Here is a 72,089-nt window from a genome sequence, read left to right as displayed (position 1 = left end):
AACCAATTCTCCTGTCCTGTATACTGGGTGTAATTCTCTGTGTATGTATTAATCTGTATATACAGTATATACACTGGATAGAATCAATTCTCCTCTCCTGTATACTGGGTGTAATTCTCTGTGTATGTATTATTCTGTATATACAGTATATACACTGGATAGAACCAATTCTCCTGTCCTCCATACTGGATGTAATTCTCTGTGTATGTATTATTCTGTATATACAGTATATACACCGGATAGAACCAATTCTCCTGTCCTGTATACTGGGTGTAATTCTCTGTGTATGTATTATTCTGTATATACAGTATATGCACTGGATAGAACCAATTCTCCTGTCCTCCATACTGGATGTAATTCTCTGTGTATGTATTATTCTGTATATACAGTATATACACTGGATAGAACCAATTCTCCTGTCCTGTATACTGAGTGTAATTCTCTGTGTATGTATTATTCTGTATATACAGTATATACACTGGATAGAACCAATTCTCCTGTCCTCCATACTGGATGTAATTCTCTGTGTATGTATTATTCTGTATATACAGTATATACACTGGATAGAACCAATTCTCCTGTCCTGTATACTGGGTGTAATTCTCTGTGTATGTATTAATCTGTATATACAGTATATACACTGGATAGAACCAATTCTCCTGTCCTCCATACTGGGTGTAATTCTCTGTGTATGTATTATTCTGTATATACAGTATATACACTGGATAGAACCAATTCTCCTGTCCTGTATACTGGGTGTAATTCCCTGTGTATGTATTATTCTGTATATACAGTATATACACTGGATAGAACCAATTCTCCTGTCCTGTATACTGGGTGTAATTCTCTGTGTATGTATTAATCTGTATATACAGTATATACACTGGATAGAACCAATTCTCCTGTCCTGTATACTGGGTCTAATTTCCTGTGTATGTATTATTCTGTATATACAGTATATACACTGGATAGAACCAATTCTCCTGTCCTGTATACTGGGTGTAATTCTCTGTGTATGTATTAATCTGTATATACAGTATATACACTGGATAGAACCAATTCTCCTGTCCTGTATACTGGGTCTAATTCCCTGTGTATGTATTATTCTGTATATACAGTATATACACTGGATAGAACCAATTCTCCTGTCCTGTATACTGGATGTAATTCTCTGTGTATGTATTATTCTGTATATACAGTATATACACTGGATAGAATCAATTCTCCTGTCCTGTATACTGGGTGTAATTCTCTGTGTATGTATTATTCTGTATATACAGTATATACACTGGATAGAACCAATTCTCCTGTCCTCCATACTGGATGTAATTCTCTGTGTATGTATTATTCTGTATATACAGTATATACACCGGATAGAACCAATTCTCCTGTCCTGTATACTGGGTGTAATTCTCTGTGTATGTATTATTCTGTATATACAGTATATGCACTGGATAGAACCAATTCTCCTGTCCTCCATACTGGATGTAATTCTCTGTGTATGTATTATTCTGTATATACAGTATATACACTGGATAGAACCAATTCTCCTGTCCTGTATACTGAGTGTAATTCTCTGTGTATGTATTATTCTGTATATACAGTATATACACTGGATAGAACCAATTCTCCTGTACTCCATACTGGATGTAATTCTCTGTGTATGTATTATTCTGTATATACAGTATATACACTGGATAGAACCAATTCTCCTGTCCTGTATACTGGGTGTAATTCTCTGTGTATGTATTAATCTGTATATACAGTATATACACTGGATAGAACCAATTCTCCTGTCCTGTATACTGGGTGTAATTCTCTGTGTATGTATTATTCTGTATATACAGTATATACACTGGATAGAACCAATTCTCCTGTCCTCCATACTGGGTGCAATTCTCTGTGTATGTATTATTCTGTATATACAGTATATACACCGGATAGAACCAATTCTCCTGTCCTGTATACTGGGTGTAATTCTCTGTGTATGTATTATTCTGTATATACAGTATATACACTGGATAGAACCAATTCTCCTGTCCTGTATACTGGGTGTAATTCTCTGTGTATATATTATTCTGTATATACAGTATATACACTGGATATAACCAATTCTCCTGTCCTCCATACTGGATGTAATTCTCTGTGTATGTATTATTCTGTATATACAGTATATACACTGGATAGAACCAATTCTCCTGTCCTGTATACTGGGTGTAATTCTCTGTGTATGTATTATTCTGTATATACAGTATATACACTGCATAGAACCAATTCTCCTGTCCTGTATACTGGGTGTAATTCTCTGTGTATGTATTATTCTGTATATACAGTATATACACTGAATAGAACCAATTCTCCTGTCCTGTATACTGGGTGTAATTCTCTGTGTATGTATTATTCTGTATATACAGTATATACACTGGATAGAACCAATTCTCCTGTCCTCCATACTGGATGTAATTCTCTGTGTATGTATTATTCTGTATATACAGTATATACACTGGATAGAACCAATTCTCCTGTCCAGTATACTGGGTGTAATTCTCTGTGTATGTATTATTCAGTATATACAGTATATACATTGGATAGAACCAATTCTCCTGTCCTGTATACTGGGTGTAATTCTCTGTGTATGTATTATTCTGTATATACAGTATATACACTGGATAGAACCAATTCTCCTGTCCTGTATACTTGGTGTAATTCCCTGTGTATGTATTATTCTGTATATACAGTATATACACTGGATAGAACCAATTCTCCTGTCCTGTATACTGGGTGTAATTCTCTGTGTATGTATTAATCTGTATATACAGTATATACACTAGATAGAATCAATTCTCCTGTCCTGTATACTGGGTGTAATTCTCTGTGTATGTATTATTCTGTATATACAGTATATACACTGGATAGAACCAATTCTCCTGTCCTCCATACTGGATGTAATTCTCTGTGTATGTATTATTCTGTATATACAGTATATACACCGGATAGAACCAATTCTCCTGTCCTGTATACTGGGTGTAATTTTCTGTGTATGTATTATTCTGTATATACAGTATATGCACTGGATAGAACCAATTCTCCTGTCCTCCATACTGGATGTAATTCTCTGTGTATGTATTATTCTGTATATACAGTATATACACTGGATAGAACCAATTCTCCTGTCCTGTATACTGAGTGTAATTCTCTGTGTATGTATTATTCTGTATATACAGTATATACACTGGATAGAACCAATTCTCCTGTCCTCCATACTGGATGTAATTCTCTGTGTATGTATTATTCTGTATATACAGTATATACACTGGATAGAACCAATTCTCCTGTCCTGTATACTGGGTGTAATTCTCTGTGTATGTATTAATCTGTATATACAGTATATACACTGGATAGAACCAATTCTCCTGTCCTGTATACTGGGTGTAATTCTCTTTGTATGTATTATTCTGTATATACAGTATATACACTGGATAGAACCAATTCTCCTGTCCTGTATACTGGGTGTAATTCTCTGTGTATGTATTATTCTCTATATACAGTATATACACTGGATAGAACCAATTCTCCTGTCCTGTATACTGGGTGTAATTCTCTGCGTATGTATTATTCTGTATATACAGTATATACACCGGATAGAACCAATTCTCCTGTCCTGTATACTGGGTGTAATTCTCTGTGTATGTATTATTCTGTATATACAGTATATACACTGGATAGAACCAATTCTCCTGTCCTCCATACTGGGTGCAATTCTCTGTGTATGTATTATTCTGTATATACAGTATATACACCGGATAGAACCAATTCTCCTGTCCTGTATACTGGGTGTAATTCTCTGTGTATGTATTATTCTGTATATACAGTATATACACTGGATAGAACCAATTCTCCTGTCCTGTATACTGGGTGTAATTCTCTGTGTATATATTATTCTGTATATACAGTATATACACTGGATATAACCAATTCTCCTGTCCTCCATACTGGATGTAATTCTCTGTGTATGTATTATTCTGTATATACAGTATATACACTGGATAGAACCAATTCTCCTGTCCTGTATACTGGGTGTAATTCTCTGTGTATGTATTATTCTGTATATACAGTATATACACTGCATAGAACCAATTCTCCTGTCCTGTATACTGGGTGTAATTCTCTGTGTATGTATTATTCTGTATATACAGTATATACACTGGATAGAACCAATTCTCCTGTCCTGTATACTGGGTGTAATTCTCTGTGTATGTATTATTCTGTATATACAGTATATACACTGCATAGAACCAATTCTCCTGTCCTGTATACTGGGTGTAATTCTCTGTGTATGTATTATTCTGTATATACAGTATATACACTGCATAGAACCAATTCTCCTGTCCTGTATACTGGGTGTAATTCTCTGTGTATGTATTATTCTGTATATACAGTATATACACTGGATAGAACCAATTCTCCTGTCCTCCATACTGGATGTAATTCTCTGTGTATGTATTATTCTGTATATACAGTATATACACTGGATAGAACCAATTCTCCTGTCCAGTATTCTGGGTGTAATTCTCTGTGTATGTATTATTCAATATATACAGTATATACATTGGATAGAACCAATTCTCCTGTCCTGTATACTGGGTGTAATTCTCTGTGTATGTATTATTCTGTTTATACAGTATATACACTGGATATAACCAATTCTCCTGTCCTGTATACTGGGTGTAATTCTCTGTGTATGTATTATTCTGTATATACATTATATACCCTTGATAGAACCAATTCTCCTGTCCTGTATACTGGGTGTAATTCTCTGTGTATGTATTATTCTGTATATACAGTATATACACTGGATAGAACCAATTCTCCTGTCCTCTATACTGGGTGTAATTCCCTGTGTATGTATTATTCTGTATAAACAGTATATACACTGGATAGAACCCATTCTCCTGTCCTGTATACTGGGTGTAATTCTCTGTGTATGTGTTATTCTGTATATACAGTATATACACTGGATAGAACCAATTCTCCTGTCCTGTATACTGGGTGTAATTCTCTGTGTATGTATTAATCTGTATATACACTGGATAGAACCAATTCTCCTGTCCTGTATACTGGGTGTAATTCTCTGTGTATGTATTATTCTGTATATACAGTATATACACTGGATAGAACCAATTCTCCTGTCCTCCATACTGGGTGCAATTCTCTGTGTATGTATTATTCTGTATAAACAGTATATACACTGGATAGAACCCATTCTCCTGTCCTGTATACTGGGTGTAATTCTCTGTGTATGTGTTATTCTGTATATACAGTATATACACTGGATAGAACCAATTCTCCTGTCCTGTATACTGGGTGTAATTCTCTGTGTATGTATTATTCTGTATATACAGTATATACACCGGATAGAACCAATTCTCCTGTCCTGTATACTGGGTGTAATTCTCTGTGTATGTATTATTCTGTATATACAGTATATACACTGGATAGAACCAATTCTCCTGTCCTGTATACTGGGTGTAATTCTCTGTGTATATATTATTCTGTATATACAGTATATACACTGGATATAACCAATTCTCCTGTGCTCCATACTGGATGTAATTCTCTGTGTATGTATTATTCTGTATATACAGTATATACACTGGATAGAACCAATTCTCCTGTCCTGTATACTGGGTGTAATTCTCTGTGTATGTATTATTCTGTATATACACTATATACACTGGATAGAACCAATTCTCCTGTCCTGTATACTGGGTGTAATTCCCTGTGTATGTATTATTCTGTATATACAGTATATACACTGGATAGAACCAATTCTCCTGTCCTGTATACTGGGTGTAATTCTCTGTGTATATATTATTCTGTATATACAGTATATACACTGGATATAACCAATTCTCCTGTGCTCCATACTGGATGTAATTCTCTGTGTATGTATTATTCTGTATATACAGTATATACACTGGATAGAACCAATTCTCCTGTCCTGTATACTGGGTGTAATTCTCTGTGTATGTATTATTCTGTATATACACTATATACACTGGATAGAACCAATTCTCCTGTCCTGTATACTGGGTGTAATTCTCTGTGTATGTATTATTCTGTATATACACTATATACACCGGATAGAACCAATTCTCCTGTCCTGTATACTGTGTGTAATTCTCTGTGTATGTATTATTCTGTATATACAGTATATACACTGGATAGAACCAATTCTCCTGTCCTGTATACTGTGTGTAATTCTCTGTGTATGTATTATTCTGTATATACAGTATATACACTGGATAGAACCAATTCTCCTATCCTGTATACTGGATGTAATTCTCTGTGTATGTATTATTATGTATATACAGTATATACACTGGATAGAACCAATTCTCCTGTCCTGTATACTGGGTGTAATTCTCTGTGTATGTATTATTATGTATATACAGTATATACACTGGATAGAACCAATTCTCCTGTCCTGTATACTGGGTGTAATTCTCTGTGTATGTATTATTCTGTATATACACTGGATAGAACCAATTCTCCTGTCCTCCATACTGGGTGTAATTCTCTGTGTATGTATTATTCTGTATATACAGTATATACACTGGATAGAACCAATTCTCCTGTCCTGTATACTGGGTGTAATTCTCTGTGTATGTATTATTCTGTATATACAGTATATACACCGGATAGAACCAATTCTCCTGTCCTGTATACTGGGTGTAATTCTCCGTGTATGTATTATTCTGTATATACAGTATATACACTGGATAGAACCAATTCTCCTGTCCTGTATACTGGGTGTAATTTTCTGTGTATGTATTATTCTGTATATACAGTATATACACTGGATAGAACCAATTCTCCTGTCCTGTATACTGGGTGTAATTCTCTGTGTATGTATTATTCTGTATATACAGTATATACACTGGATAGAACCAATTCTCCTGTCCTGTATACTGGGTGTAATTCTCCGTGTATGTATTATTCTGTATATACAGTATATACACTGGATAGAACCAATTCTCCTGTCCTGTATACTGGGTGTAATTTTCTGTGTATGTATTATTCTGTATATACAGTATATACACTGGATAGAACCAATTCTCCTGTCCTTTATACTGGGTGTAATTCTCTGTGTATGTATTATTCTGTATATACAGTATATACACTGGATAGAACCAATTCTCCTGTCCTCCATACTGGGTGTAATTCTCTGTGTATGTATTATTCTGTATATAGAGTATATACACTGGATGGAACCAATTCTCCTGTCCTGTATACTGGGTGTAATTCTCTGTGTATGTATTATTCTGTATATACAGTATATACACTGGATAGAACCAATTCTCCTGTCCTCCATACTGGGTGTAATTCTCTGTGTATGTATTATTCTGTATATAGAGTATATACACTGGATAGAACCAATTCTCCTGTCCTGTATACTGGGTGTAATTCTCTGTGTATGTATTATTCTGTATATACAGTATATACACTGGATAGAACCAATTCTCCTGTCCTGTATACTGGGTGTAATTCTCTGTGTATGTATTATTCTGTATATACAGTATATACACTGGATAGAACCAATTCTCCTGTCCTGTATACTGGGTGTAATTCTCTGTGTATGTATTATTCTGTATATACAGTATATACACTGGATAGAACCAATTCTCCTGTCCTGTATACTGGGTGTAATTCTCAGTATCTGTATATACACACTGCACGGCTAAAATAAGATGTATAATAATAATAATTTGAGTGGTTTACCCTCTGCTATGTACCACTCCCAGCATGCACTGTCAGATTTAATCCTTCAGGGCCTGCTGGGAGTTGTAGTTGTTACAGCAGGGATGATGTGGGGACAGCATCAAGTCATTCACACTTTAAAGGGAACCTGTCGCGTCCTAGCTGCCCTCTACACTATAGTGTTGGTAGTGACTCAATGTGCATCACTAACAAGCTGTTTTCATGAAAATCGGTGCAGCTATAATGAATTTATAACGTTTAATATACTTATATCCTACCTGCCTTTTCAGTCATAGGGGCGTGCTTGTCATATTCAGTCAAGGGCAGGAGCAGCATTCACTCACTGCTGGCACCGTCCATGTATTTGAATCCTGTTCCCGGCCAGCGCGGATATTGTGGGACGCAGGCGCACTTGTAGATGTCCGGCTGCTTGCGCAGTGAGGCTGTGTGATTAGCAGATTCACTGCGTATGTGCTGGGAACATAGCACGTCATAGTGCATGCGCAGTGAGGCTGTGTGATTAGCAGATTCACTGCGTATGCGCTGGGAACATAGCGCGTCATAGTGCATGCGCAGTGAGGCTGTGTGATTAGCAGATTCACTGCGCATGCGCTGGGAACATAGCGCGTCATAGTGCATGCGCAGTGAGGCTGTGTGATTAGCAGATTCACTGCGCATGTGCTGGGAACATAGCACGTCATAGTGCATGGGCAGTGAGGCTGTGTGATTAGCAGATTCACTGCGCATGCGCTGGGAACATAGCACGTCATAGTGCATGCGCAGTGAGGCTGTGTGATTAGCAGATTCACTGTGCATGCGCTGGGAACATAGCACGTTAAAGCGCATGGGCAGTGAGGCTGTGTGATTAGCAGATTCACTGCGCATGCGCTGGGAACATAGCGCATCATAGTGCATGCGCAGTGAGGCGGTGTTATTAGCAGATTCACTGCGCATGTGCTGGGAACATAGCACGTCATAGTGCATGCGCAGTGAGGCTGTGTGATTAGCAGATTCACTGCGCATGTGCTGGGAACATAGCACGTCATAGTGCATGGGCAGTGAGGCTGTGTGATTAGCAGATTCACTGCGCATGCGCTGGGAACATAGCACGTCATAGTGCATGCGCAGTGAGGCTGTGTGATTAGCAGATTCACTGCGCATGCGCGGGGAACATAGCGCGTTAAAGCGCATGCGCAGTGAGGCTGTGTGATTATGACTTTTTCTTCACTTTGAAAATTGTTTAAGTTGGCTGAGGGACTGGGTGGTTTACCTAGGACAAGGAATGGCCATGCGTAAGAAAAACCGCTACTGATTGTAAATGACAGATTCTGTTAACTACAATAAATAAGTTGGTTAACAAGAAACACTTTGATATAGTGCACTACACAATACAGTTCTCTTTTACACACTGTATAGTTTGCTAAAAGGCACATGTTTTAGTGGGAGAGGCCGAAAAATGAACGAGTAATACAACCGTTTACAGATGCTGTAGTGTGGGCCCTTAGAGTCAATTCTCCTGGTGGGCCCTAGGCACCCCAGTCCGACCCTGATTTGGACCCACAGCTTATTTTCTGGGCTCCTCACTCAATCCACTATTCTTTGCAAGTGTATGGCTTGTTGATAGTACAATGGGGATGGAAAGTCAATGCCTCCATTTTGATGGGATAAAATAAGCACCTGCTGTGAGATTCTAGGTTTTTTCTTGTTCCAGATAAATTGTGACAGAATTCTTCTAGATTCCCTAAAAAAAAGCCTGATAGATGTATGGGGAGAGACTGTAATAAGTACGTAATTTTTGGCCATATTATGCATTTCATAAGGTTTTTTCTACCCAACCAAGACATGTAGGGAGCATTCCAAGAGGACAATTGTTCAGAAATTTTAGATAGTAAGGGTGGAAAATTGTTTTTGTATAAATCCTTAAGGTTGGGAGAGATTACAATACCTAGAAATCGGATTGAAGAAGACCAAATGAGAGGGGAATTTTGAGTTATTTTTGTTTTCCTATTTTTTTTTTTTGAGGTTAATATATAAGGCTTGGGACTTGTCCACATTAATTTTGAAGTTGGATATATCTCTGAACCTATCCAGTATATCAAATATGATTGGCATGGCTTTTTGGGGATTGGTTATAAACAGAAGCAGGTCGTCTGCATAAGCCGCAATTTTATTTTCCTTTCCCCCACATTTTACACCTTCAAAACTTACCTCCACTCTTAATTTATGTAGCAGAATTTCCATTGTGAGAATAAAGAGAAGGGGCGAAAGGGGGCATCCTTGACGGGTGCCGTTGGTGATGTTTAGTGGAGGGGATAGGGAACCATTGACTAGGATCCTTGCAGATGGGCCTGCATACATTGAAAAGACAGCAGCGATAAACTGCTCAGGAAAATGAAAAGCTTTCATAGCTTCTTGAATAAATATCCAATCAACTCTATCAAAAGCCTTTTCGGCGTTGGTACTAAGTTGCATAAGTGGTGTTGAGGTGGACTGCGCATAGTGTATAAGCTGGATAGTTTTATAGATATTGTCTTTGCCTTCCCTGTTGGGTACAAAACCTACCTGGTCAGGGTGAATAATACACTGTGTGCATAATTATTAGGCAAATGAGTATTTTGATCACATGATACTTTTTATACATGTTGTCCTACTCCAAGCTGCATAGGCTTGAGAGCCAACTACCAATTAAGTAAATCTGGTGATGTGCATCTCTGCAATGGGGAGGGGTGATGACTAATCACATCAACACCCTATATAAGGTGTGCTTAATTATTAGGCAACTTCCTTTCCTTTGGCAAAATTGGTCAGAAGAGAGATTTGACGGGCTCTGAAAGGCCCAAAATTGTGAGATGTCTTGCAGAGGGATGTAGCAGTCTTGACATTTCCAAACTTTTGAAGCGTGATCACCGAACAATCAAGATTTCATGGCAAATAGCCAACAGGGTCGCAAGAAGCTTGTTGGCCAAAAAAGGCGCAAAATAACTACCCATGAATTGAGGAAAATCAAGCGTGAAGCTGCCAAGATGCCATTCGCCATCAATTTTGCCATATTTCAGAGCTGCAACGTTACTGGAGTATCAAAAAGCCCAGGGTGTGCAATACTCAGGGACATGGACAAGGTAAGGAAGGCTGAAAAACAACCACCATTGAACAAGAAACATAAGATAAAACGTCAAGAAAGGGCCAAGAAATATCTTAAGACTGATTTTTCAAAGGTTTTATGGACTGATGAAATGAGAGTGACTCTTGATGGGCCAGATGGATGGGCCAGAGGCTGGATCAATAAAGGGCAGAGAGCTCCACTCCGACTCAGATGCCAGCAAGGTGGAGGTGGAGTACTGGTATGGGCTGGTATCATCAAAGATGAACTTGTGGGACCTTTTTGGGTTGAGGATGGAGTGAAGCTCAACTCTCAGACCTACTGCCAGTTTCCGGAAGACAACTTCTTCAAGCAGTGGTACAGGAAGAAGTCGGTATCGTTTAAGAAAAACATGATTTTCATGCAGGACAATGCTCCATCACATGCATCCAACTACTCCACAGCGTGGCTGGCCAATAAAGGTCTAAAAGAAGAAAAAATAATGACATGGCCCCCTTGTTCACCTGATCTGAACCCCATAGAGAACCTGTGGTCCATTATAAAATGTGAGATCTACAGGGAGGGAAAACAGTACACCTCTCGGAACAGTGTCTGGGAGGCTGTGGTGGCTGCTGCAAGCAATGTTGATCGAAAACAGATCAAGCAACTGACAAAATCTATGGATGGAAGGCTGTTGAGTGTCATCATAAAGAAAGGTGGCTATACTGATCACTAATTTTTTTTGTTTTTTGTTTTTGCATGTTAGAAATGTTTATTTCTAAATTTTGTGCACTGATATTGGTTTACCTGGTGAAAGTAAACAAGTGAGATGGGATTATATTTGGTTTTTATTAAGTTGCCTAATAATTCTGAACAGTAATAGTTACCTGCACGAACAGATATCCTCCTAAGATAGCCAAATCTAAAAAAAACCCACTCCAACTTCCAAAAATATTAAGCTTGGATATTTATGAGTCTTTTGGGTTGATTGAGAACATAGTTGTTGATCAATAATAAAAATAATCCTCTAAAATACAACTTGCCTAATAATTCTGCACACAGTGTATAAGGTAGAATTTTCCTTAACCTTGAAGCCAATATTTTTGCGTATAGTTTGAGATCTGTATTGAGGAGAGAAATGGGTCTATAATTACTACATAAAGAAGGATCCTTATTTTCTTTTGGGATTATTGTAATGGTGGCTGCCAGGGTTTGAGTGTGTAGCGGGGTGCCTACCAATGCTTCATTATATAATTTTGTCAGGTAAGGTAGTAATTTTTCCTTACACGTTTCATAATAAAAGGGGGTGAGGCCATCGGGTCCCGGACATTTATTTTTTGGGGATGACGATATGGCTTCTAAAATCTCTTGTTCCGAGATGGGTGTGTTTAAGGTTTTAGTTTGATTCTCTGAGAGAGTGGGGAGAGAGATGTTTTTCAAAAAGGAGGCTATGTTCTGTTTTTTTAACTGTTGTTAGAATCTGGAGGCTTGGGGCAAAGATTATATAATCCTTCATAGAACTTTTTAAACTCAAGGGCTATATCCTTTGTTTTATATAAGGTGACATTTGTACTGTTTTTAATTCGGTTGATAAAGAATCTTATCTTATTGCGTTTTAGTTGGGCTGTCATAAACTTAGTAGGTCTATCTCCATGAGCGTAATATTTGAATTTTGTATTAAGATACTTTTTTGCAGATTGCATGTTCAGGAAATTGCATACTTTTGTTCATAATGCTGTTAACTGGGAAAGGTGATCAGGGTCTAAATTCTTTTTATGTAATGTTTCTAATTTATTTATTTCTTCTAATAAAGATGACGCTTCTTTTTCTTTTTCCTTTCTTTGGTAAGCAGATATTGCTATGATCTCTCCACGTATATATGGTTTGTGAGCTTCCCAAAGGGTCTGGGGTGAGACTTCTCCGTTGTTATTATGCCGAAAATATTCAGACAGTTTGACTTTTACCCTGGTTAGATTTTTGTCGGACTTTAATATAATGTCATTCAATCTCCAATTATTTTCTGATTTTGGGATAGAGGGGACAGTGAACGTAATCTCAATCGGAGAATGGTCCGAGAATATATGGGTTTTAATTTTTGGGTTTATACAGTACTTTGTATATGGTGTTTGGAGCATTAGATAATCTATCCTTTGGTATGTTTTATGTGGGGCCGAGAAATGTGTGTAATCTCTCTCTGTGGGGTGCGCTAATCTCCAGACGTCAAGCAGTTGGGCAGCTTGTAGCCTCTTTTTAAGTTTGACGAGTGCTTTACGTGATAAAACAGATTTACCTGTAGAAGTGTCTATTTCAGGCTCTAGTGCAACATTGAAATCTCCTCCAAGAATTACAATTCCCTCTGCAAATTCTATGAGAAGTTCCAAAGTGGCGATCAGCCAGGTGATTTGATTTGTATTTGGTACATATATATTACCTAACGTGACACGTGTGCTTCCTAAGAGCCCCTTGACAAAAATGATCCTGCCCTCTTCATCTGCGTACCTATCTGTCAATGTGAAGGGTGTTTGTGAATTTATGCCAATACTTACTCCCTTTGAGTTCCGAGATGGGGATGGACTATGAAACCAGGGGGAGAAGAAAGTTCTGGATAGATTAGGAATATGTAATTTCCTGAAACGTGTTTCCTGGAGGAGACAAATGTCAATTCTCTCCTTTTTGAAATATTTACGAATCTGTCCTCTTTTAGAGGGGGAGTTTAATCCTCTAACATTGTATGATATGAGTTTGACATGGGCCATGTTGGGAGGGGTTGTAAGAATAGCATTTATTAGTACACTCACTAATACTGAAGAGTTGGTAGAGTTTAATCTGAGGACTCTGATAACCCATATTGGTAGACAGTAGGGGTAAGGGTGAAAATTGGGACAAGAAAACCTTTGGATGGGGGGGGTAAGCAAAGAATTGGCTAAGAAATTACCTAGGTATATGAGAGCAAGGTATACATATGGACACAACAGGCTACCCATCATGTAATCAAGTATCATTTAAAGGTTGGTGAACATAAGGTAACATTATTTGGTAGAACTCTGCTTTATACAAAGATGAAGCCTACAGGGGAAAAGGTTTTTTTTCTAAGAATACCTCCTCCTCTGTTTTTCGGTCTTGCACCTTGTCAAGACCATTATGAAAAAAAAAGAGAGAAAAGAACATGTAAAAATATAAGAAAGGCAAGAACAGACTTAACAACTTCTTCAGTGTAGAGACTGCACACCGTATGATTAAAGTGAGAACTAATTAAAGTTATTATACGAATATTAAACAGGAAACTGTCAGAATTTGAAGTGCAAAATCTTATGGTGTGAGTCCAAATGTCTCTAATAATGAGAAGGCAGAAATACAGACCAAGCACATATGATGTAAGGGTATATGAGTTCAGGTTTGGTCCGGAATTATCCGTTTAGGTGTGCGTTTGCCGGCTTTTTTCTTTTGTCTTCCCGTTTTGTTTGAAGGGACCATTTCCCATGGTGTTGGTGGAGTAATCGGCAAGGTGGTAGTTAAGTCCTGAATAATAGACCAATCCTCTATTTGCAGATCTGGGAGGTCAAGTATGGTCAAGACAGATTGGAGATCATGTTTGGTACGAATTTGGTGCCTTTGGCCTTCAAATGTGAAGGCGATCCCAAAAGGAAAGAGCCATGAGTATATGATCTTTTTTTCCCTTAGCATCTCAGTGAACAGTTTCAAGATCCTCCTTTTTTGTAATGTATGAGGAGAAATGTCCTGGAAGATATTAATTCTAGAATCTTCAAAGAATAACCTTTCGTTGTTTCTGGCTTTTTTAAGAATGTCCTCCTTGGTTCTAAATTTCAGTAATCGGCAGATAATGTCTCTGGGTGGTTCTGAGGATTTCGGTTTTCATCTAAGCGCCCTGTGTGCTATTTCAATGGTAATTTCGCCTTGGTAGTTGACTCCTAAAATTGAGATAAACAGGTTTTTGACTGTGGTGAGAAGGGATTCCGCCGGGACCGATTCCTGGCATGCCTCGGATTCTGAGGTTATTACGGCAGCTTCTCTTTTCCTTGTCTTCCAGGGCGTCAAAGGTTAGGTTAAGGTGTTGTTGGCACCTTTGAAAGTTCTCAATTACTGCAGAAGAGAAACTACAGAGAGATTCCTGAGTATCTTCAAGAGATTCAACTCTTGCGCCTATCTGACCCAGTTCTTGTTTAATGTCTCGAACATCCTTCACAAGTGGTTCTAAGGCATTTTTAAGCGATCTTTGAATAAAGGAGTGGGAAACTGGGGGCTGGTCCCCAGACAAGTCCTCTTGATCGCTTTCGTCTGTATCTTTCATGAGCACATTTGGACTTTCTGCAGCTCCTCTATTTGGGGCATTTTTGCTAGAAGGAAGTTGTTGTACAGATTTTCTTATATATTTATCAATTTCTCCGTTATTTGAGGATTTCTGGGTGTTAGAAGTATCTTTCGATGGACCTCCACCTATGTTGACCATTTTAGTGTATAGAAGAGATATTTATATTTAGATCTAATGTGCGCAGTTTTTCCTCTTCTTCCCTACTGTGTTTTATTTTTCAGAGTGTCTACCTATTTGGTAATTTTACATTTTATTTGTCATCTTGTTCTTCAGTTAATGTTGTTGAAGATATGTAGCTGGTGTGGGGCTAAAAACGGTGTGATAATTAGGCACTGTGTTTCAAATCATACTTATCCATTTTTGTAGTGCATGAAGTACAATACAAAGTTATATTGTGGTACCGTGTTACCCAGAAAAATCTATGTAAATACTCGTATGCCAAAAATGACAAAAGTATTCTTGGGGTGATACCTTTATTGGCTAACCAGAAAATATATATATATATATGCTCTGAAACCTTGCATATATATTTATATTTTCTGGGTAGCCAATAAAGGTATCACCCCAATAATACTTTTGTCATTTTTGGCATACAAGTATTTACATCGATGTAGTGCATGAAAACAGCCACTAGATGTCGCCCTGCACCTGTGCAGCGTATCTTAGTAAACAAATTGTGGACAAAGTCTGTTCTTTCTCTTATTATTTTTGTAGTAATCAGGAAATTAGGGGTTAATCCCCGGAATAGTCAATACAGTTGTTCACAGTGGCTGCTTTTGTAAAAGATAAATTGCTATGCAGGCGTTTTCCGCTCTTTTGAGGCAAAAATAAGAGAAAAAAAAGGAAAGGAAAGGAGGGAGAAAAAGTTTTTTAACCCCTTAACTTCAAGAGAGCAGTAGGGGTCGTCAGTCCTCTCTCCCTCTTCTCTGTCCCCTTACTGGGGTCCAAAAAATGTAATAGAAGGGAAAAAAAGGGTCACCAAAGAGGCAGAGGGGCAGGATCTCTCTCAGGGCCGCCTTCTAGTGAGAGGGAGTGAAAATGGCCACCGGGGCGCTTAATAGTATAGATCCCTCTGCCACCCGGGAGTCTATATTTCTTCCACTCAAGGATTTCTATTGCAGGTCTCCGGTATCGGTGTCTCCCACAGCCAGCCAGCAGTCAGCAGGGGACCCCAGACCAATTCTCACTGGAGGCATGTCCAGTGCCAGCCAAAGAAGAGGGGAAGAAGGACGCTGCAGGTGGGAGAAGATGGCTGCCGTCGTCACAAGTCACGGGAGTCTCGGAGGTGAGTGATCCTCCCCACTCCGTCCCCTCGGGTCTCCGGCGGTGTCCGGCAATCGTGCGGGCTATCATCCGCATCTCAGCCCCTGTATCTACAGCCTCGCAGACGCTGGGTTAGGTGAGAGGGGAAGGGGGGAAGAGGAGCGGTGGGGGAAAATGGCCGCTGGGGCACATTTCTGCTTTCCCCGCTCTTCTCACTCACCCGGTCCCCGTACTTCTTTTAATGAAGCCCTCGTCTCCGGGAAACAGGATGGAGCAGTCCTGCACTGCCGATAATCCGGGGAGGCAGCAGAAGAAGGGGCCTCTGTGGAGCGTAGAAAGGGCCGCAGCTCCGTGTGTCTTGCAGCTCCAGCGGTACAGCTTGGTACACAAGGTCTGGGGAGAGGAGAGAAAAAAAATTCCTCACAGCAGAGTTTGGCAGGGTCTCATAGTGCCAGAGGGGAATAAAGAGAGCTTTTTGGAGTAGTTAGGGCTCTAAAAATCAGCAAAAAAGATTGCTTTTTGAGGAGCTGAGGTGACACACGTCCTCTCAGTCTCAAGCTCAGGCCACGCCCCAGACCCTCTCCTTTCTAATGGTAACATGTCGTACTTGTTACTGTGGCCCTGCTCTATGTGTCTTTAAATTCTTAGTGGGGTTTTTCCTAAATTTGGTCAGCCGTTGGACTCATTGCATACCCTATAACTGTATAGCAGACCCTCTCCTTTCTAATGGTAACATGTCGTACTTGTTACTGTGGCCCTGCTCTATGTGTCTTTAAATTCTTAGTGGGGTTTTTCCTGAAATTGGTCAGCCGTTGGACTCACTGCATACCCTATAACTGTATAGCAGACTCTCTCCTTTCTAATGGGAATTTGTCGTTACTGTGGCCCTGCTCTATGTGTCTTTAACCGGTTCAGGACCGCCCACTGTACATAAACATCGGCGCTGCCCGGGCTCTGTGCAGCGCCGACGTTTAAAAACGGTGGGTGGTCCCGCAGCGCTCAGGACCCCCAGGGTCCTGCTAGCGCTGCGGTACCGGTTCAGAGCGATAGCTCTGACATGTGGCATCATGGGGACCTGAATGGATCAGGTCCCCATGATGTTAACCTGTTCCTATCTTCTAGATGCCGCGATCCATAGCGATCGCGGCATTTAAAAGATAGTAACAGCTGGTGGTCGGCGATCGGGACCCCCCACATACCTCAGGAGCGGCGGGGATCCCGATGCTGTGACCTCTGACATCATTGAGACCTGATTGGCTCAGGTCTCGATGATGTCAGCGTCACACCAGCCAATCAGAGAGATCACCAGGGAAGTTTGTTTTAGCAACAAACTTTCCCGGGCGATCTGCCTGATAAATGCAGTTTCTCCTCCGATCTCAGTGAGAGAGCAGAGGAGAAACAGTGTGACAAGAGCTGTCAGCCTTGCACTGTGAAAGTAAAAAAAAAATAAAATAAAAAAGAAAGTAAGAGTTAGGGTTCGTGAGTCTGTCAGTCAGTCAGTCCTGTCAGATCTATCAGTCAGTTAGTCCTGTCAGATCTATCAGTCAGTCAGTCCTGTCAGATCAGTCAGTCAGTCCTGTCAGATCAGTCAGTCAGTCCTGTCAGATCAGTCAGTCCTGTCAGATCAGTCAGTCAGTCAGTCCTGTCAGATCAGTCAGTCAGTCAGTCCTGTCAGATCTGTCAGTCAGTCAGTCAGTCCTGTCAGATCAGTCAGTCAGTCCTGTCAGATCTGTCAGTCAGTCAGTCCTGTCAGATCTGTCAGTCAGTCCTGTCAGATCTGTCAGTCAGTCAGTCCTGTCAGATCTGTCAGTCAGTCAGTCCAGTCAGTCAGTCCTGTCAGTCAGTCAGTCCTGTCAGATCAGTCCAGTCAGTCAGTCCTGTCAGTCAGTCAGTCCTGTCAGATCTGTCAGTCAGTCAGTCCTGTCAGATCAGTCAGTCAGTCCTGTCAGGTCAGTCAGTCAGTCCTGTCAGGTCAGTCAGTCCTGTCAGATCAGTCCCGTCCGTTCAGTCCGGTCCGTTCAGTCCAGTCAAAAAATCTAAAAATAAAATGGCCCGTCAGACTTATACCGCAGAGGAGGTGGATGCCCTGCTGTGTTCTGACACTGATGACAGCGCAATCTCAGATGGAGATATGGATTTTGAGGGCTTTAGTAGCAGCGACACTGAGAGCTCAGAAATGAGCAGTGATTCTGTTCCATCCTCAAGCCCAAGGACCAGTACAACAATAGGGGCAAATAGTGCTACTGGAGAAACGTCTCCAAATCAGGGAACACTGCCCAGTACAAGCGCTGTCCCTGCTACTAGTGAATTGGCGCACGCCAGTGTACAAGGGGCGTTGCCACATGATCTAGCATTTCCCAGATGGGAGGCTTCGGATTCGGCTGCTCCATTCAGCCCTGATTTCAACGCCATTCCTGGTATAAATGTGGAGGTGGAAGATTTTGGACCAATTCATTTTTTTAATTTGTTTTTTACAGACAGCTTGTAACGGGGTCCGGGAGGCGGAACCTCTGAGCTACTATACAAGGGGGCGGCCCTTGTAAGGGAGCGGGTGGCAGTCTCTGGGTGAACGGACAGGGAGTTACGGCAAGTGATCAGGGCAGTCTCTGGGTATGGGGTAGGTACGACCTGTGATGGCAGAGCCTCCGGGTAGGCTAGCAGGCAGATGGTAGATGTGTGCTCCCAGGTGAGCAAGCGAGAGTCTCTGGAATAGCAGGTGGTCACGGCAAGTAACAACGGGACCTCCGGGCTGGCAAGCAGGCAGGTAACGGAGATGCGCTCCCAGGTGAGCGGGCAAGAGTCTCTGAGAAAGCTGGTGGTCACAGCACGTGACAGCGGAGCCTCCGGGCTGGCAAGCAGGCAGATAACGGAGAAGCGCTCCCAGGTGAGCGGGCAAGCTGGTCCATAGACAGACTGACCGGAGTAGTAAGGCAGACCGTCGGACCTCAGGCAAGCAGGCAGGTAGAGTATTCAGGCAGGAATCAGGCAGGTAACTGGCAGGAAACTGGCAGGTAACTGGCAACGGGACCTGAGGGCTGAAGCACAGGTGAGACACAGGTGCAAACAACATTGCTCGGGCACCTCCATTTTGGAGGAGGTGCCTTATATATGATGAAGTCCTCCGGCCATTGGCCGGGGACTCTTTAGGGCGGCGCGCGTGGCCCCTTTAAGAGGAGGGGAGCGCGCGCGCCCAAAGCACAGGGGCCGGGAAGGAGCGCGCGCTGAGAGCAGAGCAGGAGGAGGACGCCGGGACGGAGCGCGCGCTGACAGCAGAGCGGGGAGAGGACGCCGGGACGGAGCGCGCGCTGACAGCAGAGCGGTGAGGGGAGCAGCGTCCCTGCCTAGCAGAGGGCAGGGACGCCAGCGCTACACAGCTTGCTAGAGCATATTGTCGTGCAAACAAATTTATATGCATCCCAATTCATAAGCCAGAATCCCCGATCTTACTATGCTAGGGCAAATTTATGGACACCAACTAATGTCCCGGAAATAAAAAAATTTTTAGGACTTACATTTGCCATGGGGCTTGTTAAAAAACCGAGCATTCGATCCTACTGGTCCAACCACCCTGTTCAAGCCACCCCTATGTTTTCAGTCATTCTGCCTAGGACCCGTTATGAAATGCTCATGCGGTTTTGGCATTTTAACGACAATAGTCAATGCCTGCCCAGAAATGCCCTAGAACATGACAGGTTATATAAAATTAGACCCATCATTGAAAATTTGACAGAAAAATTCTTAAGCCTCTACACCCCAACACAAAATATTTCTATAGATGAGTCCCTTGTAAAATTCAAAGGAAGACTGCACCTCAAGCAATTTATCCCATCTAAAAGGGCAAGGTTTGGAATAAAGCTCTATAAAATGTGCGAAAGTTCAACCGGATACACATCCGCTTTCCGCATATATGAGGGGAAAGACAGCCAACTAAACCCACCAGGATGCCCTACTTATCTGGGGACATCTGCAAAAATTGTTTGGGAGCTGATAAGTCCATTTTTTCAAAAAGGCTACAATCTATATGTGGACAATTATTACACCAGCATACCCCTATTTAAAAGTCTGGTTGAACACAACATCGGGGCTTGTGGGACCATCCGTAAAAACCGTCAGGGGTTTCCACAACCATTGGTCAACCAAAAGTTCCAAAAGGGGCAGTCAGGGGCTGTACGCAACGGAGAGCTGCTTGCCCTGAAATATAGGGATAAGAGGGATATTTTTGTCCTCAGCTCGATCCACACAGATGCCACAAGGGCCATTGTAGAACTAGGATCCACCACTCCAAAGCAAAAACCTGTGTCAGTCATTGACTACAACAAACACATGGGGGGTGTGGACCTTGCAGACCAGGTTCTACAGCCATACCAGGTATCAAGAAAGTCCTATACCTGGTATAAAAAGTTGGTTATCTATTTGTTTCAGGTGGCCACATACAATTCTTTTGTGTTGTACAAAAAAGCAGGAAATTCAGATCCTTTTCTTGATTATCAAGAAAAGGTCATTGAAAATCTTGTCTTCCAAAGTGTTAGCCCCGCTCATCCATTAGAATCTGAGGATGTGAAAAGACTCACTGAGCAACATTTTATTGCACTTATTCCAGCAACGGAAACAAGAAGGAACCCCCAGAAAAGATGTCGTGTATGTACTAAGAGAGGAATGAGGCGTGATACCCGCTACTATTGCCCACAATGCCCATCATTGCCAGCCTTATGCGTCACTGACTGCTTTAAAATCTACCACACAGAACCACGTTTTTAAACTGTAAAAATGTATCCCAATTTGTCATTCAAACATTTGGTTCATTTAGTGAATGACACATTCGAGTAGAGCTCACTTAATTTCCAAGGGGGGTTCTCCAGAATCTAAACCTTCCATTGCGTGCTTGTTTCTGGAAATCATCCATTGAGTTAAAATGGTCACTAAACCCATAGATGAATTCCCAGAGGGGTGTCATTTCCAAAATGGGGTCACTTCAGGGGGGATTCTTTAGCTCTGGTACTCTGAAAAGTGCCAGAACAGCATAATCCCCCCTGAAGTGACCCCATTATGGAAATGACACCTCTGTGGGAATTCATCTATGGGTTTAGTGACCATTTACCTACTTATTTTCCCACCACTAGATTAATTTATATAGAGGAGTAGATTGTAAAATTCGGTCACTTGTTGTGGGTTTCCTCTGTTTAGGCACCTCAGGGGCTCTCCAAATGCAACATGGCGTCCGCTATCCATTTCAGTCAAATTTCCATTCCAAAAGTCAAATGGCGCTCCTTACCTTCCGAGCCATGCCGTGCGCCCAAACAGTGGCTTTGCACCACATATGGGGTATCAGCGTGCTCAGGAGAAATTGCACAACACATTTTGGGGTCCATTTTTTCTGGCTGCCCTTGTGAAAATTAAAAATTTGAGGCTAAAGTAGCAGTTTTGTGTTAAAAATGTGTTTTTTTATTTTCACCCTTCAACATTATAAAATTGTGTGAAGCCCCTGGGAGTTCAAGGTGCTCACCACACATCTAGATAAGTTCCTTGAGGGGTCTAGTTTCCAAAATGGGGTGACTTAAAAATTTGAGGCTAAAGTAGCAGTTTTGTGAAAAAAAGTTAAATGTTCATTGTTTTCTTCCACATTCCAAAAATTCCTGTGAAGCACCTGAAGGGTTAATAAACTTCTTGAATGTGGTTTTAAGCACCTTGAGGGGTGCAGTTTTTAGAATGGTATCACTTTTGGGTATTTTCTGTCATAAAGGCTCCTCAAAGTCACTTCAAATAAGATGTGGTCCCTAAAAAAATGTTTTTCTAAATTTTGTTGTAAAAATGAGAAATCGCTGGTCAACTTTTAACCCTTATAGCTTCCTAACAGAAAAAAATTTTGGTTCCAAAATTGTGTTGATGTGAAGTAGACATGTGGGAAATGTTATTCATTAACTATTTTGTGTGACATATCTCTCTGATTAAAGGGCATGAAAATTCAAAATTTGAAAATTGCAAAATTTTCAAAATTTTCGCCAAATTTCCGATTTTTTCACAAATAAACGCAAGTGATATCGAAGAAATTTTACCACTATCATGAAGTACAATATGTCACGAAAAAACAATCTCAGAATCAGGGGGATCCGTTGAAGCGTTCCAGAGTAATTACCTCATAAAGTGACAGTGGTCAGAATTGAAAAAATTGGCCCGGTCACGAAGGCAAAAACAGGCTCTGGCGCGAAGTGGTTAAATTCTTAGTGGGTTTTTTCCTGAAATTGGTCAGCCGTTGGACTCACTGCATACCCTATAACTGTATAGCAGACTCTCTCCTTTCTAATGGGAACATGTTGTACTCATTACTGTGGCCCTGCTCTGTGTGTCTTTCAGAGTCCCTCCATCATCAATGAAACAGGATGTCTCTGATGATGTGTCACACACCACATTGCCAGATAAGGTTGTAAAATGTTAAAATGACATTTCCCGGTGAATGCATTTGCCTTAAAAAATAACGTAAAAAAAACAGTAGGATCTTTCTTTAGTATAAAAACAGAGTCGCCAATGTAACCTCAATGTAATCACATTGTTCAGCTCCTGCACCTCCTCCTCCATCTCCAAAATGACCACATCAGTCACAAGCTGAAAGCACTGCAGCACCGCCTTGGCCAAGTGGCAACAGGCTGTGCTGAAGATAATGACGCGCCCAGGGGATGGGGACAACTCAGTACCCAGACCTTTGCCTGGTTTCGGGATGTCGCGGTGGTCGGCTCCCGGGCCCGTACCCTGGGGTCACTCTTGAAAAAGGGGATTGGAACTTGGATAGAAATAAAAATAAAGTAAATAGTTCGTGATGCCACCTGTGGTACCTGGTAAGGATTACCAGTGCTGCTGCAGACCTCCGGGGGGTGATGGGATGGCAGCTGGGATGTTTCTGCTCCCCACAGGCGGAGCCCCCGGGGCAGTGTGGAGTTTGATGGTGGGTGGTGATGCTGGGGCTTGTAGTGCAGGAGGGATGGCGCAGCAGGAGTAACTGACAGAGACAGGGGATTCGCTTCAATACCTTTACTGGTGCAGATGTCAGGTACGGTCCAGGGTACTCAGTAGGATGGGTGCACTTCAGGACTTCTCCCCAGTGAGCCGGTATAAGGCCTCCTGGTCCATGTCTGCCTCTCTGTATGCTCCTGGCCAGCCTGCAACTGGGCCTAGCTTATGTGTCGTGCTGTTCCTTCACCTGTCGCTTGGTAGTGGGACCTTCTGCTGGCAACCACTATCCCTGGTCGCCGGGGCCTTCGTGGGTCCTGGTCCTGTAATGGGTCTAGCTTCAGGCCTGCCAGGGACTTGTAGTCCTCCTGGAATGCCGGTGGTCCATACTGGGTATAAAGGACCCTGTAGGCGCGGACCCAGTGTCCGGTTTGTATCTTCGGGGTGAGCCTAGGATGCTCCTCTGCCCCTTCAACTCCTCTCTCCTCTCCTTTTTGCCGTCGGCCACACTCGGGGCCCTCAGAACTCAGCAGCAGACGTGCTGCTGTGTGGCGCCCCTGCTGTGCATGAGTGCCACAGATCCTAGAGGGGTGCATGAACGGATTTCTCCACAAGAGGCCCCCACAGCATACACACACCTCCACCTTCCACATCAGACCACCAGAGGGAGCCCGTTAGGGATATGAAAAGGGAAGGTGGAGCTAGGCAGTTCAGTCTAGTCTAGTCCAGTCTAGTCTAGAGAACACAGCTAATAGTTCAGCAGTGGAGCACGAGGCTCCTGTAAACTAGACTCAGGGAGCTCAGGTTAGTGAGCCCAAGGCGTGCCGACGCCATAAGAGCGGTGAAGCGCGGCAAGCTGCCGCTAGTGTGTATAGTCTAGTTAGGGCCTCAAGCGAGGTCCCAGGAGCACCTGAGAGCTGATACGTACCAGAGCCAGGAGTCATGGAGGCCCCACAAGCTGGGAGCACGTACTCCAAGAGAAGGCCCTACCACAAGGTCAGCCGGTGCAGGACAGAGACAAAGTTAGGCCTAGCTACAGGCAGGTCAGAAACTTACTACACAAAGGCAAGAAACAGGAGGCCCTATACCCGCTCACTGGGGAGAATCCTGATAAGCACCCTTCACCCTACAGTGCTCCGGAATGTGCCTGGACTTCCATCAGTAAAAGGTACTGAAGTGAACTGTGTGTGTTTGCCTATCCTTCTTCAGTCCCAGCTGGGTTTCCCCTGTCCTGCATCCCTACACCCACGCTGCCCTGAGGCCTAGCTCCAACTGTGGGGAGCTATACCACCCAAGCTGCCTTCACACCGGCCTCAGTGGTCTGCCGCAGCGCTGGTGCTCCTCACCAGACACCACAGGTGGCGTCACGAACTTTCACGTAATTATCCACCTTTTTAAAGAGAGGCCCAGGGTACGGGCCCGGGAGCCGACTACCGCGACATCCCCAAGACCAGGCAACAAGGCCTGGGCGCCGAGTCATCCCCATCCCCTGGGCGCGTCATCTCTTTCCTGGCGTCACGAACAGGATTACGTGCCCGCTGCAACGACGGAGTGTTGTACCCGTTGCCACCGGGTACTGTGCACCTTTAATCAAAAACTGTGTATTTGACTGTGGCGAAGATTGCCGCCATTGTTGGACCGCCGAGCGGGAAGAAGGGCGTAACCGCGGGAAACTGAGAGGCGTACCTGCAAAAGCGCGCGAAGCCCCGGACACGCCTCACGCCTCGACGTCAAACAAGGAAGCGCCAGGTCCTGGAAGGAGCGTCGCTGAACGCTCTGACGTAGGACGCAAGCGACGCAAGGTCCTGAAGAAGACAGTCACCTGCGGAGCTGCGGCCTACCGGAAGAAAAGAAAAGAAGGTAGGCTACGGTTCGCTAGGGGGGGCGCCAGGATGTCCGAGGAACAGCACAACGCCGGAGTACCGGTTAACCGCCCTGATGCTCAACCCGAGCCCGACGCCGAGCTGGCCGAAGCAGCCGCTGCACCAGCAGGTCCTGTAACTCTGTCATACCCATGGCCCTACAGTACATCCCTGGAGCGAAGTGGCTCCCCCAGTACAGTGCAAACCAGATACCCTGTCTGGATTTAAGCGGAAAATATGCGGTATACTGGACATGTACTCTATGACAGGCAAGCAAAGAGCCGCTGTTGTATTAGGACAATTGACTGGTGCTGCGGAACGAGAAGTAGAAACCTGGTCGGCTGCAGACCAGGAGTCAGTGTCCGCAATCTTTAAAAAGTTACAGACTGTCTTTGAGAATCGTACTGAGACAGACCTCCGGATGAGGTTCTACAACTGCTCTCAGCAACCGGAGGACAGTGTTTGGGACTATGCCTGGCGTTTACAAGGGGCCCTGCGGGCTCTGAAACAGGTTAGTCCAACCAGCATCAATGATGAAAATAAAATGCTGAAGGAACAGTTTATCCAGGGACTGAGGTCCCAAGAGGAGAGCAAGACTGTGCGTTGGTGGTCCCTAGATCATCCAGATGCCACCTTTGACACCCTTAAGGACATGGCTATAAAAGGACTGCAGCCCCTGGAAACAACTGCTATCCAATGTTACCAGGGTGGGGCCACCCCAGTGCCTGTGTGGTGCCCCTGAGGGTTCGACCGCCACAGGGATGCTGCACTTCTCTAATGGAGTGTAGAGTCCCTCCTCTGAGGTAAGGACAGTGCGATGGTCAGGACCCTTCCTTCACATCCAACATCACACTTCTCCCACCAGAGGGGGCTAGAATGCACTAGGTGCTGCCCTCCTGGTTACCGGGAGACTGGGGAACCAAGAGTTAGGGGAACCATTTAGTGGGTGAGGGTGGAGGACTCACATTTTAGTGACACTTTAAATTTCATATTTAATAATAAAGCCATTTTGGTTCTTGGTGATTGTATTGTGATCTGCCTCCCTGAGCGTGGATCCAGTGTGGGCCTGCAGAGGACGGAGACACGGCCCTCGTACCTTAGCCTTGGGTCAAGGGCAGGTTGCAGATAATGGATGTCTCAACCCGGTCAAGGACCATGACGAAGAAGGCCCGGAGCTCAGGAGTGTAGCTCCTCAGCAAATGGATCCCAGGGAGGATGCAGACGGAGCGGTATACGCCACCTGTCCTCGTTAACCTGATATATTCAGAGGGAGTCCGGCTGCAAGAGGGGTACCGGCCCCCGACACCTGACCTTGCTACTGCACGTCCTGGTCGGGAAAGCCCAGTAGGCCCTGAGGATCCCACCGGGTAACGGAATGAGCGGAGCTGCCACCCGTACCCTTTTTCTGAGAGGAGTTCAGAGGGAGACCCGGCCTATCTACACACACAGACAGGAAAGTACCCGGTCTGCAGTCTAGGAACACTCTGGTGCGGGGTCCTGATTGAACACTTTACTTACTCGGAGGTTGTCGGACCCCCCCCCCCCCCCATCTCTGGTGACCGCAGAACTCCGCGAGGAGCAGGGAGAAGCCTTGCAGCTGTACTCTACCATGTGAGTAAAAACCCTGGAAGTTAACCCCTATGGCCTCCGGACTTTTTATTCTACATTGCACTGCGGTACGCAGCGCCAGACCTCCTAGACTACTACCCCCGTCATCCTGTCCTTCTGCCCTGAGGCCTTGCTCCGTCTGTGGGGAGTAGTAACAACGACGGCCACCATAACACCATGCCTCAGTGGACTGCAGCGGCGCTGGTGGCCTTCACCAGGTGCCACAGGTGGTGTAGTCAAGATCAGCCACTCAACCAGGATAAGCCCGTACCATCTCTTTTTGTTTTAGTGTGACGACCCTGGGCACGGGTCGGGTCCGGGCCACGGCTGCACCCCATCTCTACATCAAAGGACCCGACTCCGAGTCCCACATCTCCCAGGGTAAGGGCTTACAGAGGACGCGCGTGAGTCACACACCTGCAGCGTCCACCTTTTCCCCGGTGGCTGCTGAAGCCAAGGTGCAAGTAACGTGAGCTGGACAGCCTGCGCTCTGAAGTGTGTCAGTTGAGCAAAACCCTGACCACTGTACTGAGTGCCCTGCAGCTGCGGACGGAGCCCGAGGAAGAAGGAAGGATCCTCCTAGCCGACAGCCCTGAGGATGTCCCCTGGATGAGAAGGAGGAAGAGGACAACGCCACCCCCTGGGAGGATCAGCGACCAATGCCATCCACCAAGGGACCCTGTCTGCCATCGCTGCCACAAGTCAGGTCACACCATCCAGAGCTGTCCTTTAAATGAGAAAACCCTGGGTCCGAGGGCCAATACCCAGGAATAGACTCAGCCGGCCCCTCAGACTGGCACAGCAGGTACGTGGGAGGAAGACCTTTCTTGTCCATAATCCTGGACGGCATTGTGATAACTGCCCTGCTGGACACTGGATCTCAGGTAACAATTATGCCTGATGTCCTTTACAAGAGATGTCCATGAACAGACTCCCACCCCCGAACCCAGGCTTTTCAGTATATGCCTCTAACGGCCTCCCTCTTAACCTAGTCGGGGTAAAGGATGTGACGGTAAAGGTGGGGAGATTGGAGCTGAAGGACCAGGGACTCATTGTAGTAGAGACTGTCTCTGATGATTCAGGACTGAATATGGTACTAGGCACTAACATTGTTGGCAACTGTTTGGAGGAAGTGGTGTTTTTGCTCCAACAGCTCGCTAACGCCGCCAGACCGGTGCAGAGAAGAGCGATCCAGAAGGAGATTCGAGCCCTGATGTACCGCAGCAAGTAAAGCTATCCGGTGGTGAGATTGGTAATGTGTGGGTAACAGACCCCATACCCATTGTGATCCCCCCAATGAGTGAAATGCTTATCTGGTGTAGAGCAGCAATAGGTCTTAAAGGACAGAGCTACCAGGCGGTAGTAGAACCCCTTAGCTCAGAGCACAGACCTACACTCTTAACTGCCAGAGGGGTAGTGGATGTACGCAATGGGAGGGTGCTCGTCCGTCTTCTCAACTATGGGGAAGATGAGGTCAGGTTACCAAGCTATGCCACTGTTGCCAAGTTACACGCTGTAAATAACAACTCTATACACACGGCGGAGTCCTTAACCTCACCAGACGAAGTGGAGGATAATGACCCGGCCACCCAGGTGGAGGATTGGTGTCAACAGCTCCATGTTGGGACAGACACCACTCCTGCCCACCAAAAGCAGGGTATACACTGGGTGGTTCAGGAATACGCGCAGGTATTCAGCAAGCACCCACTTGACTTTGGGAGGATTTAGGGGGTACAACATCACATCCCCACAGGTGATCATCCACCCATCAAAGAACGTTACAGGCCTATAACCACCAGCACACTACCAGAAAGCCAAGGAGATGTTGCACTACATGAAGAAGGCAGGGGTAGTAAGGGATAGTTGTAGTCCCTGGGCAGCTCCCCTAGTGTTAGTCAGGAAAAAGGATGGAAGCATGAGAATGTGTGTAGATTACAGACAAGTTAATCGCATTACACATAATGATGCATACCCTTTACCACGTATAGAGGAATCCCTGGCTGCATTAAAGTCTGCAAATTACTTCTCCACCCTTGACCTCACTAGTGGGTACTGGCAAGTAGCTGTGGCTGAGGAGGATCGAGAGAAGACGGCCTTCACCACCCCAATGGGACTCTGCGAGTTCAACAGTATGCCGTTTGGACTCTGCAATGCCCCCGGAACGTTCCAGAGATTGATGGAGTGCTGCCTGGGACACCGCAACTTTGAGACTGTGCTACTATACCTGGATGACGTGATAGTGTACTCGAAGATGTATGAGGACCACTTGAAGCACCTGGTGGAGGTATTTGAGTCACTGTCCCGGTATGGGATGAAGCTGAAGCCCTCAAAGTGCGACCTGCTCAAGAGAAAGGTACAGTACCTGGGGCATATTGTCAGTCCAGAAGGGGTAGCACCAGACCCGGAGAAGGTCACTGCCATCCAGAAGTGGCCGGAGCCAAAGAACCTCAAGGAGGTGCGTCAGTCCCTGGGACTAGTAGGATACTACCGGAGATTTGTAAAAGACTACACCAAGAAAGCAGCACCATGGCAAGACCCCCTGGTAGGACAGTCCCCCAAAGGCAGAAATCCCCCGTTCCACTGGGGTAAAGAACAAGCTGAATCTTTTAAAGAGATGAAGGAGATCCTGACTGGCAAAGAGATCCTAGCCTACCCTGACTACAGCCAACCATTCCTGCTGTATACTGATGCCAGCAACGAAGGACAGGGAGCTGTCCTAAGTCAGAAGCAGAATGGCCAAGAGAAAGTGATCGCATACGCAAGCAGGAAACTCCGCCCAACTGAGAGAAACCCAGAGAACTATAGCAGCTTTAAGTTAGAGTTGGTCTGGGCCATCACTGAAAGGTTCAAACACTACCTAGCCTCCAGCAAGTTCACTGCCTATACTGACAATAACCCCTTGACCCATCTTGAAACAGCCAAGCTAAGAGCCTTGGAACAACGATGGATGGCTTGGCTGTCAAACTACCAATTCACAATTAAGTACCGGGCGGGCCGCAAGAGCGCCAACGCCTATGCCCTGTCCAGGATGCCTCACCAGTCAGACACTGAAGAAGACGTGGATGACCTGGAAGAGATTGAGCTACCTGCCTTTCACCAGAATGGGATGATCCACGAGCAATGAGCCTCCAGGAAGCAGCGTGGGAAGACGTTAAACCCTTTGCCTCACAACAGCTGGAAAGAGACCCAGGACAGTGACCCGGTTGTCAGTCGTATCAAGGAGCTGATAACCCAAGAAGGTTCCTCCCTGGAGAAGGAAGCGTCTCTGCAAGCAAAGCAGCTGTGGAACGAGAGAAGCCGGCTGTTTATCTACCGTGAGAAGCTGTGCCGGAGGTACGTCAATCCAAAAACCCATGAGATGGTATGGCAGATAGTGGTCCCCAAGACAGACATCCAAATGGTGCTGGAGGCCTACCACGATCAGGCGGGGCACTTTGGCTGGAAGAAGCTAGAGACCCTGCTAAAGTGTCGATTGTACTGGGTAGGAATGCGCAGCTCCATTGAGCGGTGGTGCCGAGACTGTGGACCCTGTAGCCTCAGAAGAAAAGACTACAGCAGCCAGAAGGCACCCCTGCAACCCATCAAGACAACTCGACCTTTGGAGATCATGGCCCTGGACCATGTCAAGCTGTCACCCAGCAGGTCAGGATATTCCTATGCCCTGACCATGGTGGATCACTACTCACGTTTCCTGGTGGTCGCCCCCGTCAAAGACCTGACGGCAGAGACAGCAGCAAAGATGTTCCAAGCGTATTTCTGCAGACCCCATGGATACCCTGAGCAGGTGCTGACGGATCAAGGCCCGGCCTTTGAAGCCGAATTGTTCAAGGAGTTCTGCCATCTCTACGGGTGTAAGAAGATAAGAAATACACCGTACCACCCACAAACCAATGGACTCTGTGAAAAGATTAACAACATCATCATCGACCTGCTGAAGACCATACCACTTGAGGAGAGGAACCAGTGGCAAGACCTACTACCTGACCTGGTAGATCTGTACAATCACATACCTGTAAGTTCCACCAATTGCACTCCAGCATATCTCATGCAAGCAAGACCAGGAAAGTTGCCCATGGACCTGGAGCTCGGTGTTGTAGAACCAGAAGCAGATGTGACCACTGAGGACTGTGACACGACCAGACAGGAGCAAAACAGAAGAGTACAAGCCTGTGTCGAAGACAGTCTCACTCGGGTGAGGGACAAGCAGGAAGCTCAATACAACAGAGGTGCCCCAGCAGAACCCTTCACACCAGGAGAAGTGGTGTTAAAAAGAAAGAGAAGAAACCACAAACTTGATGACCAGTGGCAGAGAGAACCCTACAATGTGTTAAATTCAAGATTTGTAATAAGAAGACCTGTCTAATTACTAAGGATGGAGGAATAACGACTGCAACGGTATCTAGAGACCATCTGAAGTTGTGTCCAGATCTGCTAAAGCCCCAAGAAGTGCCTCTCGTTATCCCGGAGGAACCTAAAGAAGCAGTAATCCATACTGATTTAGACTTCCCGGCAGATTGGCCTCAAATAGGAGGAGCAGTAATAATCCCTGTGATCCACTTCTTTCAACAGCCAGAAGACCCTCCACAGCAAGTAGATCCTGTAAGTGCTTCAGAAGAGCCTGCTCAAGAAGAATCCCCGGAAGAAGGATCCCGGTTGGAGCAGAGCAAGAAGGCCCAGCCAATGGTATACTTGCCAGTCCTGTAGAGAGGTTAAGGCAACCCTGCATTACCCCAACACTTAGAACTGATAGAATGGGAGGTAGTGCAAATACTAGTGCCTCACGCATCCCAGTACCACATAGGTCTACACAACACCCTGTCAGATATACTGAGTAAAATAGTTAAACTTCTGACAAGTGTAGATAGTTACCTCTGGGGTATTATATAGCATTGTATTGTATATTACTGTATTATCTTGTATATTGCCATGTATTCATTGCCTTTTATATGCATTTAACATATTTTTGCCCTCATTAATGGACAATTCAAGTGATATGGACACTTTACCTATTTACTTCTCATTACCCGTATGGGTACCTAAGAACTCTGTGGCTGAGGACTATGTGCAGCCCAAAGACTTTTCTTTGTAAATATTTGCACTCCCAGGAGTGCCCCATTGAGCAACCTCTCCGAAAGAGACTTGGACTTCTAGGTTGCTTATTCCAATACATATATTTATTTATTACTTATTAATATTATATGTAACGTTTAAGAATGTGCCCCCCATAAAGGGAAGATTGTTATTGTTCATGCTATATTTTTGTTTCAAAATGTACTTCAGCCCAGGAGTGCTGAGCTTTGCTAGGGGGGAATGTGGCGCCCCTGCTGTGCATGAGTGCCACAGATCCTAGAGGGGTGCATGAACGGATTTCTCCACAAGAGGCCCCCACAGCATACACACACCTCCACCTTCCACTTCAGACAACCAGAGGGAGCCCGTTAGGGATATAAAAAGGGAAGGTGGAGCTAGGCAGTGCAGTCTAGTCTAGTCCAGTCTAGTCTAGAGAACACAGCTAATAGTTCAGCAGTGGAGCACGAGGCTCCTGCAAACTAGACTCAGGGAGCTCAGGTTAGTGAGACCAAGGCGTGCCGACGCCATAAGAGCGGTGAAGCGCGGCAAGCTGCCGATAGTGTGTATAGCCTAGTTAGGGCCTCGAGCGAGGCCGAAGGCTAAAGGAGTGAGTAGCATTGGGGGCAAAGGAGCTGTACAAGCTCACCCCAGAAAACATATACCAGACACCGGGTCCGCGTCTACAGGGCCGTATATCCCCCTGTAGATACAACCGGAGACCCCTGGAAGACTTCAGGTCCCAGGAGCACCCAAGAGCTGATACGTACCAGAGCCAGGAGTCACGGAGGCCTCGCAAGCTGGGAGCACGTACTCCAAGAGAAGGCCCTACCACAAGGTCAGTCGGTGCAGGACAGAGACAAAGTTAGGCCTAGCTACAGGCAGGTCAGAAACTTACTACACAAAGGCAAGAAACAGGAGGCCCTATACCCGCTCACTGGGGAGAATCCTGATATGCACCCTTCACCCTACAGTGCTCCGGAATGTGCCTGGACTTCCATCAGTAAAAGGTACTGAAGTGAACTGTGTGTGTTTGCCTATCCTTCTTCAGTCCCAGACTGTCGGGCTGGAGAGTAGTCAGACTGGCGGACTAGAACAGTAGTCAGGCTGGCAACTGGACCTGAGGGCTGAAGCAGAGTCAAGTATGCTGTGCATCAACTTTGCTCGGGCACCTCCATTTTGGAGGAGGTGCCTTATATATGGGAGGTCCTCCGACTATTGGCTGGGGACTCCTTAGGACGGCGCGCGGCCCCTTTAAGAGAGGGGGAGCGCGCACCCTAAGCACAGTGCCCAGGAAGCTGCGCGCGCCGGCAGCAGCAGGAAGAGGAGCGCAGGAGGATGCCGCGCGGGGAGCGGGGAGGTGAGAGGGACGGCGTCTCTGCCTGGCAGGGGGCAGAGACGCCGATGCTACTGTACCCCCCCCCCTTTACGCCCCCTCTTTTTTAGGCCAGAAAGAAATTTTTCAAGGAGAAGCAGGGCATGGATGTTCTCCCTGGGTTCGCAAGTTCTCTCCTCTGGGCCAAACCCCTTCCAATCCACCAGAAAAAAGGTTTTTCCTCTTACCCTTTTGGTGACCAGAATATTCTCTACCTCAAAAACGTCCTCAGCGGAAACTGGAGCAGGGGGAGTACCTGGATTATTGGAAAAAGAGTTAAAGACAACTGGTTTGAGGAGAGATACATGGAAGGAGTTGGGAATCCGTAAGGTGACCGGGAGTTTTAACTTGTAGGCCTCTGGATTGATTTGTTTGAGGACTTCAAATGGACCGATGAACCGAGGACCCAACTTGTAGGAGGGTATTTTGAGCCAAACATGTTTGGAGGAGAGCCAAACCTTGTCTCCCGGACGGAATTGAGGAGGATCCAGACGTCTCTTGTCAGCATGTCTCTTCATCCGCTCGGAGGATTGAAGAAGTGCAGACCTAGTATTCTCCCAAATGGTGGAAAATTCGCTGACCAGAGACCCTGCGGCAGGGTTGTCCACAGAAACGGAGACGGGAAAAGGAATCCGGGGATGTTGACCATAGACTATAAAGAACGGAGACTTGGAAGACGATTCGCTCTCATGATTGTTGTAGGAGAATTTGGCCCATGGCAGGAGATCTACCCAATCAGTATGGTGAGCGTTAAAGTGCCGGAGGTAGCTGGTCAGGATCTGGTTGATCCGCTCCACTTGACCATTGGACTGTGGATGGTAAGCGGAGTGACATCCAGCAGCTTACACGTAGCTCTCCAGAAACGTGAGGTGAACTGAACCCCTCGATCTGACACAATGTGGCGGGGTAGGCCATGGAGACGGAAAATGTGAAGGAAGAAGTCCTTAGCTAGCTCTGATGCAGACGGGAGACCAGGCAGAGGGATGAAGTGGGCCATTTTAGAGAAGCGGTCGGCAACCACCCAAATGACTGTACAACCGGCAGAGACAGGGAGATCTGTAATAGAGTCCATAGCAATGTGTTGCCACGGGGCATCAGGTATGGGAAGAGGCAGGAGATGACCGGCTGGTAAATGTCTGGGAACTTTGTTGCGGGCACAGGACGAACAGGCTGAGACGAAGTCTACCACATCCTTGCGCAGGGTAGGCCACCAGTAATGCCGGGTGATAAGCAGGAAGGTCTTCTTTTGGCCAGCATGGCCGGCTAGTTTAGTTGAATGACCCCAGCGAAGAACCTTCTCACGATCTGGTACTGCTACAAACGTCTTACCGGGTGGAAGACGAGTCAGATCCAAGGGGGCCACATTCATCACTTTGGAGGGGTCGATGATGTGCATAGGCTCCTCCTCTTGATCGGAGGACAGGAAGGATCGGGACAAGGCGTCGGCTTTGACATTCTTGTCCGCCGGGCGGAAATGTAGGACGAAGTCGAAGAGGGCGAAGAACAAAGACCACCGGGCCTGACGAGGATTGAGTCTTTGGGCATTTTGGAGATATGCCAGATTTTTGTGATCCGTATAGATGATCACCGGGTATAGAGCCCCCTCAAGCAGGTAGCGCCACTCCTCCAGCGCCAATTTAACGGCTAACAATTCTCTGTCTCCAATGGAGTAGTTGCGCTCAGACGAGGAGAAGAGTTTGGAGAAGAAGCCGCAGGTTACCATTCTCCCGGATGAAGACTTTTGGGTGAGCACCGCTCCGGCTCCGGAGGAGGAAGCATCAACCTCCAGGTAGAATTGTTTGTTGCAGTCCGGACGATGCAGTACCGGGCAGAGGAGAAGGCTTACTTTAAGGAGAGGAAGGCCTCCTCAGCTTCGGGCGACCATACCTTAGGATTTGCTCCTTTACGGGTGAGCGTAGATATGGGAGCAGTCCGGGAAGAGAAGTGCGGAATGAAGAGACGATAGTAGTTGGCGAAGCCCAGGAACCGCTGAATCGCCTTCAACCCCTCTGGATGGGGCCACTTAAGGACAGCAGAGAGTTTCTCGGGATCCATTCGTAAGCCTGTCTGGGAGATAACGTAGCCCAGGAATGGAAAAGAGGTCTGCTCCAAGAGGCACTTCTCGTATTTAGCATAGAGGTGGTTCTGCCTGAGCCTGAGCAGGACCTGACGAACATCCCTCCGGTGTGTGAGAAGATCCGGAGAGAATACCAAGATATCGTCCAGGTATACCACCATGCAGGAGTAAAGAAGATCACGGAAGATGTCATTGACCAATTCTTGAAAGACAGCGGGAGCATTGCAGAGACCGAAGGGCATCACACGGTACTCATAGTGACCGTCCCGGGTATTGAATGCAGTCTTCCACTCATCTCCTTGACGGATTCGGACCAGGTTATACGCTCCACGTAGATCCAGCTTGGAAAAGATCCTGGCGCCCTTAAGGTGATCAAACAACTCAAAGATGAGCGGCAGGGGATATTTGTTTTTTACCGTGATCTGATTGAGTCCTCTATAATCAATACAGGGGCGTAGCGAACCATCCTTCTTTTTGACAAAGAAGAATCCGGCTCCAGCTGGGGAGGTAGATTTCCGGATGAATCCCCAAGCCAGATTCTCCTCAATGTACTCAGACATGGCCCTGGTTTCGGCCGCCGACAAAGGGTAAATACGCCCACGGGGTGGAGTGGCGCCAGGTATCAGTTCGATCGGGCAATCATATGGCCTATGAGGTGGTAGAGTCTCTGCTTCCTTTTTATCGAAGACATTCGCGTAGGGCCAGTAAGGAGCCGGTAGACCGGGTAAATTAGCTGGAGTAGGTGGAGGACGAGTCGGGCGAACCGGAATCAGGCAGGTCCTATGGCAGTCCTGCCCCCCACCGGAGTACTTCACCGGATTGCCAGTTCAGCACGGGTTCATGTGTCTGGAGCCAGGGTAGACCTAGCATTACGGAGTGAGAGAGTCTGGACAGCACATGGAAGGAGATTTTCTCCGAGTGCAGCATTCCCACCTGCAGGGTTAGGGGCTCATTGACAAGCAGGATGGTCACCGGAAGGAGTCTTCCATCCACGGAGGCGAAGGACAATGGTTCAGCTAGAGGTTTGGTGGGAATTCGGTATCTCTCTACCAGGGACTGGTTTCCAGCAGCTCCAGAATCCAGATGAGCAATTTCAAAGAGACGGTTCTCTCCCCAGGAGATAGTGACAGACAAAGTCAGAGATGGAGAGGGCTTACTTTTGCCTAGGACGACCTCTCCGAGCGGTCCTAGACACTGAAGTTTCCCAGCCTCTCCAGGCAGGAACGGATCAGGTGCTCTTTACTGCCACAATAGAAACAGCTCCCCTCGGCTCGATGTGACTCTTGGCGAGGTTTGACCATCTTGGTCTGGTCGATCTTCATGGGTTCGGGCGACTGCGCCCGGGGAGTGACTGGTTGAGAGGCAGGTCTCTGAAAAGTAGGAGCAAGTCGGAGGAACTTTCTCTCCCGGGTGGTCTCTTTGGTGCGTTCTTGGAATCGGATGTCAATCCGGGTAGCGAGTGACACCAGGTCATCCAGGGTGGTAGGAATGTCCCAACCGGCTAGCTCATCCTTAATCCGACCGGAAAGACCCTCCCAGAAGACGGACACCAGAGCCTCGTTATCGCAGGCTCAGAAGCGAGGGTACGGAACCGTATGGCATATTGGCCCACGGTGAGACTGCCTTGGCGGAGACGTAGCAGAGAGGAGGCTGAAGAGGTTTTTCGCCCTGGTTCATCGAAGACTTTCCAGAAAGCAGTGAGGAAAGACGACAGGTCAGACACCAGGGGGTCCCCTCTCTCCCACAGGGGATTTAGCCATGCCAGTGCTTCCCCAGTGAAATGGGACATGATAAATGCCACTTTGGCCCGGTCGGAGATGAAGTGATGTGCCAAAAGTTCAAAGTGCAGGGTGCACTGGTTTATGAAGCCTCGAGCTAAGGTGGAGTCGCCACCAAAACGAGGAGGTTCAGAAAGCCGGGGACTGGGGCTGGATGCCATGGTATTGGTGTACAGCAGCGCTGCCGGAGCGGGAGTCATACAACTCGAGGAGGACGCAGGAGGGTCTGGCAGTGTGTTCATGCGGGAGTTGACACTCCGCAGGAAGTTCAGAATGGTCTCCTGTTGGGATCTGACGGGACACCTCCTGGTATAGGTCAGAAAGCGAGGGAGCTTGGGTGCCACCAGGTTCCATGGCCCCGAGCAAATTGTTACGGGTCCGGGTGGTGGAACCTCTGTGCTGTGGTGCAAGGAGGGACCCAGAGGGGCGTGACTAAGTATCAACCCGGACCGACCCTGGTCGTACGGCGGCTAATGACTCCGTGACCAGGGAGGGACCGAGCAGAGGGACCAGGTGCTACTCTGGGGACGACCTTGTAAGAGAGCAGGTGACTCCCATGGGTCAGAAGGCTGGGACTGACCGGTATAGCGGATGGACACAACCAGCAGGCAGAAGTCTCTAGAAGGCAGACGGGTAGTCACGGCAAGTGACAAAAGGAGCCTCCAAGTAGGCTATCAGGTGGTCACGGCAAGTGACGGCCAAGCAGGCAGAAGTCTCTAGGTATAGCAGGCGGGTGGTCACGGCACGTGACGGCAGAGCAGGCTGAAGTCTCTTAGGTTAGCAGACGGGTGGTCACGGCACGTGACGGCAGAGCAGGCTGAAGTCTCTAGGTTAGCAGACAGGTAGTCACGGCAAGTGACGGCAGAGCCTCCAGGTAGGCTAACAGGTAACAGGCAGGTAACAGGCGAGTGCTCCCAGGTGAGCGGGCTAGCAGGCATGACAGGTAGCAGGCAGGTAACTGGCAGGTGCTTCCTGGTAAGCAGGCGGACTTGCCCATAGACAGACTGGCGGGTTGAACGGAAGGCAGACTGTCGGGCTGGAGAGTAGTCAGACTGGTGGACTGGAACAGTAGTCAGGCTGGCAACTGGACCTGAGGGCTGAAGCAGAGGTAAGTATGCTGTGCATCAACTTTGCTCGGGCACCTCCATTTTGGAGGAGGTGCCTTATATATGGGAGGTCCTCCGGCTATTGGCTGGGGACTCCTTAGGACGGCGCGCGGCCTCTTTAAGAGAGGGGGAGCGCGCGCCCTAAGCACAGTGCCCAGGAAGCTGCGCGCGCCGGCAGCAGCAGGGAGAGGAGCGCAGGAGGATGCCGCGCGGGGAGCGGGGAGGTGAGAGGGACGGCGTCTCTGCCTGGCAGGGGGCAGAGACGCCGATGCTACACCGGGACAATGCTTCAAATACCTCCGCCAGGTGCTTCAGATGGTCCTCATACGTCCTCGAGTACACAATAACGTCATCCAGGTACAGCAGCACTGTCTCGAAGTTCCGATGTCCCAAGCAACACTCCATCAGCCTCTGGAACGTTCCGGGTGCATTCCAGAGTCCAAACGGCATACTGTTGAACTCGCACAGTCCCATCGAGGTGGTGAAGGCCGTCTTCTCCCGGTCTTCCTCAGCAACAGAGACTTGCCAGTACCCGCTAGTGTGATCGAGTGTAGAGAAGTAATTGGCAGATTTTAGTGCAGCCAGGGATTCCTCTATACGGGGCAAAGGGTATGCATCTTTATGTGTTATGCGATTAATCTGTCTATAATCTACACACATCCTCATGCTACCGTCCTTTTTCCTGACCAGGACCAGGGGAGTTGCCCAAGGGCTACAGCTATCCCTTACTACCCCTGCCTTTTTCATGTCACGCAACATTTCCTTGGCTTTCTGATAATGTGCTGGTGGTATGGGTCGGTAACTCTCCTTAATGGGTGGATGGTTACCGGTGGGTATGTGGTGTTGTACCCCTTTAACCCTTCCAAAGTCAAGTGGGTGTTTACTAAACACTTGTTCATATTCCTGAACCACTCTGTAAACACCGTGTTTCTGATGGACAGGAGTGGCGTCAGTCCCAACATGGAGCTGTTGACACCAATCCTCCAGCTGAGCTTCGGAGTCGTTGTCCTCCACTGCATCTGGTGGGGTCAAGGATTCCACTGTGTGTATGGCATCATCATTCACAGTATATAATCTAGCAACAGTGGCATACCTTGGCAATTTGACTTCCTCCTCAATTTAGGAGTCGTACCGGCACCCTCCCATTGCATTCGTCAACTACCCCTCTAGCAGTTAGGAGTGTAGGTCTGTGCTCTGAGCTAATGGGCTCCACTACCGCCTGGTAGTTCTGTCCCTTGAGACCTATTGCTGCCCTACACCAAATCAGCATCTCACTCATTGGGGGAATCACAATGGGTATCGGGTCTGTCACCCGTACATTACCAATCTCACCACCTGTTAGCTTTACCTGTTGCTGGTACAGGAGGGCTCGAATCTCTCTCTGGAGCACCTTCCTCTGCCCTGGATTGGCAATGTCAGCAATCTGTTGGAGTAAAAACAACACTTCTTCCAAACAGTTACCAACAATATTTGTGCCAAGTATCATATACAAGTCTGTATCACCAGGGTTAGATTCTATGACAATTAGTCCTTGGTCCTTTAGTTCCACTCTCCCCACCTTCACTGTCACGTCCTTAACCCCTACTAGGTTAAGAGGAAGGCCGTTAGAGGCATACACAGAGAAGTTCGGGGCTGGTGGGCTAAGTTCATCTATGGACCAGTACCTTTTGTAGAGGACATCAGGTATGATGGTTACCTGTGAGCCGGTGTCCAGTAACACAGGTGTTGCTATGCCGTCCAGCACGATGGACAGGAAAGGCCTTCCTCCTACGAACCGGTGGAACCAGCTTGATGGGGCTGGTTGATTTAGTCCTGGGTGTCAGCCCTCGGCCTCAGGGTTTGCCCGTTTAAGGGACAGTTCCGTGCGGTGTGGCCTGCCTTGTGGCAGCGGTAGCAGATGAAATCTCCTGGAGGGCGACGTTGGTCTTTGGTCCTCCCAGAGGGTGGCGTTGTCCTCCTATGGGGTGGTGTCGTCCTCCTTCTCCTCATCCAGGGGACATCCTCAGGACTGTCGGCGAGTAGGATCCTTCCTTCCGGCTCAGGCTCCGCCTGTAGATGCAGGGTGCTCAGGACAGTGGCCAGGATTTTACTCAGCTGACGCACTTCAGAGCGCAGGTTGTCCAGCTCGCTAGGGGGCACTGTTTGCATCTTTGTTTCAGCCGTCAATGAAGGAGCAGTGGGTGCTGCTGCCACTGGGGTGGCCCCACACTGGTAACGCTGGATAGCAATCGCTGATGTTTCCAATGGGCTGTAGACCCTTAATAGCCATGTCCTTCAGGGTGTCAAAGGTGGCATCTGGATGATCTAAGGCCCACCACCGTACGGTTCTGCCCTCTTCCTGGGACCTCAACCACCGGATGAACTGTTCTGTCAGCATTTTGTTCTCACCATGTATGCTGGCTGGACTAACTGTTTCAGGGCCTGCAAGGCTTCCTGTAAGCGCCAGGCGTAGTCCTGGATACTGTCCTCAGGTTTCTGGGCACAGTGGTAGAACCTCATCCGGAGATCTGTCTCAATGCGGTTTTCAAACACAGTTTACAGTCTCTTAAAGATAATGGATACTGATTCCTGGTCTGCGGCTCACCAGGTTTCAACTTCATGCTCTGCGGCACCAGTCAATTGTCCCAGCACAACAGCGGCTCTCTGTTTACCAGTCATTGAGTACATATCCAGTACACCGCATATTTTCCTTTTGAATCCAGACAGGGTGTCTGGTTTGCCATCATACTGGGGAAGCCATTTTGCTCCAGGGATATACGGCAGGGCCATGGGTATCAACGGAGTCACGACCCCTGCTGGTGGGGCGGCTGCTCCGACCTGTGCAGCGCCGGGCACAAGTTGAGCATCGGGAGCATTATCCGGTGCTCCGGCGGCTTGCTGGTCGTCGGCCATGGTTGCGCCCCCCTAGTAAACCGTAGCCTACCTCCTGTTTCTTTAATCGGGTAGGCCGCAGCACCGCAAACGACGGTCTCCTTCCAGGACCTGACACTTCCTGGTGCTGGATCAGAGCGCGAGGCGGGGCTTGAGCTTCACGCGCTTCCAGCAGTCACGCCTCTCTGATTCCCGCGGTTTAGCCACTCTTCTTCCCGCGAGGCAACTCGAAAATGGCGGACAATGGCGGGAAACAGCGGCAATTGGTGGGAAAACTTCACCACGGTATGCGACACAGTTCTTTAAGGCGCACAGTACCCAGTGGCAACGGGCAGGCAATCCTGTTCGTGACATCAGGAAGAGTATGGCGTGCCCAGGGAATGGGGACTACTCGGTACCCGGGCCTTTGCCAGGTTTCGGGATGTCGCGGTGGTCGGCTCCCGGGCCCGTACCCTGGGGTCACTCTTGAAAAAGGGGATTGGAATTTGGATAGAAATAAAAATAAAGTAAATAGTTTGTGATGCCACCTGTGGTACCTGATAAGGATAATCAGTGCTGCTGCAGACCTCCGGGAGGTGATGGGATGGCAGCTGGGATGTTTCTGCTCCCCGCAGGTGGAGTGGGTCCCCGGGGCAGTGTGGAGTTTGATGGTGGGTGGTGATGCTGGGGCTTGTAGTGCAGGCGGGATGGCGCAGCAGGAGTAACTGACAGAGACAGGGGATTCGCTTCAATCCCTTTACTGGTGCGGACGTCAGGTACGGTCCAGGGTACTCAGAAGGATGGGTGCACTTCAGGACTTCTCCCCAGTGAGCGGGTATAAGGCCTCCTGGTCCGTGTCTGCCTCTCTGTATGCTCCTGGCCAGCCTGCAAATGGGCCTAGCTTATGTGTCGTGCTGTTCCTTCACCTGTCGCTTGGTAGTGGGACCTTCTGCTGGCAACCACTATCCCTGTTCGCCGGGGCCTTCGTGGTTCCTGGTCCTGTAATGGGTCTAGCTTTAGGTTTGCCAGGGACTTGTAGTCCTCCTGGAATGCCGGTGGTCCCTACTGGGTATAAAGGACCCTGTAGGCGCGAACCCGGTGTCCGGTTTGTATCTTCGGGGTGAGCCTAAGATGCTCCTCCGCCCCTTCAGCTCCTCTCCTCTTTGCCGTCGGCCACACTCGGGGCCCTCAGAACTCAGCAGCAGACGTGCTGCGTCTTCGCTGGTCTCAGCGTCAGCACGCTCTCTCTCAGACTCTCTTCTCTGTTTGACTCACTGAACTTCCTGGCTCCACCCTCCATATATATATCCCTAACGGGCTCCCTCTTGTGGTATGAGGTGGAAGGGTGGAGATGTTTGTATGTAGTGAGGGCCTCTTGTGGAGAAGTCCATCCATGCACCCTGGGTCCTGTGGTACCTGTGAACAGCAGGGTGCCACAATAACATGCTTAATGCTTAGGTGACAAACTACCCAGCGCTGCAGAGTTGTTGAAAGCTGTAACACAGCAGCTTGATCAGTGGCTCTTACCGCTGAACATGCAGCCAGGCATGGTCTTGTATGACAATGGGTGGAACCTGGTGATGGAGAAATGACAGCTGGAGAAGATGTGGTTTCCCTCTAAGCCAGTCCTTTCACCGAGCTAAAAAATATGGCTGTGGTGAAATACAACTCCCACTGAAAAGCTAGCTGTTTCAGATTGAAAAACATTGGGCCCACCAGAGGATTTGATTCTGAGGGCTCACTTTTCTCCCCCGCTCAAGAGCCCCATAGCAGCTGCAAAGTTAATGCTATCATGAACTCTCCTGATGTAGAAACCAGGGCACGCCAGAGGATTCTCTTGTGGGACCGTACAACCCTGCCGAGAAGCAGTCCTGGCTAAGAAAAGTGTGTGGGAAGGTTCCTGGACACTCTATGGCTGCTTTTTTACTGAAGTGGAAACCCACACAAACATGGGGAGAACATACAAAGTCCTTGCAGATGTTTTCCTTGCTGGGATTTGAGCCCAGGATCCCAGCGCTGCAAGGCTTCAGTGCTAACCACTGATCCAATGTGCTGCCGTTCACCCTCTAATATCTTACAGACTGGAGAAACTTGCACCTACTGCCACTCTATCTTCAGCTCCTTTGTGAGAAACTAATGTATTTGGGCAGCCACTCAATCTACCAAATAAAATTCCTGAGAAGGAAATTGGGGATGACTTCGCTACTGTTACTGGGGGCAGTGCTAATACCATGGCGTCATACCATAGTTTACTGGAAATATTCCAGGCTGGTAGGAGGCAAGCAAATTGCCACAGAAAAGTACCAGCAGTAATGTTCAAGGACACACGCTTGTAGAAGGTGGAGACAACACCGGGAGAAATAGTGATGGCTGGGGACCGAGTATGGACACGAGGCATGAGGCATGAGGTTGTGAAAAGCTTCTGCCTCGCCGAGCCTAAAAGGCCACATTTCAAGTGCAAGCAGCTGCGCAGAAATCTGGCAGTTTAGTATTGCAGTCTGTGGGTGGGTGGGTGGCTGGCTGCATAATTGCGCTTGCATTCCAAGTAACAGAAAACTAAGCAGATGGTGGCCTCTATCATCATCATGGCCTCACCTCGGCACTATGAACTCTCCTGAAGGAGAAGCCAGGGCCCACTGGAGGAGTCTCCGGTTTTCTGGTGGGTCCGTCCAACCCTGTCGAGAAGCAGCCATGGCTAAGAAAAGTGTGGGCGAAGGTTCCCGGACACTCTATGGCTGTTTTTAAATGTGGATCGGACGTGCTTATGCATGTTATTTCTCAAACCGCATTGCAGATCAGGCCATTGCTCAACTCTGTAGTCATGAAATTAAATGTGCAAAGAAAGATGTTTGTGTGTCAAAGCACCACCGAGAAGTGCGAGTTGATGTTGAACGGGCTGCCATTGCTTCTGCAACAAGCTGCTTTAGAGGACTTCCTGGGAGAAATGACACCCAGAGTAGATATAGTTTCCCTCTATGCCAGTCCTTTTACCGAGCTGAAGAATATGGCTGTGGTGAAATACAACTCTCAGCAAAAAAAGCTGTGGACTGGCTCTGTACCGTCCCTGGCCACATTCACCTGTCCACGTGTTTATGGTTAGGTGGTCCTTCCCAGTAGGTGCACTGGGGAGGGCACAGGTAATGTTGTGGGACCCGTACTTGTGGAAAGTGGAGACGATACCGGGAGAAACAGTGGTGGCTGGGGACCGAGTATGGACACCTGGCCGCCGCCAGCATGAGGTTATGAAAAGCTTCCGCCTCCATGAGCCTAAAAGGCCACATTTCAAGTGAAAGCAGCTTTACAGGACTTCCTGGGAGAAATGACAGCTGGCTAGATATAGTTTCCCAAGTCCTTTCACCAAGCTAAAGATTATGGCTGTGGTGAAATACAACTCAGCAAAAAAAGCTGTGGACTGGCTCTGTACCGTCCCTGGCCACATTCACCTGTCCACGGGTTTGTGGTTAGGCGGTCCTTCCCAGTAAGTGCACTAGGGAGGGCACAGGTAATGTTATGGGACCCGTGTTTGTGGAAGGCGGAGATGATACTGGGACAAACAGTGGCGACTGGGGACAGAGTATGGACACCCGGCCGCCGCCGGCATGAGGTTATCAAAAGCTTCCGCCTCCACAAGCCTAAAAGGCCACATTTCAAGTGAAAGCAGCTTTAGAGGACTTCCTGGGAGAAATGACAGCTGGGTAGATATGGTTTCCCAAGTCCTTTCACCAAGCTAAAGAATATAGCTGTGGTGAAATGCAACTAGGCAAAAAAAAGCTGTGGACTGGCTCCGTACCGTCCCGTCGCTGGTCACATTCACCTGTCCATGTGTTTATGGTTAGGCGGTCCTTCCCAGTAAGTGCACTGGGGAGGGCACGGGTAATGTTGTGGGACCCATGCTTGTGGAAGGGGGAGTCGACACCGGGACGAATTGTGGCAGCTGGGGACCGAGTATGGATACCCGGTCGCTGCCGCCATAAGATTGTGGACAGCTTCCGCCTCCACGAGCCTAAAAGGCCACATTTCAAGTGCAAGCAGCTGTCAAAAATTTGGCAGTATAGTATTGCAGCCTGTGGGTTGGTGGGTGGCTGGCTGAATAACTGCACTTGCATTCCAAGGAATGGGGTAGGGACAACTGAACACTGCACTGGGATAAGGACGTGGACGGTGATTGTTGCAAGTCTGCAACGACAGGTGCATGGCGGGAGGCATCTTCGTATGCTCCAAGGATCACTTATGATGGGCACACTTTTAGGCAGTGACCTGGGAGTCAGAGATGCTTCCAGAGGTCTTCCCCATGCTGTTTCCATGTCTTTTGAGCACTGTATGCATGTGTCTGATGATGTGTCACACACCACATGGCTAGATAAGGTTGCAAAATGTTAAAATGACATTTCCTGGTGAATGCATTTGTCTTAGTTGAAAGCAATGCAAAAGTGCAAAAACGCATCAAAAACGCTACGTGTGAACATAGTCCAAGGTGTGGAGGAGTATTTTTGTTTTTGGTTATTTATTTTGTCTTATATACAATTCATTACTCTGGAAAAGAAGTTCCTTAACATATTTCCCAGGAAAATCCATTTTGGTTTCGTTTTTGTATGTTTTATTGTGAGTCCGTAAAAGTGGCGTAATACTCTTACCACGTTGTTGACAGCAGTGATCTGGGAGTCAGAGATGCTTCCAGGGGTCTTCCCCATGCTGTTCCCATGTCATTTGAGCAGTGTTCCCATCAATTTGGGCAATTTTTAGGCCCTCTGCAGACCGCCGGGGGGAGCCGCCTGAAAAATGCTCGAGTTTCCCAGACTTACATTGGGCTTGTTGCTCGGGTCGAGCTCCAGAGTATTCCAATGTGCTCAACACGAGCAACGAGTACCCGAGCATTTTAGTGCTCGCTCATCACTAGATATGATCCATTTAATTTGTATTTTATTAGGGGCATAAAGATTGCCGATAGTTACCAAGTTTCCGGCTAGAAGACCTTTCACAAAAATATATCTCCCTTCTGGATCAATTATTGATTCAGTTAACAAAAAGGGGGCATTGTTGGCAAATGCAATTGACATTCCTCTAGAGCCCTTCTGCGGAGAAGTGGCCCAGAACCATTGATAATAATAAGCTTTTTCAAAAGAGGGGAGTTTCTCAATTTGAAAATGGGTTTCTTGTAAGAGGAGTATATTAAAGTTTTCTTTTCTAAACCAGGGATTGAAGCTTGAAGAGGACAATTTGCATATTCCAGGTGCCTTCTGGGAAAAGCGAAGAGTCTCCTTCAGCTAGAAGATCGTTGGGTACAGCCGGGACCAGCTGCTTGGAAAGCATCGCCAAACCAGGGATTGAAGCTTGAAGAGGACAATTTGCATATTCCAGGTGCCTTCTGGGAAAAGCGAAGATCGTTGGGTACAGCATCGCCAAACTTTTGTTTATCCTAGGGTATCACAAGAAAGAAGACAGACATCAAGTCAGCAGGGACAAGGAGCAGCATGGCAGATGTGACAACCTACATGGTAAGCTGCAACATGTGCTACATGTTCACAGATCGAGCAGAAGCTGAAACCAACTTCATCTGCCAGAAGTGTAGACTACTGGCTCTTTTAGAAGAAAAGGTGCGGGGACTGGAAGAAAGAATTGCGACATTAAAACTCATCAAGGAAAATGAAGACTTCCTGGACAGAACAGAAGCGTCACTACTGGTCACGGAAAGTGAAGGAAGCATCAGAGAACCTCCAGAGGCAGACAAGTGGAGGCAAGTAACCAAAAGAAGCAAGAAGACCATGGAGACACCACCAACCACACAACTGAGAAACAGATTCCAAGGACTTGTGGAGGACGAAGATGGCACACCTAAGGATGAGGCACTACCAGCAAGCAAAAAAGAAAAGAGCACCCAGAAACACCCAGAAGCGACAAGAAAAAGGACAGCCAAGAAGGGAAGAAGAGTGGTGGTGGTGGGAGACTCACTACTGAGAGGAACAGAAGCAGCTATCTGCAGACCGGACATAACCGCAAGAGAAGTATGCTGCCTCCCAGGGGCGAAGATCAAGGATGTTACCGATAGGATACCGAAGCTCATCAGTTCGAAGGATGTCCACCCATTTCTTCTGATACATGTTGGCACCAATGACACAGCAAAGAAGGACCTACCGACAATCTGCAAGGACTTTGAAGCATTGGGGAAGAAAGTAAAAGAACTGGATGCGCAGGTAGTTTTTTCTTCTATCCTTCCAGTAGACGGGCATGGCGTCAGGAGATGGAACAGGATCCTTGATGTGAATAACTGGCTGAGACGATGGTGCAGACAACAAGGATTTGGATTCCTGGACCACGGTGTGAATTACCTCTATGACGGACTCCTTGCCAGAGACGGACTACACCTCAACAAACCCGGGAAACACACATTCGCCAGGAGACTCGCAACACTCATCAGGAGGGCGTTAAACTAGAAGAAGAGGGGATGGGAAGAAAAACGCCGGACACGAACATGCAACCAGAGAACATACTAATGAAAGATATGAAGTGCGACAAAGAAGGTCCAAGACAAGATACTTGGAAGGGAGGTAAGAAAATTTCTAATACAATCCACAGGGTGAAGATTGGAACAAAACAAAATCGTGTAAACTGCGTGCTAGCAAATGCCAGAAGCCTGACAAACAAGATGGATGAACTGGAAGCAGAAATATCTACAGGTAACTATGACATAGTGGGAATAACCGAGACATGGTTAGATGAAAGCTATGACTGGGCAGTTAACTTACAGGGTTACTGTCTGTTTAGAAGGGATCGAAGAAATCGGAAAGGGGGTGGAGTCTGTCTATATGTAAAGACGTGTCTAAAGCCTACAATACGGGAGGATGTATGGGAGGGAAATGAGGAGGTCGAGTCCTTATGGGTGGAGATACATGGGGCAAAAAACAATAATAAAATTATCATAGGAGTCTGTTATAAACCACCAAATATAGCAGAAGCCACGGAAAGTCTATTAATGAGACAAATAGACGAAGTAGCAAAAAATAAAGAGGTGATTATTATGGGGGACTTCAACTACCCCGATATAGACTGGGAAACCGAAAGCTGTAGATCTCAGAAAGGAAACAGGTTTCTGTCAATTATCAAAGACAATTATTTGTCACAACTTGTGCAGGAACCAACTAGAGGGACGGCCCTTTTAGACTTAATATTAACTAACAGGCCAGACAGAATAACTGAGGTGCAGGTCGGGGGGCACCTGGGAAATAGTGACCACAACATTATACAGTTCCACATGTGCTTCAGTAGGGTGCCCAGCAAGGGAGTCACAAAAACACTGAACTTCAGGAGGGCAAAGTTTGATCAGCTAAGAGATGCCCTTCACCTTATAGACTGGGATAGTATCTTTAGTAATAGGAGCACGGATAGAAAATGGGAAATTTTCAAAACAGTCCTACATAGTCACTGTAGAAGGTACATACCTTATGGGAATAAAAGGGCTAGGAATAGGAGGAAGCCAATGTGGCTAAATAAGGAAGTCAAGAGGGCAATGAAAAACAAAAAAAGGGCTTTCGGTAAACTTAAACAAGAAGGCAGCGAGGAAGCGCTAATATCTTATAGGGAAAAAAACTAAATCTGTAAGAAACAAATAAGACTAGCAAAAGAGGAGACAGAGAGACTAATTGCCAAGGAAAGTAAAACGAATCCCAAACTGTTCTTTAACTATATAAACAGTAAAAGGATTAAAACTGATGGTGTTGGCCCATTGAAAAATAACCTGGGTAAAATCATAGAGGGCGATGAGGGTAAAGCAAACCTACTCAATAGCTTCTTCTCCACTGTTTTCACAAAAGAAAACAATTTATCGGAGGAAATGCAGAGTGATAAAGTAAACCCTCCGCTAAATATCACCCACCTAACCCAGGAGGAAGTTCAGAAACGCCTAAATAATATCAAAATAGACAAGTCACCAGGCCCAGATGGCATACACCCCCGGGTACTAAAAGAATTAAGTAATGTGATAGACAGACCGCTGTATCTTATATTCAAGCACTCTTTATGGACAGGGACTGTCCCACTAGACTGGCGCCAAGCAAATGTGGTACCAATATTCAAAAAGGGGTCTAAAAGTGACCCTGGGAACTATAGACCAGTAAGCTTAACGTCTGTTGTGGGTAAATTGTTTGAAGGATTTCTTAGAGATGCTATTGTAGAATATCTTAATGATAATAACTGTCTAACTCCATATCAACATGGATTCATGAGGGATCGCTCCTGCCAAACAAACCTGATTGCCTACTACGAGGAGGTGAGCTCACAGCTGGACCGGGGAGAGTCAGTGGATGTTGTATACCTTGACTTCTCCAAAGCATTTGATACCGTGCCACACAAAAGGTTGGTATATAAAATGAGAATGCTTGGTCTGGGGGATAATGTGTGCAAGTGGGTAAATAGCTGGCTGAGTGATAGAAAGCAGAGGGTGGTTATCAATGGAGTAAGCTCAGGGGGTGTCAGGGTTACTAGCGGGGTGCCTCAAGGGTCTGTCTTGGGCCCTATATTATTTAATATATTTATTAATGATCTAGTGGAAGGGTTGCATAGTAAAATAGCAATATTTGCAGATGATACTAAACTTTGTAAAGTAGTTAATACAGATGAGGATAGGGCACAGCTACAGGAGGATTTAGATAAATTGGGGAGTTGGGCCAAAAAATGGCAAATGGGGTTCAATGCCGATAAATGTAAGGTCATGCACATGGGAAAGAAAAACAGCAGTCACCCATACATATTAAATGGGAAACCGTTGGGGAAATCTGACATGGAGAAGGACCTGGGCGTCTTGGTTAATAGAAAATTAAATTGGAGTGCCCAGTGTCAGGCAGCAGCTGCGAAGGCAAATAGAGTAATGCCATGCATCAGAAGAGGAATAGGGGCATATGATGAGAACATTGTTCTTCCTCTGTATAAAGCGCTGGTAAGGCCGCACTTAGAATATTGTGCACAGTTCTGGGCTCCGGTGCTCAGGAAAGACATATTGGAGCTAGAGAGGGTACAAAGGAGGGCAACTAAGGTAATAAAGGGAATGGAGGGACTAGAATACCCAGAGAGGTTGTCAAAATTAGGCCTATTTACGTTGGAAAAGAGAAGGCTTAGGGGAGACCTCATAAACATGTATAAATACATCAGGGGGCAGTACAGAGATCTCTCCCATGACCTGTTTATACCAAGGATGCTGACAAAGACGAGGGGGCACACTATGCGTCTGGAGGAAAGGAGGTTCCTGCACCAGCATAGAAGGGGATTCTTTACGGTCAGAGCCGTGAGACTCTGGAACTCTCTGGGAGAGGAAGTGGTGATGTCCAACTCACTTAATGAGTTCAAGAGAGGCCTGGACGCCTTTCTTGAGAACAATAAAATTACATCTTATGCTTAGTGATAGTTAATTAATCCAGGGATTTAATCTGACTGCCAGATTGGTGTCGGGAAGTGAATTTTTCCTCAATGATGTAAATTGTCCTATACCGCATGTTTTTTTTTTGCCTTCCCCTGGATCAACGCTGCGGAATAGCTGCAGTGCACAAGAAATAGGCTGAACTGGATGGACGCTTGTCTTTTTTCGGCCTTATAAACTATGTAAAATCAAGATTGGCGAATCCTCAAAGGTAATATCTTTGGTTTCCCTTGACCTTTTTAGTATTAGATCTTTGGTGCAGAAGTCCAAAAAACGGCAAATGACATCTCGTGGTGGTTCTCCTAGTTTAGGCCTGGGTCTTAATGATCTGTGAGCTCTTACAATCTCAATGTGAGTGGAATCTTCAGAGAGTAGAATTTTGGAGAAGATCTGAATTAACGTCAGGGTTAAAATTTCTGCTGCTACCGATTCAGGTATGTCTTTTATGTGCAGATTATTTAGTCTCTCTCTGTTTTCATGGTCTTCCATAATGGAGTGTATTTGATTGATTTGATCTTCTTGGTTTTGGACACAGGTTATAGTGGCATTCAGGGGCGTACATAGGAATCATGGGGCCCCATAGCAGAAGTTCTAATTGCCCCCCCCCTAAAAAAAAAAAAACCCCCACAAGATATGATGCCAACAAAAGTGCCCCCCCCCAAACACAGTGATACGCCCAAGTTGAATTCCTACACATGCGCAGTATAATGACCCTACTGTACCCCATCTCAACTCCCAGGTCAAAGTATGCAGACCCCAACGCAGTATGATCCCCTAACTGTGACCTCCTAGAGCTAGAGAGGATCGTAGGTAATAAGGGAGGGTGTTATACATAATAAAAGATGAAACTAAATAATTAAGGACAACGCTATACATAATAAGTGAGTACACTATATACTAAGGGACTGTGCTATACATAATAAGTGAGTACACTATACACTAAGGGACTGTGCTATACATAATAAGTGAGTACACTATATACTAAGGGACTGTGCTATACATAAGTGAGTACACTATATTCTAAGGGACTGTGCTATACATAATAAGTGAGTCCACTATATTCTAAGGGACTGTGCTATACATAAGTGAGTACACTATATACTAAGGGACTGTGCTATACATAATAAGTGAGTACACTATATTCTAAGGGACTGTGCTATACATAATAAGGCTACATTCTTGTATCTGTGTGCAGTGTTGGTGTGCTGCCCTATTTTACAGACATATTGAGCATGTCCTATTCTAATCCTCAAAATCGGATCAGAACAGGACATTCTCTGACCCTCATAGATCTTATTCTCAGATCCATGATTTTCATGGATGTGTGAATGGATCTATAAAACTCTACGAGTCCATGGACCATTCGATAAAAAAATCTGGACATTTCTCACACAAATGTGTGATGCAGCCAAAGGGATTTTACAGACAGCATTATCACTCCAAGTCACACAGTGCAGATACAGAATATTATTTCCATCCAGGAACTTACCACTGATGTCTCATCTGATCAGAGACGGTTTCTGCTGTTTCTTCTCCGTCTGGTCAGACCTTCATGTCGACATCTCCCAGCCACGACTCGTCTTGTCACGATGATCTCCAGCCTAGAAAATAACAAGGTCACATATATTGTATATATACACATGTATCTCCCCTACACTGCGCCCCTGAATAGAGATATGTACCCCCCCACGATTAATATACTATTAGCCACTTAGCAATCAAAATGTAAAGTGATAAGCAGCACTGTGCCCCCCCATTAACTATAATCTCCTCCGGCCAATAATATAAATTATTCAGTCTCTGTGACTCTCCCCAATTAACTTGTGCACACGGAAAACATACAAGGCTTTACAGTACAAGCAAAGTGAAACCCCCATAATTGCTCTCTCCCAGTACCCCCATGATTGCTCGCTCCCAGCACCCCCATGATTGCTCTCTCCTAGCACCCCCATGATTGCTCTGTCCCAGCACCCCCATGATTGCTCTGTCCCAGCACCCCATCATTGCTCTGTCCCAGCACCCCCATCATTGCACTCTCCCAGCACCCCCATCATTGCTCTGTCCCAGCACCCCCATCATTGCTCTGTCCCACCACCCCCATCATTGCTCTGTCCCCATTGCCACCAGCCCCATCATTGCTCTGTCCCACCACCAACCCCATCATTGTTCTGTCCCCATTGCCACCAGCCCCATCATTGCTGTCCCCATTTCCACCAGCCCCGTCATTGCTCTGTCCCCATTGCCACCAGCCCCATCATTGCTCTGTCCCCATTGCCACCAGCCCCGTCATTGCTCTGTCCCCATTGCCACCAGCCCCATCATTGCTGTCCCCATTGCCACCAGCCTCATCATTGCTGTTCCCATTGCCACCAGCCCCATCATTGCTGTCCAACACCTCCCCTCATTCTCCTGTTACTCTTCCCAGCATTCAGTAAAAAAAAAAAAATACAACTTACCTCTCAGCCCGCTCCCCTGCAGCATCCTCCTCGTTCACAGCAACTTTCTCCCTGACCCAGGCGCACGCTGCATGACGACGTCATCAAGCTGCGCACGTCTGTGTCAGGGAGGAAGCGCCAGGCAAGAAGCAGAGGACGGAATTCCTCCAGCTCCGCAGCAGAGCTGCAGGGATTGCTCCCTGCCCACCGCTCAATATTAGCCGTCCGGCAAGGGCCCCCCTGACCCTCCAGGCCCCGGTGCAGCTGCACCGGCGGTATGTCCGCCCCTGGACTGCTATGGGGCCCCCCCGGCTCATGGGCCCCATAGCAGTCGCGTGGTCTGCCGCCATTGGCGGTACGCCACTGGTGGCATTGGTTTGTTGGATTAAAGTGGATTTTGTACCTTCTAGCGTGTCCACTCTATTTGCCTATTTGTGTGATTTCTTGTTTTACGTCAGTCAGATCTTTTATGACTGGTTCTAAAGATTTAGCTAATATTCTTTTTATGAAAGATCGTGATATTGGATGTTCAATCGCTGAACCCCAGTTCTCTGCATCGCTTTCCATTTCAGAGTCAGAGTTGTCTATTGAACGTAAATCGGGAGGTAGCGGAGATGCAGATTTAGACGATTTTGTTTGTTTTTTGTTGAGAAATTTATTCAAGTCTACTTGGGTGAGAGAGGTACTTGGTCTAGAAGTTGCCCCTGAAGCTTTGTTGCCAATTTTGACCATTATGGAATGTTCAAGTTTTCCTTAGAAAAGTAATTGAGACGGCACCAGGAGCTTTCCCTAGTGCATGAGGGTGGAGGTGAGAAAAAAGATTGTTACATCCTTAAGGGAAATGAGGTGCGCAGAATTCCTCTTTCCCCTTTCTTGGTTATTTTTGTGTAGGTTTGGCTAGTTTTTTTTTTTTTATAAAGACCACTAGGAGTCTCTCTTATCCTTTGAATGAAGTTTAAACCAAAAAGATATATGAGGGATTTTCCTCTTTTTTTGCGGATTGTTTTGACAAACTGTGTATTGCAGTTCACAGTATTGAACCAGCAAGTATTACAATGCATTTTTGAATAAAGTCTGGGGTTTCAAGAGAGGCTATATCAGAGTGGGGACGGAGAGAGAGAAAAAAAAAAGAATCCTTGTTTTAAAGATTCACTCTCACTTCTCAGGGGGGAAGAAAGAGAATCAGAGCATGGAGGGTTCCTTTTATAGTATTAACTACTCCCTGGAATAGGTGAGAGTAAGGGTGTCTTGATCGGACAGTAGTAGTAGTGGGGAACCACTTCCCCTTTTTTCTTTTTGGGGTCAGTCTGTTCTTGCGAGCTGATATGAGGGGGTAGTGGGGGTGGGGTAGCAGAGACAGTCCACGGCGTCAGGGAAAAGGAAAAATGGTGGCTGCGTTCCTAGCGGTATCCCTCCGTCAGGTCCACACCGGGTCACCTATCACCCACCAACGTCCACCGCTCCGATTGCAGCCTCAGATCTCCCACTTCGCCACCAGCTGGAGTCCCTCCTCTCACCGGTGATCCGGGGCAGAGCCAAACAGCAAGCCGCTGAGGGAAGGAGCGATGGGTGACGAACAGCCGCCGTGTCCAGATCCCTCCGCCGAGCCTCCACACGTGCATCCGGCACCCACCAGAAAGTCTCCGGTCCCGACCAATCCTCCGGACCCCGTCAGGCTTCAGACGCCCGCCTGCACCGGACCCTCTTCTGTACCCCGAGGTGAGCCGATCGGAGGAGTCCGATAAGGACTTGGGAGCGGGCAGGAGCAAATGGGGGGGAGCTAGGGGAAAAAAAAGTCTGCAGCTCCTGTCAGCACCGGATCCCAGGCCTTCCTCTGGGAAAACTAAGATTTCTGCGGCCTCTGGGCAACTGGATCCTACGGGGGAGCGTCCTATATGATCCAGGGGACCCAAGGTCAGCAGAGGCGGGTCCTCTTTAAAGCCAATGAGTACCCAAAGCCCCGGGCTGGCCACTCCATAACATCAATTTTGTTGGACTGAAACCAAGATTTTACTGGTGTGTTTAGGGTCGTTGTCTTGTTGAAACACCCATTTCAAGGGCATATCCTCTTCAGCGTAAGGAAACATGACCTCTTCAACTATTTAATATATGCAAACAGGTCCATGCTTCCGGGACCTGTTTTATTATGTCACACAGTTACCAGGATGAATATAGCGGATAATTCTCCCTATTCCTGACTCGTCCCCCGTCCATCATTCCCCCCTCCAGATCCTCCATGCCCGGCCGATAATAAACAGCTGTGGTGACATTATAAATGTACTCTGCAGCCAGAAATATCAGAGAAGGAAATGTCAGATTTCCAGTCACACATTGCATTAGCCTCCATCCGGGAACAAATGGAGGAAATATCAGAAGTGCCACCATATGGATTAGTAATGGCCTCAGTGACACTTCTAAAGTAATAAAACCACCAGTGCCCCTTAAAGGGATTGTTCAGTAGCGAAGGGACTTAAAATCAACCTTTTATTAATGGTAAGTTGATTATGGCGAGGAATCGGCTCTCCTCTAAAAATCAACGTATTTCAGGATTGGTTTAAGTTGGTTAAAAAAAATTAGAAGATGGAACAAATAATAAAGAAGGAGATGGTTGAAGATATGGGCTATAAGGTTTCCAGAAACATCATTCCTTTAATTATTTATTCTAAGAAAAAACTAAAATGTTCCCCCCCCCCCCTTCATGGAGGGGGGTCGGGGTGGGATTCTGGGTCACTTATTATTAGTGTCTTTTTCTTTTTTGTACAGTCATTCTGTTTTGATAAAGTTTGAAATAAAAGACCATTTAAAAATAATTCCCCTTATAAGGTGCTGTCCACTACTAGACAAAAGCTCCTTAATAACTGCGGTTTACAAAAAAATCTACATGCCTCTCAGAGCGGCACCGCTCCTGTAATCTCCCCACAGTCTCATGGCATTATTTTACTTGACCGCTGCAGCTAATCTGCAACTGCTGATAGGCTGCAGCTTTCATCTTGAAGCAGAGAGAAGGCTGCAGCCGATCAGCAGCATTTGACCTCGGGGACATGGGAGGAGTGACGGCACCACACGGGAGTTAGGCATATTTTTTTTACATTGTGCGCCATCGGTCACCAAAAGAAATGCCCTACCGTCTGGTACTCGCTGACATTTCTGTTGTATTTTCACCACTTTCGTGGAGTAAATAACGTTGAAAACGCTTTTTTCATGGTACAGATCAGGGCCTTATATTTGGTCTCCTGCTCCTGTATAGTGACACCAGTCCTTGTAATGTCAATGAGGCCGGTGAACTAGTCTACAAGACGATCTGCCTGGATCAGGATTTCCTCCGATCTCAGCAGTTACAGCAGGAGCGCAGCTGTTATCACCACCATCCTCCTCCTCCTGCTGGTGATGCTGTGCACATAATGGCAGTATCTGCACTGTCACCTTGATGTTATACTATGTAATAACTTCTTCTGTGGCGCATGGAACGTAAAGATTTACTCTTGTTACATTTATGTAGGGAGAAACTGGAGGATGGGAAAAATCCATTAGTCAATCCATAACCATTTTCATTCACCGTGTCTTTGTTGTATCAAGGTGCCACGGCCAAGACTGACTGTGATATCTGAGGGGAAAGCGCCAGCAAGTGACAGCGCAGGCACCGATCATGTAACTAAACCATCAATGCGTAATAATAGCACTACAGTGTGTGGTGAGGGACTACAACTCCCAGCAAGTGACAGCGCAGGCACCGATCATGTAACTAAACCATCACTGCGTCATAATAGCACTGCAGTATGTGGTGAGGGACTACAACTCCCAGCAAGTGACAGCGCAGGCACCGATAATGTAACTAAACCATCACTGCGTCATAATAGCACTGCAGTATGTGATGAGGGACTACAACTCCCAGCAAGTGACAGCGCAGGCACCGATCATGTAACTAAACCATCACTGCGTCATAATAGCACTGCAGTATGTGGTGAGGGACTACTACTCTCAACAAGTGACCGCGCAGGCACCGATCATGTAACTAAACCATCACTGCATCATAATAGCACTGCAATATGTGGTGAGGGACTACTACTCTCAACAAGTGACCGCGCAGGCACCGATCATGTAACTAAACCATCACTGCGTCATAATAGCACTGCAGTATGTGGTGAGGGACTACTACTCTCAACAAGTGACAGCGCAGGCAACGATCATGTAACTAAACCATCACTGAGTCATAATAGCACTGCAGTATGTGGTGAGGGACTACAACTCCCAGCAAGTGACAGCGCAGGTACCGATCATGTAACTAAACCATTACTGCATCATAATAGCACTGCAGTATGTGGTGAGGGACTATAACTCCCAGCAAGTGACAGCGCAGGCACCGATCATGTAACTAAACCATTACTGCATCATAATAGCACTGCAGTATGTGGTGAGGGACTACAACTCCCAGCAAGTGACAGCGCAGGCACCGATCATGTAACTAAACCATCACTGAGTCATAATAGCACTGCAGTATGTGGTGAGGGGCTACTACTCTCAACAAGTGACAGCGCAGGCAACGATCACGTAACTAAACCATCACTGCGTCATAATAGCACTGCAGTATGTGGTGAGGGACTACTACTCTCAACAAGTGACAGCGCAGGCAACGATCATGTAACTAAACCATCACTGAGTCATAATAGCACTGCAGTATGTGGTAAGGGACTACAACTCCCAGCAAGTGACAGCGCAGGCAACCGTCATGTAACTAAACCATCACTGCATCATAATAGCACTGCAGTATGTGGTGAGGGACTACAACTCCCAGCAAGTGACAGCGCAGGCACAGATCATGTAACTAAACCATCACTGCATCATAATAGCACTGCAGTATGTGGTGAGGGACTACAACTCCCAGCAAGTGACAGCGCAGGCACCGATCATGTAACTAAACCATCACTGAGTCCTAATAGCACTGCAGTATGTGGTGAGGGACTACAACTCCCAGCAAGTGACAGCGCAGGCACCGATCATGTAACTAAACCATCACTGTGTCATAATAGCACTGCAGTATGTGGTGAGGGACTACAACTCCCAGCAAGTGACAGTGCAGGCACCGATCATGTAACTAAACCATCACTGCATCATAATAGCACTGCAATATGTGGTGAGGGACTACAACTCCCAGCAAGTGACAGCACAGGCACCTATCATGTAACTAAACCATCACTGCATCAGAATAGCACTGCACTATGTGGTGAGGGACTACAACTCCCAGCAAATAACAGCACAGACACCGATCATGTAACTAAACCATCACTGCGTCATAATAGCACTGCAGTATGAGGTGAAGGACTACAACTCCCAGCAAGTGACAGCGCAGGCACAGATCATGTAACTAAACCATCACTGCGTCATGATATTACTTCAGTATGTGGTGAGGGACTACAACTCCCAGCAAGTGACAGCGCAGGCACAGATCATGTAACTAAACCATCACTGCGTCATGATATTACTTCAGTATGTGGTGAGGGACTACAACTCCCAGCAAGTGACAGCACAGGCACCGATCATGTAACTAAACCATCAATGCATCATAATAGCATTGCAGTATGTGGTGAGGGACTACAAGTCCCAGCAAGTGACAGCGCAGGCACGGATCATGTAACTAAACCATCACTGAGTCATAATAGCACTGCAGTATGTGGTGAGGGACTACAACTCCCAGCAAGTGACAGCGCAGGCACCGATCATGTAAATAAACCATCACTGCGTCATAATAGCACTGCAGTTTGTGGTGAGGGACTACAACTCCCAGCAAGTGACAAGGCAGGCACCGGTCATGTAACTAAACCATCACTGCATCGTAATAGCACTGCACTATGTGGTGAGGGACGTCAACTCCCAGCAAGTGACAGCGCAGGCACCGATCATGTAACTAAGCCATTACTGCGTCATGATATTACTTCAGTATGTGGTGAGGGACTACAACTCCTAGCAAGTGACAGCGCAGGCACCGATCATGTAACTAAACCATCACTGCGTCATAATAGCACTGCAGTATGTGGTAAGGGACTACAACTCCCAGCAAGTGACAGTGCAGGCACCGATCATGTAACTAAACCATCACTGCGTCATGATATTACTTCAGTATGTGGTGAGGGACTACTACTCTCAACAAGTGACAGCGCAGGCACCGATCATGTAACGAAACCATCAGTGCGTCATAATAGCACTGCAGTATGTGGTGAGGGACTACAACTCCCAGCAAGTGACAGCGCAGGCAACCGTCATGTAACTAAACCATCACTGCATCATAATAGCACTGCAGTATGTGGTGAGGGACTACAACTCCCAGCAAGTGACAGCGCAGGCACAGATCATGTAACTAAACCATCACTGCATCATAATAGCACTGCAGTATGTGGTGAGGGACTACAACTCCCAGCAAGTGACAGCGCAGGCACCGATCATGTAACTAAACCATCACTGAGTCCTAATAGCACTGCAGTATGTGGTGAGGGACTACAACTCCCAGCAAGTGACAGCGCAGGCACCGATCATGTAACTAAACCATCACTGTGTCATAATAGCACTGCAGTATGTGGTGAGGGACTACAACTCCCAGCAAGTGACAGTGCAGGCACCGATCATGTAACTAAACCATCACTGCATCATAATAGCACTGCAATATGTGGTGAGGGACTACAACTCCCAGCAAGTGACAGCACAGGCACCTATCATGTAACTAAACCATCACTGAGTCATAATAGCACTGCAGTATGTGGTGAGGGACTACAACTCCCAGCAAGTGACAGCACAGGCACCGATCATGTAACTAAACCATCACTGCGTAATAGCACTGCAGTATGAGGTGAGGGACTACATCTCCCAGCAAGTGACAGCGCAGGCAGCGGTCATGTAACTAAACCATCACTGCATCATAATAGCACTACAGTATGTGGTGAGGGACTACAACTCCCAGCAAGTGACAGCGCAGGCAGCGGTCATGTAACTAAACCATCACTGCATCATAATAGCACTACAGTATGTGGTGAGGGACTACAACTCCCAGCAAGTGACAGCGCAGGCATCGGTCATGTAACAAAACCATCACTGCGTCATAATAGCACTGCAGTATGTGGTGAGGGACTACAACTTCCAGCAAGTGACAGCGCAGGCACCGATCATGTAACTAAACCATCACTGCGTCATAATAGCACTGCAGTATGTGGTGAGGGACTACAACTCCCAGCAAGTGACAGCACAGGCACCGATCATGTAACTAAACCATCACTGCGTCATAATAGCACTGCAGTATGTGGTGAGGGACTACAACTTCCAGCAAGTGACGGCGCAGGCACCGATCATGTAACTAAACCATCACTGCGTCATAATAGCACTGCAGTATGTGGTGAGGGACTACAACTTCCAGCAAGTGACGGCGCAGGCACCGATCATGTAACTAAACCATCACTGTGTCATAATAGCACTGCAGTATGTGGTGAGGGACTACAACTCCCACCAATGACAGCACAGGCACCGATTATGTAACTAAACCATAACTGCGTCATAATAGCACTGCAGTATGTGGTGAGGGACTACAACTCCCAGCAAGTGACAGTGCAGGCACCGATCATGTAACTAAACCATCACTGCATCATAATAGCACTGCACTATGTGGTGAGGGACTACAACTCCCAGCAAATAACAGCACAGACACCGATCATGTAACTAAACCATCACTGCGTCATAATAGCACTGCAGTATGAGGTGAAGGACTACAACCCCCAGCAAGTGACAGCGCAGGCACAGATCATGTAACTAAACCATCACTGCGTCATGATATTACTTCAGTATGTGGTGAGGGACTACAACTCCCAGCAAGTGACAGCGCAGGCACCGGTCATGTAACTAAACCATCTCTGCGTCATAATAGCACTGCAGTATGTGGTGAGGGACTACAACTCCCAGCAAGTGACAGCACAGGCACCGATCATGTAACTAAACCATCAATGCATCATAATAGCATTGCAGTATGTGGTGAGGGACTACAAGTCCCAGCAAGTGACAGCGCAGGCACGGATCATGTAACTAAACCATCACTGAGTCATAATAGCACTGCAGTATGTGGTGAGGGACTACAACTCCCAGCAAGTGACAGCGCAGGCACCGATCATGTAAATAAACCATCACTGCGTCATAATAGCACTGCAGTTTGTGGTGAGGGACAACAACTCCCAGCAAGTGACAAGGCAGGCACCGGTCATGTAACTAAACCATCACTGCATCGTAATAGCACTGCACTATGTGGTGAGGGACGTCAACTCCCAGCAAGTGACAGCGCAGGCACCGATCATGTAACTAAGCCATTACTGCGTCATGATATTACTTCAGTATGTGGTGAGGGACTACAACTCCTAGCAAGTGACAGCGCAGGCACCGATCATGTAACTAAACCATCACTGCGTCATAATAGCACTGCAGTATGTGGTAAGGGACTACAACTCCCAGCAAGTGACAGCGCAGGCATCGATCATGTAACTAAACCATAACTACATCATAATAGCACTGCAGTATGTGTTGAGGGACTACAACTCCCAGCAAGTGACAGTGCAAGCACCGATCATGTAGCTAAACCATCACTGCATCATAATAGCACTTCAGTATGTGGTAAGGGACTACAACTCCCAGCAAGTGACAGCACAGGCACCGATCATGTAACTAAACCATCACTGCGTAATAGCACTGCAGTATGAGGTGAGGGACTACATCTCCCAGCAAGTGACAGCGCAGGCAGCGGTCATGTAACTAAACCATCACTGCATCATAATAGCACTACAGTATGTGGTGAGGGACTACAACTCCCAGCAAGTGACAGCGCAGGCAGCGGTCATGTAACTAAACCATCACTGCATCATAATAGCACTACAGTATGTGGTGAGGGACTACAACTCCCAGCAAGTGACAGCGCAGGCATCGGTCATGTAACAAAACCATCACTGCGTCATAATAGCACTGCAGTATGTGGTGAGGGACTACAACTTCCAGCAAGTGACAGCGCAGGCACCGATCATGTAACTAAACCATCACTGCGTCATAATAGCACTGCAGTATGTGGTGAGGGACTACAACTCCCAGCAAGTGACAGCACAGGCACCGATCATGTAACTAAACCATCACTGCGTCATAATAGCACTGCAGTATGTGGTGAGGGACTACAACTTCCAGCAAGTGACGGCGCAGGCACCGATCATGTAACTAAACCATCACTGCGTCATAATAGCACTGCAGTATGTGGTGAGGGACTACAACTCCCACCAATGACAGCACAGGCACCGATTATGTAACTAAACCATAACTGCGTCATAATAGCACTGCAGTATGTGGTGAGGGACTACAACTCCCAGCAAGTGACAGTGCAGGCACCGATCATGTAACTAAACCATCACTGCATCAGAATAGCACTGCACTATGTGGTGAGGGACTACAACTCCCAGCAAATAACAGCACAGACACCGATCATGTAACTAAACCATCACTGCGTCATAATAGCACTGCAGTATGAGGTGAAGGACTACAACTCCCAGCAAGTGACAGCGCAGGCACAGATCATGTAACTAAACCATCACTGCGTCATGATATTACTTCAGTATGTGGTGAGGGACTACAACTCCCAGCAAGTGACAGCGCAGGCACCGGTCATGTAACTAAACCATCTCTGCGTCATAATAGCACTGCAGTATGTGGTGAGGGACTACAACTCCCAGCAAGTGACAGCACAGGCACCGATCATGTAACTTAACCATCAATGCATCATAATAGCATTGCAGTATGTGGTGAGGGACTACAAGTCCCAGCAAGTGACAGCGCAGGCACGGATCATGTAACTAAACCATCACTGAGTCATAATAGCACTGCAGTATGTGGTGAGGGACTACAACTCCCAGCAAGTGACAGCGCAGGCACCGATCATGTAAATAAACCATCACTGCGTCATAATAGCACTGCAGTTTGTGGTGAGGGACTACAACTCCCAGCAAGTGACAAGGCAGGCACCGGTCATGTAACTAAACCATCACTGCATCGTAATAGCACTGCAGTATGTGGTGAGGGACGTCAACTCCCAGCAAGTGACAGCGCAGGCACCGATCATGTAACTAAGCCATTACTGCGTCATGATATTACTTCAGTATGTGGTGAGGGACTACAACTCCTAGCAAGTGACAGCGCAGGCACCGATCATGTAACTAAACCATCACTGCGTCATAATAGCACTGCAGTATGTGGTAAGGGACTACAACTCCCAGCAAGTGACAGTGCAGGCATCGATCATGTAACTAAACCATAACTACATCATAATAGCACTGCAGTATGTGTTGAGGGACTACAACTCCCAGCAAGTGACAGTGCAAGCACCGATCATGTAGCTAAACCATCACTGCATCATAATAGCACTTCAGTATGTGGTAAGGGACTACAACTCCCAGCAAGTGACAGCACAGGCACCGATCATGTAACTAAACCATCACTGCGTAATAGCACTGCAGTATGTGGTGAGGGACTACATCTCCCAGCAAGTGACAGCGCAGGCAGCGGTCATGTAACTAAACCATCACTGCATCATAATAGCACTACAGTATGTGGTGAGGGACTACAACTCCCAGCAAGTGACAGCGCAGGCATCGGTCATGTAACAAAACCATCACTGCGTCATAATAGCACTGCAGTATGTGGTGAGGGACTACAACTCCCAGCAAGTGACAGCACAGGCACCGATCATGTAACTAAACCATCACTGCGTCATAATAGCACTGCAGTATGTGGTGAGGGACTACAACTTCCAGCAAGTGACAGCGCAGGCACCGATCATGTAACTAAACCATCACTGCGTCATAATAGCACTGCAGTATGTGGTGAGGGACTACAACTCCCACCAATGACAGCACAGGCACCGATTATGTAACTAAACCATAACTGCGTCATAATAGCACTGCAGTATGTGGTGAGGAACTACATCTCCCAGCAAGTGACAGCGCAGGCAGCGGTCATGTAACTAAACCATCACTGCATCATAATAGCACTACAGTATGTGGTGAGGGACTACAACTCCCAGCAAGTGACAGCGCAGGCATCGGTCATGTAACAAAACCATCACTGCGTCATAATAGCACTGCAGTATGTGGTGAGGGACTACAACTTCCAGCAAGTGACAGCACAGGCACCGATCATGTAACTAAACCATCACTGCGTCATAATAGCACTGCAGTATGTGGTGAGGGACTACAACTCCCACCAATGACAGCACAGGCACCGATTATGTAACTAAACCATCACTGCATCATAATAGCACTACAGTATGTGGTGAGGGACTACAACTCCCAGCAAGTGACAGCGCAGGCATCGGTCATGTAACAAAACCATCACTGCGTCTTAATAGCACTGCAGTATGTGGTGAGGGACTACAACTTCCAGCAAGTGACAGCGCAGGCACCGATCATGTAACTAAACCATCACTGCGTCATAATAGCACTGCAGTATGTGGTGAGGGACTACAACTCCCACCAATGACAGCACAAGCACCGATCATGTAACTAAACCATCACTGCGTCATAATAGCACTGCAGTATGTGGTAAGGGACTACAACTCCCAGCAAGTGACAGCGCAGGTATCGGTCATGTAACGAAACCATCACTGCGTCATAATAGCACTGCAGTATGTGGTGAGGGATTACAACTTCCAGCAAGTGACACCGCAGGCACCGATCATGTAACTAAACCATAAATGCATCATAATAGCACTGCAGTATGTGGTGAGGGACTACATCTCCCAGCAAGTGACAGCACAGGCACCGATTATGTAACTAAACCATAAATGCATCATAATAGCACTGCAGTATGTGGTGAGGGACTACAACTCCCAGCAAGTGACAGCGCAGGCACCGATCATGTAACTAAACCATCACTGCATCAAGAAAGCTCTGCAGTATGTGGTGAGGGACTACAACACCCAGCAAGTGACAGCGCAAGCACCGATCATGTAGCTAAATTATCACTGCATCATAATAGCACTGCAGTATGTGGTGAGGGACTACAACTCCCAGCAAGTGACAGTGCAGGCATCGGTCATGTAACGAAACCATCACTGCGTCATAATAGCACTGCAGTATGTGGTGAGGGACTACAACTTCCAGCAAGTGACAGCGCAGGCACCGATCATGTAACTAAGCCATAAATGCATCATAATAGCACTGCAGTATGTGGTGAGGGACTACATCTCCCAGCAAGTGACAGCACAGGCACCGATTATGTAACTAAACCATAAATGCATCATAATAGCACTGCAGTATGTGGTGAGGGACTACAACTCCCAGCAAGTGACAGCGCAGACACCGTTCATGTAACGAAACCATCACTTCGTCATAATAGCACTGCAGTATGTGGTGAGGGACTACAACTTCCAGCAAGTGACAGCGCAGGCACCGATGATGTAACTAAACCAACACTGCGTCATAATAGCACTGCAGTATGTGGTGAGGGACTACAACTCCCAGCAAGTGACAGCACAGGCATCGGTCATGTAACTAAACCATCACCGCGTCACGATAGCACTGCAATATGTTGTGAGGGACTACAACTCCCAGCAACTGACAGCGCAGGCACCGATCATGTAACTAAACCAACACTGCATCATAATAGCACTGCAGTATGTGGTGAGGGACTACAACTCCCAGCAAGTGACAGCGCAGGCACCGATCATGTAACTAAACCAACAATGCATCATAATAGCACTGCAATATGTTGTGAGGGACTACAACTCCCAGCAAGTGACAGCGCAGGCACCGATCATGTAACTAAACCATCACTGCATCATTTTAGCACTGCAGTATGTAGTGAGGGACTACAACTCCCAGCAAGTGACAGCGCAGGCACCGATCATGTAACTAAACCAACAATGCATCATAATAGCACTGCAAGATGTTGTGAGGGACTACAACTCCCAGCAAGTGACAGCTCAGGCTTCGATAATGTAACTAAACCAACACTGCGTCATAATAGCACTGCAGTCTGTAGTGAGGGACTACAACTCCCAGCAAGTGACAGCGCAGGCACCGGTCATGTAACTAAACCATCACTGCGGCATAATAGCACTGCAGTATGTGGTGAGGGACTACAACTCCCAGCAAGTGACAGCGCAGGCACCGATCATGTAACTAAACCATCACTGAATCATAATAGCACTGCAGTATGTGGTGAGGGACTACAACCCCCAGCAAGTGACAGTGCAGGCACCGATCATGTAACTAAACCATCACTGAGTCATAATAGCACTGCAGTATGTGGTGAGGGACTACAACTCCCAGCAAGTGACAGCGCAGGCATCGGTCATGTAACTAAACCATCACTGAGTCATAATAGCACTGCAGTATGTGGTGAGGGACTACAACTCCCAGCAAATAACAGCACAGACACCGATCATGTAACTAAACCATCACTGCGTCATAATAGCACTGCAGTATGAGGTGAAGGACTACAACTCCCAGCAAGTGACAGCGCAGGCACAGATCATGTAACTAAACCATCACTGCGTCATGATATTACTTCAGTATGTGGTGAGGGACTACAACTCCCAGCAAGTGACAGCGCAGGCACCGGTCATGTAACTAAACCATCTCTGCGTCATAACAGCACTGCAGTATGTGGTGAGGGACTACAACTCCCAGCAAGTGACAGCACAGGCACCGATCATGTAACTAAACCATCACTGCATCATAATAGCATTGCAGTATGTGGTGAGGGACTACAAGTCCCAGCAAGTGACAGCGCAGGCACGGATCATGTAACTAAACCATCACTGAGTCATAATAGCACTGCAGTATGTGGTGAGGGACTACAACTCCCAGCAAGTGACAGCGCAGGCACCGATCATGTAAATAAACCATCACTGCGTCATAATAGCACTGCAGTTTGTGGTGAGGCACTACAACTCCCAGCAAGTGACAAGGCAGGCACCGGTCATGTAACTAAACCATCACTGCATCGTAATAGCACTGCACTATGTGGTGAGGGACGACAACTCCCAGCAAGTGACAGCGCAGGCACCGATCATGTAACTAAATAATCACTGTGTCATAATAGTACTGTAGTTTGTGGTGAGGGACTACAACTCCCAGCAAGTGACAGCGTAGGCACCGATCATGTAACTAAACCATTACTGCGTCATGATATTACTTCAGTATGTGGTGAGGGACTACAACTCCTAGCAAGTGACAGCGCAGGCACCGATCATGTAACTAAACCATCACTGCGTCATAATAGCACTGCAGTATGTGGTAAGATACTACAACTCCCAGCAAGTGACAGCGCATGCATCGATCATGTAACTAAACCATAACTACATCATAATAGCACTGCAGTATGTGTTGAGGGACTACAACTCCCAGCAAGTGACAGTGCAAGCACCGATCATGTAGCTAAACCATCACTGCATCATAATAGCACTTCAGTATGTGGTGAGAGACTACAACTCCCAGCAAGTGACAGCGCAGGCATCGGTCATGTAACTAAACCATCACTGCATCATAATAGCACTGCAGTATGTGGTAAGGGACTACAACTCACAGCAAGTGACAGCACAGGCACCGATCATGTAACTAAACCATCACTGCGTAATAGCACTGCAGTATGTGGTGAGGGACTACAACTCCCAGCAAGTGACAGCGCAATCATCGGTCATGTAACTAAACCATCACTGCATCATAATAGCACTACAGTATGTGGTGAGGGACTACAACTCCCAGCAAGTGACAGCGCAGGCACCGATCATGCAACTAAACCATCACTGAGTCATAATAGTGTGGCACCCCAGGGGTCTGGTTTCCACAGTAATGTAATGTTATGTCTGAGAGCAGGTGGGAGGTCCTTTGGTCAGGGATCCTGTGCATGCCACACCTCCTGCCCAGTCTTGGGAGAGGAAGAACTTCCCCTATGTAAACCCGGGGCTGAAGCAGGGTTAGTCAGTCAAGGAGAGTAGAGAAAGAGAAGCAGCATAGGAAGAAACAGCAGAAGCTCAGTGGGAGCAATACTACTACAAGTCAGGGGCTGGCAGCTGCAGAGCTCGCCCTGACTGAGAAGATTTCTTACCGGACCCGGCGTCCGAGGCTGTGGGGTCTAACTCTGACCCAGCAGCAGAAGCCGACCGGCAGGGGATTTCAGGTCCTCAGGCCCAGAAACCCGAAGGCACGGTCACACGCGTGGGACCAGCACCGCCATCGTGGAGCGGAAGCCATTAGAAGGCCCCGAGTCACCGGCCATACGGGTGAGCACCACACGGTACACTCAGGGACGTGGGATACTTATATCCGCTTCTAGCAAGGTAGCCAGAAGAGTACAGTCAGTTTGGGAGGCCTACAACTCCGCCTGGCCAGGGGAGATCCCATCTGCTCAAGGACTGACCAGGCCCCGTTCGCTAGCAAGTACTCCGGGAGGGTCTATCGTTGTTACCAGTAAAGACCCTGAATTACACCGCACCGTCTGAGTGGTTCCTGCTACCCCCATCATCCACATCTGCTGCCCTGAGGCCATACCCCTCCCGTTGGGGGTTATACCATCTACGCTGCACCATCCATCCACCGGCCTCAGCGGACTGTCCTGCAGCGGCAGCTCCATAGCTGCATTCAACGGGTGGCGTAGTCGTACACATCTACCGCTGATACATCGCCGCTCAGTTTGACTCCCTGGGCACGGACCGGGTCCCCGCCACGAGACTACAACCCTCAAGCGATCCGGCTCCGGGTAAGCTCCCGCGTGCGCACCGCAGCGCGACACAGGCCCAGGGGCGCGTCAATAGCACTGCAGTATGTGGTGAGGGATACAACTCCCAGCAAGTAACAGCGCAGGCACCGATCATGTAACTAAATCATCACTGTGTAATAATAGCACTGCAGTATGTGGTGAGGGACTACAACTCCCAGCAAGTGACAGCGCAGGCACTGATCATGTAACTAAACCATTACTGCATCATAATAGCACTGCAGTATGTGGTGAGGGACTACAACTCCCAGCAAGTGACAGCACAGACCCCGATCATGTAATTAAACCATCACTGCGTAATAATAGCACTGCAGTATGTGGTGAGGGACTACAACTCCAAGCAAGTGACAGCGCAGGCACCGATCATGTAACTAAACCATCACAGCATTGTAATAGCACTGCAGTATGTGGTAAGGGACTACAACTCCCAGCAAGTGACAGTGCAGGCATCGATCATGTAACTAAACCATTACTGCATCATAATAGCACTGCAATATGTGGTGAGCGACTACAACTCCCAGCAAGTGACAGCACAGGCACCGATCATGTAACTAAACCATCACTGTGTCATAATAGCACTGCAGTATGTGGTGAGGGACTACAACTCCCAGCAAGTGACAGCACAGGCACCGATCATGTAACTAAACCATTACTGCATCATAATAGCACTGCAATATGTGGTGAGGGACTACAACTCCCAGCAAGTGACAGCACAGGCACCGATCATGTAACTAAACCATCACTGCGTAATAGCACTGCAGTATGTGGTGAGGGACTACAACTCCCAGCAAGTGACAGCGCAGGCATCGGTCATGTAACTAAACCATCACTGCATCATAATAGCACTACAGTATGTGGTGAGGGACTACAACTCCCAGCAAGTGACAGCGCAGGCACCGATCATGCAACTAAACCATCACTGAGTCATAATAGCACTGCAGTATGTGGTGAGGGACTACAACTCCCAGCAAGTAACAGCGCAGGCACCGATCATGTAACTAAATCATCACTGTGTAATAATAGCACTGCAGTATGTGGTGAGGGACTACAACTCCCAGCAAGTGACAGCGCAGGCACTGATCATGTAACTAAACCATTACTGCATCATAATAGCACTGCAGTATGTGGTGAGGGACTACAACTCCCAGCAAGTGACAGCACAGACACTGATCATGTAATTAAACCATCACTGCGTAATAATAGCACTGCAGTATGTGGTGAGGGACTACAACTCCAAGCAAGTGACAGCGCAGGCACCGATCATGTAAATAAACCATCACTGCATTGTAATAGCACTGCAGTATGTGGTAAGGGACTACAACTCCCAGCAAGTGACAGTGCAGGCATCGATCATGTAACTAAACCATTACTGCATCATAATATCACTGCAATATGTGGTGAGGGACTACAACTCCCAGCAAGTGACAGCACAGGCACCGATCATGTAACTAAACCATCACTGTGTCATAATAGCACTGCAGTATGTGGTGAGGGACTACAACTCCCAGCAAGTGACAGCACAGGCACCGATCATGTAACTAAACCATTACTGCATCATAATAACACTGCAATATGTGGTGAGGGACTACAACTCCCAGCAAGTGACAGCACAGGCACCGATCATGTAACTAAACCATCACTGTGTCATAATAGCACTGCAGTATGTGGTGAGGGACTACAACTCCCAGCAAGTGACAGTGCAGGCACCGATCATGTAACTAAACCATCACTGCATCATAATAGCACTGCAGTATGTGGTGAGGGACTACAACTCCCAGCAAGTGATAGCACAGGCATGGGTCATGTAACTAAATCATCACTGCGTCATAATACCACTGGAGTATGTGGTGAGGGACTACAACTCCCAGCAAGTGATAGCACAGGCATGGGTCATGTACTAAACCATCACTGTCATAATAGCACTGCAGTATGTGGTGAGAGACTACAACTCCCAGCAAGTGACAGCGCAGGCATGGGTCATGTAACTAAACCATCACTATGTCATGATAGCACTGTAGTATGTGGTGAGGGAGTACAACTCCCAGCAAGTGATAGCACAGGCACCGATCTTGTAACTAAACCATCACTGCGTCATAATAGCACTACAGTATGTGGTGAGAGACTACAACTCCCAGCAAGTGACAGCGCAGGCACCGACCATGTAACTAAACCATCACTGCATCATAATAGCACTGCAGTATGTGGTGAGGGACTACAACTCCCAGCAAGTGACAGCACAGGCACCGATCATGTAACTAAACCATCACTGCGTCATAATAGCACTGCAGTATGTGGTGAGGGACTACAACTCCCAGCAAGTGACAGTGCAGGCACGGGTCATGTAACTAAACCATTACTGCATCATAATAGCACTGCAGTATGTGGTGAGGGACTACAACTCCCAGCAAGTGATAGCGCAGGCACCGATCATGTAACTAAACCATCACTGCGTCATAATAGCACTGCAGTATGTGGTGAGGGACTACAACTCCCAGCAAGTGACAGCGCAGGCACCGATCATGTAACTAAACCATTACTGCATCATAATAGCACTGCAGTATGTGGTGAGGGACTACAACTCCCAGTAAGTGACAGCACAGACACCGATCATGTAACTAAACCATCACTGCGTCATAATAGCACTGCAGTATGTGGTGAGGGACTACAACTCCCAGCAAGTGACAGCGCAGGCACCGATCATGTAACTAAACCATTACTGCATCATAATAGCACTGCAGTATGGGGTGAGGGACTACAACTCCCAGTAAGTGACAGCACAGACACCGATCATGTAACTAAACCATCACTGCGTAATAATAGCACTGCAGTATGTGGTGAGGGACTACCACTCCCAGCAAGTGACAGCGCAGGCACCGATCATGTAACTAAACCATCAATGCGTCATAATAGCACTGCAATATGTGGTAAGGGACAACAACTCCCAGCAAGTGATAGCGCAGGCACCGATCATGTAACTAAACCATCACTGCGTCATAATAGCACTGCAGTATGTGGTGAGGGACTACAACTAACAGCAAGTGACAGCGCAGGCACCGATCATGTAACTAAACCATTACTGCATCATAATAGCACTGCAGTATGTGGTGCGGGACTACAACTCCCAGCAAGTGACAGCACAGACACCGATCATGTAACTAAAATATCACTGCGTAATAATAGCACTGCAGTATGTGGTGAGGGACTACAACTCCCAGCAAGTGACAGCGCAGGCACCGATCATGTAACTAAACCATCACTGCGTCATAATAACACTGCAATATGTGGTGAGGGACTACAACTCCCAGCAAGTGACAGCACAGGCACTGATCATGTAACTAAACCATCACTGTGTCATAATAGCACTGCAGTATGT

The sequence above is a fragment of the Phyllobates terribilis genome, unplaced genomic scaffold, assembly GCF_046119375.1.
Source record: "Phyllobates terribilis strain yellow unplaced genomic scaffold, ASM4611937v1 Scaffold_3__8_contigs__length_932513732, whole genome shotgun sequence".
Lineage (NCBI taxonomy): Eukaryota > Metazoa > Chordata > Amphibia > Anura > Dendrobatidae > Phyllobates > Phyllobates terribilis.
This window is presented reverse-complemented; position numbering follows the sequence as displayed.